This window comes from Eschrichtius robustus, chromosome 15 (genome assembly GCF_028021215.1).
Source record: "Eschrichtius robustus isolate mEscRob2 chromosome 15, mEscRob2.pri, whole genome shotgun sequence".
Taxonomy (NCBI): Eukaryota; Metazoa; Chordata; class Mammalia; order Artiodactyla; family Eschrichtiidae; genus Eschrichtius; species Eschrichtius robustus.
Genome location: NC_090838.1, coordinates 59,107,819 through 59,179,907, shown reverse-complemented (window position 1 = coordinate 59,179,907; position 72,089 = coordinate 59,107,819). Strand labels below are relative to the sequence as shown.

Here is a 72,089-nt window from a genome sequence, read left to right as displayed (position 1 = left end):
GCCACTCTGGTCTGGCGACATGGAAGGTAACAAAATTAGAAGAGCAAGAGAAGGGCCAGCAGGAAGGAGAAAATAGAAATAGGAGAAAAATTCACATTCTCCTGGCCACACTTTTACAAACTAAGGATTCTTGAAGTCCTTAATAGTGGATAGTGCTTTGGCCAGAGGTGTGGAAAGGAAGAGGTCAGTTCTCCCTAGACTACCAAGCTTTGCGGAACCTATAGATGGCCATGCAATCATCCCTCAGCCAGGCCTGCCTCCTTTCTGCTCCCCAAGGGTCAATGTGGCATAGTGGCAAAAAGCCTTGGTGCTGGAGCCAGCCTGCCTGTTACTCAACCTCTCTGTGCCTGCGTTCTTTCATTTGCTAAGTGAGAAGAATGAAAGCACCTCACCTTATAGACATAGTGTGAGGATCAAATGTGCCAATGCATACAAAGTATTTGGAACAGTGCGTGCCAATGGGTAAGGAAGCAATAAATGTCAACTAATTGTGTTACTCAGTAAAGGCAGGAAGCCCCCGGTCCCCTCCACTGGAAACCTTGGGCCACCTTTGAAGTTTGTTCATCTTTTCCTGTTCCATTTTTCCATTCTCTTCCCATAAGGCTGAGCATAAAGCTGATTTTATCATACTTTCAAGTGTGCACATGGGTGGTAGGTTGTCATAGGGAGAAGCACCACCTTATAACCCTGTATGGCTTCAGCACATAGCTCTCAGTGAGCCCACCGGAGGTCCACTCTGAGCGAAGGCAAAGCCCAGTGGAGCTGGCACACTAGAATTTGGGGGTGGGGAGTTGAAATACACATTTTTAAGTGAGGCTCATCTGAAACTGTCTCTGTTGGCAATGAAAGTCCCACAGCAACAAGCCAAAATGGAATTTCCAAGATTTTCAGCTTTGCAATGACCACTGAGAAGAAAATTCCAGATTGAAAAAAAAGAGACCACCCTTGCCAGGACTTTTCCACAGTAAGCATTTGAAAAGGTTAGGAGGACTTTTCCACAGTAAGCATTTGAAAAGGTTAGGAGGTGACTTTTGGAGGAGTGCTGCCTCTTCTAAATTCTGCTGTTCACACAAAGGCTATATCTTCTTCCTTATCTTCCTCCAGAATAAGAAAAAGGGAGTGATTTGCATTTGTGCGTTCTGCTCTTCGCAGAACCTTCCCCTAGGTTGCAGAGAATTTTCACTTTCATGTCCCCAGAGAAATGAGGGTGGAGGGGAGATAGGAAAGCAAAGGCACCTACGTCTTGGGTTTATTGTGGACCTTTCTGTGACTTGGCTTCTGGCTGACTCAGGGAGCTCTGGGGGAAGAATTCGGACAGATGTGTATATTCCCCCAGCATTGCAGATATAAGGGGAAGGTGACCTCGTGGCAAAGCTTCTGTATGCTTGTGTGTCTCTGGATAAACACTCTAGTGGAGCTTCTTGCTCTGTGTTTCTCATTTCTGTTCTTAAGTGCCCCAGACACTTGGCCACTCTTTCCTCAAGATTCTACTAATGACCAATTGAAGTACCTGACAGGCAAGATAAGTTTAGGGGCTCTTCCAACTCCATAGTATATAAATTTATATATTTGCAGACCTGGAAATGGTTTCAGATTTCATCTAGTTGAACTCTTTTTTTTGACATGGAAGTGGAAGCCAGAGAGGCTCAATGAACTTCTGGGATCAAAAGTCGCTTTCATAGCAGGACTGAGTCAAAAACTCCCAAACAACAGTCCTCTCTACTACTCTCCAGGGTTCTCAAAATTGAGGTCCATGTGCTCCCCTGGAGATGTATGTGTGACTATGTGTACAAGGTACACAAAAGGGAGGGGATACAACTTAAGGTATTTTCCTAGAGCTTCAGTTTTATACTAAGGCCAACACTCAAAAACAAATGTCATATCACATGGACCTCTGTTCATATCACATGTATCACTTGTTCCCCAGCTCCCAGAACAGTGCCTGATATAGTGCGTAATCAATCTATTTGTTGAGCGAATGAATAAATGAATGTTGAAAATAAGACATGATATTTCGTCACAAATTTTAGCTTACAGTGGCTTAGAGATATGTCAGTGTAATATTTGAGAAAACTGTAGTGGTGTTAAAACTAGATGTCCTAAAGAAGCAGCTATATTGTGGCCGTGTGCCTCATGTGAGAACCTTTCTATACCTTGTCAAAGTCCAATGTATTTTGAATTTGGATGAATAAGGCAATTGCCTCCTTTGTCCATTTCTCTGGGACACAATTTCTCCCTTTTCTACCTAACTGCATAATCTCTTCTTATCTTTTCCAATCACTTTCCCAAGGAAGGCTTCCCTAAACCCCTAGACTGGGTTAAATTCTTCAGTTTTATGCTCCACTGGACCCTACCCTTCTCCTTTGTAACATTCAACGCACTTGATTAATGACTGTCTTCCCACCTAGGCTGTAAGTTTCCTTCATGAGAAAAGGCTCACGTTGATCTCACTCATTGCCGGATAGCCCTAATGCCTTGACCAGGACCTGGAACGTGGTAGGCCTAGTGTTTAATCAAAACAGAATTGAATTTCCTGAGCTAATCATAGTAGTGATTGCCTGGCTTATCCTGCTCTAATCAGAAACCGTGGTGCTTGGCCTGCCAGAATATCAGCAGCTCACCTCATACCCGATACTAGAGAGTGTCTCCTGCTGCCCTAGTTCCAGGGGCTGAAGCAGTTGCAGGTCACTGACTATTCAGACTCAATGGCCACTTACTGTGACTTAGGCTATTTGTCCATCCCTTTCCACCAGGGTCACTTGTTCCCAGGGTAGCCCTATTTCCTAGTTGAGAGATATTGGATGTAGGGGGTCCAGCAGGGAAGTTGATAAAAAGACCTGGTCTGAGGCAATATAAATGCTTGAGGTGGGGAGAGGATGGATTCAAGAGATATTTTCAAAAATAGAATTACTGAGCTTGGATGTGATGGGAAGAGAGAGCAGGGCATGGAGAACCCAGATGATTCAGTGTTTTGTAGTTTGGATGACAGGTTGAATGTGATACTCTTTTTTAAAATTTTATATATTTGTATATTTTTAAAATGAAGTATAGTTGATTCACAGTGTTGTGTTAGTTTCTGGTGTACAGCAAAGTGATCCAGTTTTTTATATATATATATAACTGAATATATACATATATTTATATTCTTTTCCATTATGGTTTATTACAGGATATTGAATATAGTTCCCTGTGCTATACCTTATTATTTATCTATTTTATATATAGTAGTTTGTATCTGTTAATCCCAAACTCCTAATTTATCCCTCCCCCCCTTTTCCCTTCGGTAACCATAAGTTTGTTTTCTATGTCTGTGAGTCTGTTTCTGTTTTGTAATTAAGTTCATTTGTATCATATTTTAGATCCCACATTCATTTCTTCATCTGTGTTGCATAGCGCACAGGTACACACAGTTAAAAGTGAGCATGAACTGACTACTCACAAGACACTGGGATGCTACAGCCAGGGGGTGATGAGACAGGACCAAAAATGACTGGGATCAAAATAAAAAATAATAGCTAACATTTTCTAAGCTCTTACTAAGTGCCAGGCAGCATTCCAAGAGTGACACTTTATTTAATCCTCATTGCAGCATCATGAAGTAGCAGGTAAAAACTGACCCGTTATGGACCTAGAGTCTGTCATACAGAGTGAAGTAAGTCAGAAACAGAAAAACAAATACCGTATGCTAACACATATATATGGAATCTAAAAAAAAAAAAAAAGGTTCTGAAGAACCTAGGGTCAGGACAGGAATAAAGACGCAGACATAGAAAATGGACTTGAGGACATGGGGAGGGGGAAGGGTAAGCTGGGATGAAGTGAGAGAGTGGCATATATACACTACCAAATATAAAATAGATAGCTAGTGGAAAACAGCCACATAGCACAAGGAGATCAGCTCAGTGCTTTGTGACCACCTGGGGGTGGGATAGGGAGGATGGGAGGGAGACGCAAGAGGGAGGAGATATGGGGATATATGTATATGTATAGCTGATTCACTTTGTTGTAAAGCAGAAACTAACACACCATTGTAAAGCAATTACACTCCAATAAAGATGTTAAAAAAAAAAACAACTGATCCCTTGCTTATTCCTGCCTCTTTGCTAAGAGAACCCCAATTTAGCTCACACCATGGCATGTCTTATCACTGATCTGAATAAACCAAGGTGTCCTGCCCCATTTGGCCAGATGTGCGCCTGCCCAGCTGCCTTTATAGCTATGAGTGGCCACGAGACTCCATTCTGAGCAATGGGAAGTTAAGGCAAGTCTTCTGGGGAGGCTTCTTTTTCCAGATCAAAGGACAATGCCTCAGAGGGAGAGGGGCATTTGTCTTCTGCTCCTTGACTTCAGTTGTGATCAAGCAGCCCAGAGCTGAAGTGGCCATTTTGGAAACAGGAGGTGACCAGCATGAGACAAGCCAAAAGGCTGAGGATGACAAGGGAGGGGGAAGCGTGGGAGAGCCTGAGCTCCTGAGACATTGTGGAGGTGCCCTCCCATACCTGTACCACCTGCCTCCAGAGTTCTCACGAGGAGAGACTATTACATGTCTCCATTGCCTGGATCACTCTTAGTTGGGTGTCCTTTTATTTACAGCCAAACACTATTAACTGAATCAGCTTATAACCAGTATTAGAAGAAGAAACTGAGACTTGGAAATGGTCAGTGACTTTTGCTGAGGCTGGCAAGTGGGGAGGGAGGCTGGCATTGCACACACCACACAGCTGGACTCCAGCGCCTGCTCTCTGGGCTGTGTCTGTGTCTGCCAGGTTATGAGACTTCTGTGATGCAGAGTTGGATGAAGGGCAAAGAAAGAGAGAGCCAGATAAAGAAAAGGCATCAGGCGAGGACAAAGCGAGAGGAGCTAGACTGATAGACTGACTAAGGAGATGGCAAGGAGAGAAGTTGGGGGGCAGTTAAGGTTAAACACACAGATCAATAACACATCTCCAGTAGAGAAAGAGATTTTGCGACTCTGATGAGGGTGGAGCATAAAAGATTGGATAAGAGAAGTTACTGCTGGGGGTGGCGTGGGGAGTTCGAAAGATAGAAGTAAAAAAACCAAGAATTTCTTTTTAATAAGACATGCTCTGCCTTCACTCAGTGTGAGAATCTCTAGGTCCACGCACATCACTGCAAATGGCATTATCTCATTCTTTTTAATGGCTGAGTAATATTCCACTGTGTATATGTACTGAGTGAAGTAAGTCAGAGAAAGACAAATATCATATGATATCGCTTACATGTGGAATCTAAAAAAATGGTACAAATGAACCTATTTACAGAACAGAAATAGTCACAGATGTAAAAAACAAACTTATGGTTACCAAGGGGGAAAGCGGGGGAGGGATAAATTGGGATATTGCGATTGACCTATACACACTACTATATATACAGTAGATAACTCATAAGAACCTGCTGTACAGCACAGGGAACTCGTACTTAATACTCTGTAATGACCTATATGGGAATAGAATCTAAAAAAGAGTGGATATATGTATGTGTATAACTGATTCACTTTGCTGTACAGCAGAAACTAACACAACATTGTAAATCAACTACACTCCAATAAAAATTAATTTAAAAAATGCTCTGAGCTCTTTGCACTGTCTTCAAGACTATCAATATACAGAGACAAAAGAAGTAATACAGAGAGTGGCCCCCATGGGCTTGGGGCCACAGGTTACTATAAAATAATAAAAACCCAACGGCTCTGTGCAACTGATGGACTGAACATTTTAAAGGCAATAATTCATTCCCAAAATTCTTATTCTGACTGTATAACTACTCCAGCTGCCATGTGATAAACATAATGAATAGAGATGACAATGGAATCAAAGAAAGAAAGAGATGAGAAACAGCTGGCACCAGGAAAATTAGCAGAAGAGAAAAATCAAGTTCTTAAATTTCAGATTTTGCACCAGTGTGCTCAGCAGAAAATTTTAAAAGTCTGAGCTGGAACTAAGGACAAACAACTGATGATGACTCTCTTCAGAGATGTGAACTTTGAACAATTAATATAAAATCCTGCCACCTTTGATTTCAATCCACTCTTTTCTAGCCGCTTCTGGGACCTAAAAGCACCCAGCCAAGTCTGGTTTCTGAATCAAGTGATGGCTCTGCTTTGCATGTGCTGTCTTCTTTGCCTGGAACCCTTCCCTCCCCTCCTCTGAATGTCCCTCGACCTGCTCGCTCTAAGTCTACTGCTCAAGTGGCATCTTCTCCACGGAGCTCCCCAAAATCTGGTGTAGGGTGTTCTCTTTTTGTGTGTCCCAACAGCAACATGTACATGCTCCTATTACGACACGTCTCCTGTTGACTGGAAAAGTTTACTCACAAGGACTGTGTTCTTAATAATTTAAGCACATATCTGCCAGGAACAGTGTCTCTGCCATTTCCTTTGCCGGAATGTCCTTCTTAGGGCTATCTCTGAAAATCTGTTTCTTCTCGAGCAGAGCACCCTATTTATTTCTTTAATAGCATTAATCACAATCTGCAGTTCTTTTGTTTGCTTTCTTGCATCTCTCTCCCTCCTGCTCTAGAAGGACCCTTGTGTGATGGCAAGGATCCTGTTTTCTTGTCTCTTTCATGGAGGCTGGCATTCACTGGGTGCTCCAAAAATATTAGTTAGAATAAATAATGTCTGGCACATGATAGTTAAAAATACCTAAAATTCAATCCAGGGCTGCTTTACTGCATATCTTTCCAAAAACTAATTACCTGTATTTTTTGTTGTGGAAACTTTTATTTCATGCCAACCAGTATCATTAATATGATACACACAAAACCCAAAATGTTTAGGTGGAAACCACACAAAAGACTTTTATGATGGGACAGTGTCTCCGGTGACAAGGACTAAATACTTCTGTACAAGTAGTGGTTCTTCAGAGCTTTGAGCCGAAGTGTATTCTCTTCTAAAACACCTCCGTTTGGAGTTATTGGAAGCACCCTTGGGTATTCCATTCTAGGTCTTAAAAGAGCAGAGGCTGTGGACCAGGAAATCTGCTGATCACTGAGGCTCATGCATGAACCAGATGGACACAGTCTGTGCCCCATGAGCCTACAGGTTAGTAGATGAGATCAACATTCATCAAATAATCTTACCCGAAATGTATTACTACAAACAGTGATAAGTACAGCGAAGTAAAACCAGTGTGTTGCCAGCAGGACCTTGTTCTAAGGCCTGGGGGAAGAATCTATCCACATTTGGTTCTCAGCAGGTGTTTCCTTTGGCAGCCACAAAACTACTATTGTGCTCAGCACCATCTTTCCTAAAACAATGACTTGGAAGGAGGAGAAACCTGGTATGTCCCAAATTGCAGAATTAAAAACAATAATGTTAGTCTTTTTTTTTTTTTTAATTTATGGCTGTGTTGGGTCTTTGTTTCTGTGCGAGGACTTTCTCTAGTTGCGGCGAGCGGGGGCCACTCTTCATCGCGATGCGTGGGCCTCTCACTATCACGGCCTCTCTTCTTGCGGAGCACAGGCTCCAGACGCGCAGGCTCAGCAACTGTGGCTCACGGGCCCAGCTGCTTCGCGGCATGTGGGATCTTCCCAGACCAGGGCTCGAACCCGTGTCCCCTGCATTGGCAGGCAGACTCTCAACCACTGCGCCACCAGGGAAGCCCCCAATAATGTTAGTCTTAATGAGATGCATCCAGGCGGGGATGAGGATGCCCACGCCCACCTCAGCATCTTCTTGTTGCCCCTGGTTCTCAGGCACCATGTTCAGAGGGGACCACTTTATTTCAATAAAGCAAGACCACTTTATTTCAGTAAAGCTTTTGCTATAAATCTTAGAGATTGCTCCAGGGTGAATGTCTGGGGTTTTTAAGATGAATGCCTTTTGTCCAATTCCCAGCCAAACTGAAGCTTACAACCTGGACGCAGGCTCTCTGGCCTCCTGGGTGTTTGTTTCCTGAGCCCTCACCCTCGTCTCTAGATCTCACAATGTGTAAGGAACTGAAGAGGTGGCCTCTCTTGCCAAACTAACTGTGTGGAATAATGAGACTCTCAAAAGATAGCACTGCAGGGGAGAGTTTTGACCTCAGCCTCTCATCCCCTAGTCCAAGGCCCCACCAAAATATCCTCACCCCATATTCTAGCCTATCCTCGGGTTGATGGCGGCATGAACCTAGAGCTCCCACTAGTGGCAGGAGTGGGCCACCAACGCTTCTCAACTTTTCATTGAGTGCTTCTCAACTTTCCATTGGTTTCTTCCCTCATTCACAGTGGGTTTAACAGCTAGGCCTATGGTCTCCGAGAGGCATTCAAAAACGCCATCTCCACCTTTATGGGGACATTTCTCCAAATTCCAGCAGTTTTCTACAGACCTACCTTAGCTAGTAGGAGGCAAGTGTAAGGTCATCTCATTCCTGCCACCACCTCCGCCGACCCCCACTACTTTTTTTTCCTGAGGACTGTTCAGAATCAAGAGATGTGAATTTTACACACACACACAAACACACACATACACACATACACACACAAACAATTAGGTTATCCCTGCCTTCTGCCATCTGGGAGATGGGTAGGGCTCCTGGGGAGTCTGGAATGAGCGTTTAGAAAAGCTCTCCACAGGGATTAAGAAAAATACTCTCCTCCCCTCCTTTTCTTGATGAAGCTTCTCTCTGGGTCTGCCTTTTTCCAGTGTCAGAATGGGGAGATTCGGGGGCCCAGCATCTGGGGGTAGAGGAAGCCGCGAAGTCCTCCTGGAGAACAGGCTGCAAACCCACCTCTAGCCCAGGTGCCAAGGGCCCCTGTGCCGCCACGAGGTCCAGCCCACATCACTGAGGGATTAAACTGTAGTTTGGGGCAAAACCTTTATAGTGAGAAAGAGCACGCAATTGTCTGGCATGTCCCTACAAACCCACCACAGTAATGGCTGGGTGAGTGCAGGTTGGGGCATTCGGGGTTCCTGGGTCAAGTTAAATAGTGCCTCATCATGCCTTCCTAATATTATTATTAATTTAATAAATAATCTAATAGAAATGCTTATATTACAAGTAAAGGCCAGGTTTCCTGACCCCCCCCCCCCCACCCAACGCCGTTCTCATGGCATCCATGGGTCAGCCAAATTTTAGAGTTCTGATCTTATTCATCTCCCGTGATAGAAAATCTAAAACTACATGAAACAATAGCCCCTGGTTTCTAGTTGTGAAGATATTAAAATTTTTCCTGATGTGCAGAGGAGATTCTGAAAAGTGGGGAATTCATTGGAGATGTAAGGGACGATGCTAAAAATGTGACCAAGTGTTAGGGCTGAATTGTGTCCCCCTCCAAAATTTATATACTGAAGTCCTAGCCCCCAGTACCTCAGAATGCAACTATATTTGGAGAGATTTTGTAATTTTGTAATTAAGGAGGTAATTAAGGTAAAATGAGGTCATTAGGGTAGGCTCTAGACCAATATGACCGATGTCCTTACAATAAGAGGACATTAGGACAGATGCACACAGAGGAAAGACCACGTGAAGACACAGGCAGAAAGCTGTCATCAAAAGCCAAGGGGAGAGGCCTCAGAAGAAACCGACCCTGCCCACACATTGATCTTGGACTTCTAGCCTCGAGAACTATTAGGAAATAAATTCCTGTTGTTTATGGCAGCCCTGGAAAACTAATACAGCAAGGGTGGGAGTTTTTCTGATGATTTTTAATGGTGATGCAGAATTCAAAATAATATGATTAAATTGACTAAACTGGGATTCAAATTCAGGAGTCTTTACACAAATGGTAATGTTATTCATTGTTCACGACCTTGAGCTGTTTTGAAACAATGCCTTTTAAAAGGCTATTAAAGAACATTTGCGGGAGAACACAACATTGTAAATCAACTATACCCCAATAAAAAAACTTTAAAAAAGAACATAAAATAGATAGCTAGTGGGAAGCAGCCGCATAGCACAGGGAGATCAGCTCCGTGCTTTGTGACCACCTCGAGGGGTGGGAGAAGGAGGGTGGGCGGGAGGGAGATGCAAGAGGGAAGAGATATGGGAACATATGTTTATGTATAACTGATTCACTTTGTTATAAAGCAGAAACTAACACACCATTGTAAAGCAATTATACTCCAATAAAGATGTTTAAAAAAAAAGAAACAATGTGATAAATACTAAAAAAAAAAAAAAAATCTGAGGGAGAAATGGGTTTTTTTTTTAATAGAAAGACTGCTTTCTTAGTGGTGTGCAGGAGTGAACAGGAAGCTTCCACGTGCATCAGAATCTCTTCATCCCTCTGTCCTAACGCAGGAGGCTTCGGCTGAAAGCACAAGCTTTTCTTCTGTATCTCTTTCAGACGTTTCCTCCGCACCAAGCGCTCTGATGCGAACACGGTTCCTGGAAGGCAAAAGGGAGGAGCCAGATCCCTGGGGTCTCCAGGAGCTGTGTAAGCACATTCCTGCCCTGGAGGCTCGCCGTGGGTCAGGGACGTGAAACTCCCCATAGTGACTTTATGTGCGCGAACAGCCCATTTTCTCGGGGTGCATCGGGAGGCCTAGGTGCCCTCGGTCTGGGCAAGGACCCTCATCCTCAACCCAGGCAGTCAGAGGGGCTGGGAAGAATCTGTGCCCTGCTCCTGCTCGGGAGCCAGAGTGCTGACAGGGAAACGGGGTGCAAAGCCTGCTTTCAAGAGAATTCCTGTTCCGGGGATCTTGAAGTGCAGAACCCTAATCCTCAGACCAATGGCTCACATTTGTATCGTCCTTTCACAGGCACCGGTCCTATTCGGTCATCATGTGTGGTGGGTAAGACAGATCTCCCCACTGGCCCAGTTTATGGGTGAGGGAAGTGATGTCTCACAGGTCACTCTGAGGGACACTTGCACCGCTAGTCAAATGAATGGCATGACGATAGGGACGGAGGAGACACCTTAAAGCGGCGGACTGCACGTTCCTGTGGCAGCCTTGTCGTGGCACTGGTCCTGGGCCCCAGAGGAAGACAGCCAAGCTGGGCCGAGGAGCATGTTCAGCTGACACGGTGGGTCCCAGGGTAGCACGGGGACCACGGGTGTGTGCACGCATGAAGCAGGGGATGGGGTGCAGGTCCTACATGGTGGCGCTGGCCTGGCCATGCTCTAAGTGCCCCCTACACCGAGGGCAGGCAGTTGAGCTTGTCCTGCTGGCAGGCAAAGCTTTAAAAGAGGCAGAGTGGACACCTAGAAGTAGACTAAATAATTACAAACTAGATACAATTCTCCCAAGGTAATAACCCTGTTTACACTTAACCAGTACCACCCATCCCCCTAGAGAAAGGAAGTTATTTTAGAATGGAAGTCTGGGCCTCTGCTGCTAAATTCTCAGCCTACTGGTTCTCTCCATTCCTAAAACTTTTTGTTTTCTAATTTTATTAAAGTGTAGTTGATTTACACTACACTATACACTATACACTAGTTGTGTATATATATATATTCTTTTTCATATTCTTTTCCATTATGGTTTATCACAGGATATAGAATATAGTTCCCTGTGCTATGCAGTAGGACCTTGTTGTTTAGCCATCCTATGTATAATAGTTTGCATCAGCTAATCCCAAACTCCCAATCCTTCCCTCCTCTACACCCCCGCCTTGGTAACCACATGTTTGTTCTCTGTCTGTGAGTCTGTTTCTGTTTCGTACATAGGTTCATTTGTGTCATACTTTAGATTCCACATATAAGTGATATCACATGGCATTTGTCTTTCTCTTTCTGACTTACTTTACTTAGTATGATAATCTCTAGGTCCAGCCATGTTTCTGTCAATGGCGTTATTTCACTCTTTTTTATGGCTGAGTAGTATTCCATTGTATATATGTACCACATCTTCTTTATCCATTCATCTGTCAATGGACATTTAGGTTGTTCCCATGTCTTGGCTATCGTAAATTGCGCTGGTCTGAATATTAGGGTGCATGTATCTTTTCAAATTATAGTTTTGTCTGGATATATGCCCAGGAGTGGGTTTGCTGGATCATATGGCAACTCTATTTCATTCCTAAATCTTTTTGATACTGATTTTTTTTTATCCACAAGAGAGTTTTTCATCTGCTATGAGTAATAGTAGTATCTTCAATTACTAATAAAGAGCTATCTTAAGATGGACCCCTTGCAGATCTCTTGAGATGTAAGGAACTTCTTTTCCCCTCTGTCTCTGAGTTTTTACCAAGTTACTTATAACAAGCCTGGCAGGCCTGAACTTCCTCATTCTCAACAGCTGGGCTTCCATCTCCGCTCCACCAAGACCTCTATTGGAGAGTTATCAGCAGCCTGTGTGGCACCTTGGTGTCGGACGAAGACTGTGTGCATCGTGGGCTGGTGCAGCCCTGCAGGTGCTAGGCTTAGCAAGCTGCACGTGCTTCTGCGTGGAGCAAAGGGCCCCCTTTCTTGGGCTGAGCAGTCAGGATGGAGGCTTGGAGGGCAGAGTGCAGGCTGCCGACAGAGCAAAGGAGCTGCATTTGCCCCCCTCAGCTGTACAACTGCACAGGCAACCTGGAGACAGGAGGCACTCAGCCCCCGGAGTTCCAAATGGCAAGCTTTCTCTGCCCCTGCTGATCTTCTCTGCAGGGTCTCTAACCACTGCCTCATCCCACCTTGTCCCAGCCCTGATCTTCAGTTCAGTGGTCCAGGAAGCGGCCTCTGCCTTTCCTTGTACCCTCTGTCTAACTCTTTTCCTACCAGGTGCGAACTTCACTTATGCTTTACTGGGGTTTCCAGTAAATCTCTGTTTCCAGTTGGCCAAGCTTGGCTATTAGCGTGTGAAGCAGACTAATTTGCCAAAAGTCAGTTTGTCAGATGAACAATTCACCCAATTACTGGAGATTGTTTGAAGTGTTAGCATTGCCCTCATGTGTCCCCAGATCCATCTCCGACCCCAGAAGCTGTCAGAAAAATGTTTTCCTCTGGATGCGAGACAGTTTGCAGAGTCACAGTAAAAGGCAGGAGCAAAAGCAGAAGCAAGTTCCTTTGCTATAAAAAGGGGATAGCGCTATCTAGTTCTGGGGGTTTTGTCAGGATTAACTCAGTTAATACAAAAAAAGCACTTAGAACAGTCTGGCCGGCAGCATTCAGCACCCGATAAAAGTTGGTGATTATTACCATTATAATAATTATTACTTTTAATTGACACAAGCATTTAAATTATATGAATTGAACTACACATTTGATGAAAAATTAAAATAACAATTTAAATAGGAATGCCAGGTAAAGAAGATAGGTAACAATCACTAGGGCCAATTCAGTGGTCCGTACCCTTGGTCTCGTCATTTAGCCGGGGAGGGGAGAGGGGCTGAAGATGAGTTCAATCACCAATGGCCAATGATTTAACCAATTGTGATTATGGAATGAGGCCTTCATAAAACAGAAAAAGTTGAGGTTCGGAGAGCTTCCGGGTTGATGAACACATGGAGATGCAGGGAGATCAAGGAAGCTCTGTGTCCCTTCCCATGTACCTTGCCCTGTGCATCTCTTCCATCTGGCTGTTCCTAAGTTCTATTCTTTTATAATAAACCTATGATCAGTGAGTAAAATGCTTCTCTGAATTTTGTGAGCCACTCTAGCAAATTAATCACAACTGAGGAGGGGATGGTGGCAACCTCTGATCTGTAGCAGGTCAGTTAGAGGCACAGGTGACAATTGGTACCTGAAGGGGTTGAGTGGGGGAGCAGTCTTGCAGGACTGAGCCCTTAACCTGTGGGTTCTGATGCCATCTCCCCGCAGAGAGTGTCAGAATTAACTGCTTGTGGTGTTGGAAAAGCACACATTGGACATATTAATTTCAGGGGTGCAAATGAGAAAAAAAACATTTGCACACTTGAAATTAGTTAGCAGGATACTATGAGCCTAAGCAAATTACTTAACCTCTTGAAGCCTGTTTCCTCATCTGTAAAATGGAGATGATACCAGCACCTCCCTCATAGTTTACTGTGAGATGTAACAGAAATATTGCAGGTAAATCAGAGTCTACCATGCTTAGGAAATAGAAGCACTCAATAAGTATGTTATGTTTTTAAAAATGTCCATACAAATATAGCTCTTCTAAAACACTAAACTGTAGGAGGAAGAATCAGTATTGTAATATTTTGCTGTATCTTAGGTGCAATTTACTTGTACTGAGTAAAGATGTCATTGGCAACACAGCTACCCAGACTATCATTGTGTAGAGATCAACCATCAGGAGTGGAAGATGCTAGATGCCACATGATTTTCATGTATTTTATTTTTTCAGTAATTCTCAAATTCTTTGGGGCACGGATTCCACTACTCTCAGAAGAGCAAGGAAGACACACAATAATGTCTGTCAAAGACTAAGTAAGTATTACGAAGAGCAAGCCAAACAACCTATGTGCACACAATTGGGTCCAATACCATGAAATCCTGCATGAGAATCTTGAAGGCGATAGCTGGATTCTGAGGGTATTAGTTTTGTTTAAGGACCAGCGTTTCCACAGGTGACTAAGCTCAGTTGCAGAACACGGTATTGGCTTTTTCTGACTGGGGTTGTTTTTTCGTTGAAGGTAATATCCAGTCCTAAAATAAACCCTATATCTGATCCAGACCACCTGCTTCCTGGTGATCAAGTTCAAGTTCCCGAGGAACGTGTTTGATGGCAGCCCCAGGACAGCTTCTAAGGGAAATAAGGGCTTTGCATCCTAGCCAAAAGGCAGTAATCATAAAAAACAAGAAGCAGAGGGCAAGTATGGGTAAACGCATCATTAGATGGGCCTTATTTTTAGAGCAGTTCATAGGGCGACATTTCCTCTGTCGCTGATCTACCAGGAGTATTTAGGAAACACACTATGTGAAACAGACTGAAGACTGTCTGGTGCCCTGTGCTCAGAAACTGCAAGCTTCCAGCCAGAATGGTCTGTTTTAGGCTAAGGTTCCACAGGGCAGAGCATATATTTAACTTATGACACATCTTAAGATGAGGAAAGGATGGGGAACGCGTGACCCTGTGTCCCCACCCCTGCCACCACATCCGCCTCCACGTGGAACAGGGGGAGGTTTTTCTCTCTCCCAATGATCTCATTGGCAGTACATCCTTCAAAAACATCCAACATGCCCACTGAGGGCCCTTCTAGGCTCGTGGGAAGAGAAAAGTGTTTTCTAAATGGAAAAGAGGGTTGAGAATAAGTGAGAAAGTTCAGAGTAGAGAGACTGACTCCTTAGCACAGTAGAACCAGAGGCTCTCAGGAGACCCCAGTCCCAGAGTTATTCCCAAGAGATCTTTTAAGTGTGGAGTCGATGACATGGGACCCTGAACTGACTCCAGGCAAAGACCAGGTGATGTGTGGCCTCCATCCATCCTCAGGGCAAGCAGGTGGGGTGAGATCTGGGGTTGTGGGGAGGCATCTGCCTACAGATATTTCTCCACATTGATGCTGAGTCAGAAAAGGCAAAATTCGTGATTTTTCTCCCTGGACCCACACCTGTCTTCTCTCCTTAAAAAACTTGGAACGTTCTTGGAAATTTTATTTTAATCTATCAGTACTTAAGAGATCATTTTCTATGTTGTACTCCTCTACATAAAGGCCATAGCATTGGGCAAATTGGACAGACTTGTGTCAGTTCCCAGCTCTGCTACATTGAAACCTCAATTTTGTCATCTGTAAAATTGGTAGAGTAGCATTTAATCCAAGAGTCGATTTAAGATTTAAAGGAGGGCTTCCCTGGTGGTGCAGTGGTTGAGAATCTGCCTGCCAATGCAGGGTACACGGGTTCGAGCCCTGGTCTGGGAAGATCCCACATGCCCCGGAGCAACTAGGCCCGTGAGCCACAACTACTGAGCCTGCGCATCTGGAGCCTGTGCTCCGCAACAAGAGAGGCCACGACAGTGAGAGGCCCGCACACCACGATGAAGAGTGGCCCCCGCTTGCCGCAACTAGAGAAAGCCCTCGCACAGAAACGAAGACCCAACACAGCCAAAAATAAATAAATAAATAAATAAATAAATAAACAAACAAACAAACTCCAATCTCTTTAAAAAAAAAAAAAACAGATTTAAAGGAGATGACGTGTACAAAATCCTTAGCACAGAGAATAATTGGTATTTGTTCCTTATTAATGGTAGTTCCTGTTATGATGTTGATGATGAGACCGATCAAGGATCCAGGCTGGTATCTGAACATGATGGGCTTTGCAGGCTGGGAGGACACCAATCAGTAAAGGGGAGAAGGGAGCAGAAAAGGTGGTCAAAGTGCCAACTTTGACCAGTTGTCAGCTTTGCTTGAGGGCAAATGAGCTCTCCATCCTGCTACCTGAGTCCCCCTGTCCCCTTTTAAGTCCCTACCTCTTCACCCATCTCAGATTGTATGCCCTGTGCTCTCAGGTGACCAGCGTCCCCCACTGCACTATTCCGTGGTGACATCTCACACTTCATCCACCTCTCCACCCACAACACAACCTACCCCACCAGGCTCCCATTCTAATTACACAGCTCTCTGCTAGGAATCAGATAACTACGTGGTATAAAGATGGTACTAATGATTAATGCAAGTTTCATGGATGTCTCCCAGGAATGTCACATTTGTGGTTAATATCCCAAAGGCTCCTGGTAGAGATTTCTCGATCTACTATGAGTCTGAAAGGGAGATGGTTTTAATCAGAGTTGTTCTCAGGACTCATTAAATCAAGCCCTGAAGTGCTTATCTCCTTTGCCTATGTCAACCCTTAAAGTATAAGTTGAGTGTATCCCCAGGTATTAAGGAAGTCTCAAACTCCTGGGGCTTCTTCAATGACTAAACTACTGTTATACTGAAATTCTTTGGTAACATCTTCAGGCTCAGTCTTCCCCATCTAAAAAATGGGTTCATATCCTAAATCCATTTTCTATCTTGTAGGCATCTCTTATCCTAAATGAGTGAACACATGATAAACTAACAAGAAGGGAGGACAGAGAGTATCCTCCAATCAACAGTTGTGTTGATTGGAGATGGGAAGGGGGAGCAGGTAGATTTAATATTATCATTAGTCATGACTTGAGCCAAACTTAGCAGTTTTAGAACCATGTTTAACAATCCTGTCTGCATATTAGAATTAACTGGAAAGTTTTTTTTAAGAAAAGAAAATTCCCAGGCCCCACCCCTAAGATTCTGATTCAGTTGATATGGGGTGGGATCTGAGCATCAGATCCTTCAGGAGTTTCTATTGTGAGGCCAAGTCTGAGAACCACTGTCTCAGGACAGCACTGGTAATGCAGAGGAAGTGGAAACTGGCATCATATGAAGTGGGTCTTGGTTGTGACCAAGAGCTGAGCCCAGCTCTATATTCTGGAAGCACTTAGCGACTGATGTTCAATGAGTTTCACAGCATGGTTGTGAAACTGGGGGAGAGAACTCTTGGACAGAAGCCAAGAATCATAAGAATCCCTGAACAGTGGATCAGAGGAGCCCCTTCTTTAATCCTCTTCCTCATCGCTGCATAAACACTGGCAATTCACTTGTCTCTGAGTCTCGGTTTCATTATCCATTAAATGAACAGGTTAGACTAGACAAGTTCAAGGGTGCCTTCCTGGGCTGTTCTTCTATGATCCTAAGATAGTTTCCAGGCATCAGAGGAAAGAGAAGCTGGCATTGCACATCCTTGTTGGTATTCTCTGCCCACTCCTTGTCTGAAGTCACTTGGCAGCTCTCTGTTGCTGACCGAAGGCCAGCCTTGAGTAACAGCTGAATCTCCAGAGCAACAGCTGAATCTCCATCCTTGGGGCCTCCATTCACCCAGGCTTCTCCTGCAGGATGAAAGATTTCATGCCATTCTTGTGAAGACAGCCCACATGAATGGCAGGAGTAGCCTCTAAGTGATCTCTCTGCTCCCGGGCCAGCACACAGCCTGATGGTATCTGCAGAGGAAGGGGTGGAATGTGGAAGTTTACATGACGTCAGTGCACACACATCTTCCTGTCTTAAGCTGGGAGCCCAGCCGTCAGCTACTGTGCCCTGCTGCATCTTTTCCGCCCCTTCTCGAGAGCCTTGGTCTGCTTTGGAGTCCACTCCTCCATGCTTCCTGACAGTATGGGCCTCTGAGCAGGACTTAAAGAATTGGTCAAAACAACAACAACAAAACCTTTATCGTTTGCATCCTCGGCAGCAGACTCTGTACTAGTGACGTCATATTCCATCTCTCCAGGCCTCAGACTGACCAAGATCCACTGGAAAAGAATTGCTCTGGTCTGTTTGTCACCCTACCCCCCAGAAAAATTCACATGTAGAAATCCTAATCCCCAAAGGTGATGGTATTAGGAGATGTGGCCTTTGGGAGGTAAGTCATAAGGGTAGAGCCCTCACGAATGGGATTAATATCTTACAAAATAGCCCCACAGAGCCCCTTACCCCCTTCTGCCATGTGTGGATACAGCCAGAAGCCTGCCACCCAGAAAAGGATCCTCACCTACCTTGATCTCAGACTTCAGCCTCCAGAGCTGTGACAAATAGATACCACCGAGTCCGTGGGACTTCGTTAGAGTGGTCCAAGCGGACGTAGACAGGACTCATCCCAGCCAATCCCCTAATACAAAGTGTCCTATCCAGTGCACACACGTATAGAAAACCATCAGATGTGCCTCACGCTTAGGAGAAAATGCCCTAACGTGCCATGCTCGAGGCTGTGAGGACATGCAAAATGTTGGTGGGAAGAGGGTAAGGGGTTTTAACGTGCATATTGCAGACCTTTTGGAGTTCTCAGCACCTGTGCTGGTAGAAGAGAGGGGAAGGCGAAGGAGTGGGTGGTTGGAAAAAGGCAGATTCAGTAGATCCTGCCCATGGCAGGGCTTTGAAAGTAACAGTGGGAGCTCCTGGGTCCAAGACAGCACCGGTGACATAGGTCAGTCTGGTTTTGCCTTCCAGGAACTGGCTCCCAGGTCCAGGTGAGGCCTGGAGCTACGTTGCCATGCATAGCATAGGTGGTCTTTTGGGGCACTGAGGACAGTGTGGCCTCAGACCCCAGATCTTCTTCCCTGGCCCTTCCTTGGACTCACGAGGGCCTGGGGTCCTGGAGAAACTCTTTCTTGTGTTCTCCTCCTATGGAGGGTGGCACAGGAGCAGCTTAGGCAAGCCAGATCCCCTCTCGATTGTGAAGAAGACTTGACGTTCTGGCTTCTGATGCTGGACCTGCCGCTCTGTGATCTTGCAGTTCTGGCAGAAAGTGTGGAATGAGAGGTATCACCTGACCAGGAGGGGCTTGGGATTCAAACATGGGCCTTCCACCCAGCCTGAGACCCAGCAAGGTCCTATAACGCGGACCCCCAAGCAAACAGGCTTCAGGGCTTCCTCTTTGCTCCTTCAAACAAATGTTCCCTTTGGAACTGTGAAGCCGGCTACTTCCATACTCAAGTCTATATTAGCATTCAAAGGGTCCGTGCCAGGAACCCATGGGAGAACATGGCACACGTCTGGCAGAACTATAGACACTCATCAGTGGACATTAGGTGTTCAGGAAGTGTTTCTATGTTTGCTACTCTGTAACTGAAAAACAAATCAACTCCAGGAAATCAAATATTTTATTGCTTTACTTCATAATGTTCCAAATCAGTCTCCCCGCCCCCAATCTGCTGTAAGCAAGTCTCTACGAGGAGCTCTAGGTGCCATCCTTGTCCTCTGTCAGTCTGGTCCTTGGGGGGCTGGAGGTGGGCAGAGCAGGGCCTGGGTAGCAGGACTGAGAAACACCGACCCCCTGTCCATCCCTTTCACTCTGTGAGTAATATGTCATGGCCACAGGCAGTGGGGAATAACCAGAGTGAAGAAAACACAGAGAGGAGGAGAAAAAGGGAGAAAGTGAAGGGAGAGAAAGGAATAAAGGAGGAGACACAGATGCTGTGGAAGGCTAAACTCTCACTGTGGTAACCGGAGATTCCAAACCACTAATTCAGCCACGTGGCTTCAAGATTTCAAGAAAATTATGGGAGTAATGGGATGAACTATGTAACATTAGTACAGGTTAATACCTGCTGGGAAATTGGGCCAGGAGTTTCCAGAGCTAAAAGCACATTTGAGAATATCTACTTATATTTGTTTTTATCTCATCATTATTCAATTTTTGTCCTGTGTATGCTTTATGATATAACAATACAGTAGTACGTGTGTATAATTTATAAATAAATAAATATACCTATATTGAGGAATGTATGTTCAAATATTTTCTATTGATGGGGTACATGGTCAAAAGAGCTTGGAGACCACCTAACTAGAACGATGACAAAAATCACTAAAGACTCCACCATTCTACCTATCAAGGCCTGGGGCCTCACCAGGGGCCTTGGCCAGGGTGGCTTAACGTAGAGGGAAAAGTCAGCTGTCAGCTGGGAAAGCACCTCTCCCAGCTCTTCTCTAGTGCCACAGGTCCCTTTAAAGAGTAAAATCACTTGCATTTGGGGGAAACAGGAGAAATATTGTTATCACGACTGTTACTATCTAAACACCCAACTAGCATCTAAGGACCTGCATCATAGTGGGCCTGCCCTATGCAATCGTGGCCTCTGAAAGGCAAGTGGGATTGGAATGCGGCCCATGATCTGCTCATCAAGCCATGTGCCCAGAGAGGGGTGCATCTGTCCCCAGGCAGGGGAGACTTTTACTCTCATCATGGTGTTGTATGGATTACCAATAGCCCTGCTTTTTTTTTTTTTTTTATTTGAATCTAATTTTCTAATCGCTTTTGCTTTCATAAATCCAGTTTACTGCTTGTTTCGTCTTTGCCTAATACTAATGTCAAGTTGGCAGCCCTGGAGAGTCTGCGTCACAGGGGGGGCGGTGGCAGAATGGGGTCCTGGCTTCAGTAGGTGCAGCCCCTCAAAACACAGCCCACCGTGGCTGAGAAATCAAAAGCTGAATATCATTTTTGGCCCCTGTGTCTCAGAGACACCCGGAGGCCGTCTGACTAGGTGAAATGTTCCACACAGGAAACAAAGAACCAACTTCTCAGTCCAGCCTCTGTTGGTGTCAGCCTGTTGCCTGGGTCCTGGGATGTGGCCTGCATCAGAGTCTCCATTCAGCCACGGGAGGTGCCGCTTCACTCGGCCTGAGACCACGGTGGAGTAATGCAATCCCTTTGAATACAGGCCCGGGGCTCAGACATGTCCACACAAGTCCCAGCTCACCCTTATCCTCCAGCAAACTCCACTGATTTATTTACTGGGAAGTGTGATGTTTTCCCCCCCGAAAATGTCCTCTCCTTCTTAGGGAGGAATGTTGCTTCCTGGTCATCAGCTAGCAGCGAGAAAGGGAGCATTGCTGGGTCTCTGCAGGCTGTCTCTGTGGTGCTCCTGGGACCCTCAAGCATCGGTCTTGGGCTCCTTCATCGATTTGACAAATTCCTTGACATCCTCTTCCAAGGCCTTGTTCCTCCTCTCCACATCCTCCCGGGAGCGCTCCACGTTGCGGAGGCTGATTTCCAAGGCTGCAGACTTCTTCTTCTCCTTCTCCAGTTCTTCACTGAGCCTCACCACCTTAGCCCACACATCATAATTTTCCGTCTCAAGGCTACGAGGAAGGAAAGAAAAGAATGAAAGGACGGGATGTGACCTCTAGACCTTCCCTTCAGCCTTCCCCTCAACCCCCTCTGTCCACTTTACCTTCCACATCCCAAGACCCATCTCCAACCTGTACCTCCTAGTTATGTCCCATCCCCGACAGGAGGACTTCCCAGTAAACCTGAATTCCCAGAGCCTGTCCCCTTTTTTGTCATTTGTCATCCATCTCATGACATCTCTTGTGTTGTTTTTCACGTCGTTTTGTGTTTTGTATCTCCCACCACACAATAAAGTCTTTGAATGAAGAGACCACCTCTAATATTTACAGCCCCACAGCGCCTTGCATCTGTCCTGCTCAGTGGAAAGGTTGACTGACTGCTGAACCCCATCCGGATTCCAGATTCCCGGCGCCGGTGTACACATGCATGCTTTCTCATCCTGCTTCATTGCAGAGCACGGACCAGAGCCTTCTCTTATGAAGGCTCCTGGGGACCAAGATTTGGAGAATTTGGGGGAGCTGCCCCTTGGGAGCAACTGTCTTGTCAGGCCCACCCTTGTTTCTGAATCCCACTCCAAGTGAAGGATCTGTTGGATTCCCGAATTCGCAGGATTTTCATCGTTACTGGCCAAAATCCTAGTCTAGTCTCAGGTGCCCATCTCTCTCCCTCCAGGCTGTGCTGAATTAACCCTTGGGAATGAGAGTACATATGACATTTTTGAGCCAAAGGAGGGAATTTCAGGCCTATGAGGAGACTATGATTGGAAATTGGCTTCAGGATTTCATTCTGTGAAATGCTGCTTCCCTGCTACCCAATGCCCTGCTCATTTTTATATGGAGACTTGAGCTCCTGTTTGAGCCCATCTCTGGCTTCTATCTTCAAGGGCCTTGGTCCATTTTGCAGGCAACGGCCTCTCTTCAGAGCCTTGCTTACCCCTGCCTGTTTCTTCTTAAAGCCAAATTAGTCTCATTCCTCTGGAATTCCACCCATTACAAATTTAGTTTTCTTCTCTGAGTCCTCCATATCCTTCTTGTTTTGGGGGGAAACCTCAAAAGAGACACCATGCTAGATCTTGACCACTGCCTCCAGTGGAGAGGTAGAATCCGAGTGGGTTTGGGAGGTTGGCTGACCCGAGTTCAAATCTCAGCCCCACCAATGACTAGCTGTGCAACCTTTTTATACTTCCTAAACTCCCATTTCTTCTGTAAAATGGGGGTATTACCTGTTTCACGGGATAACTGAGGGGATTATATGAGAAGGCGTGTCTGAAGCATGAAGCTTAGAGCAGGCACTGTAGACTGTTAATTCTCCTTCCTCTCTCGGGCATGGAATGGGACAGCGGATTCAGAAGACTTTGTTCCCTTCAGGAGGAGTGGCCACCTCAATGGCAGCCAGTTTTTCCCCACCCTGTCAATGACCCCTGTGCTAGAAACTGGGGCTCAGTGTCTGCTCTGGGGTTGCCTTGGTCACTGCCAAGATGTCACCCAAGTCTCAGAGTCTACAAACAGCTGATTTCAGTTTCTTAGACAAGAAGTTATGTGTTGTTCTAGATGGGCAGCCCTCTCCAGGGAACACAGGTTCACCAAAGTCTTCCTTTCATGTACCTGAGTCTCTATGGACTGAAAAGTACCCGTCGTTCGAAAACCCCACTAGGTTCACATTTCACTAACTTTTGATTAGTGTGACTTTAGGCAAATCTGGACTGAGGTTTCTTCTCAGGAAAAATCAGTGGTGTGAAAAAGATTTCAAGAAAGTAGTTTATCTACTCAAGTGAGCAAATCATGTCCGAGCATCTTAGAGATTTGTGTGAAATGGTGGCAAAGGCCATGTCACCGGCCTCGCTTCTGTTCACCCCCTGCAGTCTGAGATCGTGGGGAGTTAGTGATCCTGACCCATTGAAGCCTCAGTCAGGTCAGGGGTGCCCAGAAGCTCTGCCTCACTTAGGCTTTCAGGTGGCTGACCAGGCCCTCTGCATTCTCTGCCCTCTCCCATCAGTCACTCCCCTGCTGCCACCAACCACCGCTCTTCCTCTGCATGAACACGCCAGACCCCTCCCTTCCCATAGCCTCTGCACTTTGGTTCTCTCTGCCTGGCCTGCTCTCTCCCACACCCACCCCAACCCCTCCCACATGGACGTCACTCGTTCCCTCCCCTCCTTCAGGCCTTTGCTCGAGTGTCACCTTCTCAGTGAGGCCTTCCCCAACCACCCTATGTAACACTGGAACCCCCTTCCTGAGCTCCCCAACCTCCTGCCCTGCTTTATTTCTCTCCCTAGCATTTTCCACCATCTGACATAGCATTTGTTTTAATTACCTTTTTGTATTCTCTGTCTGTCTCCACTAGAAGGAAAGCTCTATAAGCAAAAGGGCTTTTGTGTGTTTTGCTCAGTGCTATTCTCTAACAGCTGAGATGGTGCCTGGCACATAGTAGATGCTCAATAAATGTTTGCAGAGTTGATGAATAACATTAATATAAAAAGTTTAAAAATTTCTCTTAATTCGTTAAGACATGTTGATGCTTAAACAACCACTGTTTGGAAACAGTTGATTAAACTACTTAAGCTACATATTTAACTTTTCATGAATGTAAGGTAAAGCTTAGAGTGTTCACTAATTTAGTCATCTCCTCAATGCCTTTGCCCTGTTCCTTATTAGGCCCAACTGCTGTAGATAGCATCTTCTGTAACTGAAGTTTTATAATGTCACTTCTTTGGCAGAGGAGAACAATCCCTATTGCTTTTAAGATGGAAGGTGAGTGGCTGCCCAGGGCCCTCTGGACGTGACTTACTTTTCAATCTGTTCCTCATACATTTGCTTCTGTATTTCTATTTCCTTTTGCAGCTCCTGGACCATCCTCTGCAAAGATTCAAGTTCCTCTTCTCCGGAGTTCTTTTTCCCAGGCCCGGTTTCAGAGTTTAGGCTGGCAAGAGCATCTCTCTTGGAGTCACAGGCCTGGGATGATAGTGTACCGGCTTCATCCCCAGGGGACCCCGGCTGGGTGGGGACATTATCATAGGTGGAAGTCCGCTGGGAGTCGAAAAACTGTGGCACACATTGAGACATCGTTCTCCTGTGCCCATCCCCTGCCTTCCCCTCCAAAGGAGATGACCAGAACTCATTTTTAAAGATCTCTACTTTGCAGCTGTTGGCACCTTGCAAAGCTGATGTCAAGAAGCATTTCCGGTTAGGGAGCGTCTGAGTCCTTTTTCGTGACTGCAGCTTCCAATCTCCTGGCTTTTCCCTGGGTGCTTTGTCTTCTAGACACCCATCACTTGGCCGTTGTCCAGTGGGGCTGGTTGCATCTGAGTTGCTGGCCTAGAAAAAAGTGGTCACGGATGTTACATGGGTTTTTCCCACACGTGTCACGTTCCCAAGATAAGGATTAGAGACTTGAAAGAAAGTATCTCCTGGCCACACGCCTATGAAACTCAATTAGAAGACCATCTCTTAATTTGTCACATTCGTTGATTATCTGTGTGGCATTTTTCCAAAAGGATATTATACTTGAAGGAACTCATGCTCTAGAGGTAAACTGCTGACTAAAATCAATTGTTTGTTTGTAGTAAGGGACCCTAAACTAGGATTCTGTTATAACCTTAGAATGGGGGGGGGGGGCTTTTCTAACTATGACCCAAATCCAGAAGCCATATAAGAATAATTTGATAAACTCAATCCACATGTGTTTCCATGACCCCCCAAATTAAAAATAAAACAAAGAAACCACCACATGCTAAATCAAAGAAGGACAAACTGACAAAAATATTTGCAATGTGTATCACAGACAACAGGCTACTCTCCATAATGCATAAAGTTCACAAAAATTGAGAAGAAAAAGACTAATATAAATATGGGCAAAGAGCAAGATCAGAGAGTTCATGGAGGAAAAATGCAACTGGCCCTTACACGTAAAAAAAAAATGTTTGAACACTCTTATAACAGGAAAAACTCAAATTGAAATTAAAATTACTGAAATATTAGTTCTCATCTAACAGATGGGCAATCCTCCAAAATCTGACAACACACTCTGCTGGCGAAACTATAGGGAAATAGGTTATTTCATGCATTGCTGGTGGAAGTGAAAAATGGCACAACCACAGTTTAACAATTTTAATCAAAATTACATACTACAAATCTATTTACCCTCTGACTCAGCAATCATACTTCTAGGAATTTATCCCGGAAATATATTTGCCTGAGCACAAAATGAAGCATGGCCAAGGTTATTCATTGCATCCTTGTTTGTAGTACAAAGGAGTAAAAGAAACCTGTTCATCTATGGAGGTTGGCTGAGTAGATCACGGTACATGCACAGAATGTAACACCACACATCTGCCAGAAACCTGAGGTTGTATGAGGTACTGCCTATGTATTGACATGAAAAGGTCTCCAGGGTATCTGTTAAACAGAAAAATTCAAGATACACAGTAGCGTGTGTGTGTGTGGAGAGGGAGAGAGTGAGCATGTTACGCTTTGTGTAAAAAGGGAGGTAAATAACAATTTACACTCATATCTGCTTATATTTGCAAAAAGGAACACTGGAAGGATAAAAAAGAAACTGATAAAGGCATGGAAGAATAAGGTGGGTGCAGACAGCAGAGGGAGCAGGAGTTCTAAACATATCTCTTTCTTTTGTTTTGACTTTCTTGAGTCATGCATATGTATTTTTAGATTAAATTAAAAAGGAAAAGATTGAGCCCTAAAATGAGAAATCAGGGCTCAACCTGTCTGTCTGACGCTTCTAGCTCATCACCTGCCTTGGCAACCCCACCTGGAGTCAGAAGGACCTGGGCCCTGAGGTGCAAACTAGATCTAAGTCCCACTCTCGACCATTCTACTGCTGTCATCTTGGGACAGCTGGTCAACCTCCCTGAGACTCAGTGCCTCAGCTATAAAATGTGGATGATAAATTCTGCCCTACAGAGTAATGGTGAGGACTCCAGATGTGATCTGTTTAAGGTTCCCAGCACACTGCCTGTCCATTGCTGCCCATACTGTTACAATAAATACAGAAACCTGTCAAATGAGCACAACAATGGCTACTCTCAAAGATGTCTAGGATGATTTCATTATATGAAATAAACATTTCTAAATATTAATTTGATTTTAGAGTATTAGTAAATGCACTGTGTCCAGACAGGCATCACCCAAGAAAAATCACAACTACCACCATCTTTTTTCCAATACATTCTTAATCATCCTCGGGATTAACAGTAGTCAACTGACATTACCTGGCGAACTGGAAATTTTACATTCATTCCTTGACCACACATAAAGAATTAAGCTGCTATATAAAGTTCACACATTCTTTTAAAAAATATTTGCCTCTATAAATACGTTAAAATATTTGAGCTTTGCAAATTATTGGCCTAAATAGTCTAAATTTCAGAGTCTGCAGAGTTTTTTGACATTGTGAACGTGAGCCCCAACCCTTCAGTACAAATGAGGGGGTTGACATTGCTGAGACAGCTTATCAGGGAATGAGAAATATTACACAAACACATACATACTCTGAGAAAGGAATCACGTTTCATGGCTTAGCAGGAAACTGTTCTCTCTGGACTTTCACCCGGAATTTTCAACAACTCTCACTAGAACATTAACACTGCGGTATGTAATTTCCCCATCGAACTTCCCTGGACTGAGTTTGAAAGGGTTTAGAGTGGGCTTTAGTGAGGACTCCCATTGCTTAGTCATTGGGGGATGGGCACACATGTCACTAATCCCACCTCCAGGATACCAACAGAAACTAGATTTTGAAAGAGGCCAGGCTTTCAAGATTCATTCAAATGGGTCTATATCAGCTGTGCCCACTGCCACAGCATCACCCAGGGCTCCCTAAATCGCCGTTCCAGAGCAGCTCTTACATGGAATGACCTGGACTGAAGGAAGAGTCGGATGGAAGGAGGAAGGCCCTCTGCACCTTACCATGTTACTGACGCTGTCTGTTCTAGAAATTGGAGGGTCCTCAGTGGCATCCCAGCCCACAGAGCTTCGCGCCACTGGAGGTTTCTTGGGGTCATTTTTTGGGGCGGGGGGTGACAAGGGTGCATCCTTGAGCTTGGGAAAGAGGACTTCATGGTCTCTGATCATCATGGTCATCACTCTTTGGATTTGAGGAGTCCCTGAAAGAAAGAAGAAAGACATTTGTAGTGCTGGACCATGGGGCAGAGGGCAGGTGGTCCTCAAGTTTCTCCACCCATGAGATGTCTCTAAACTTGACTCTAAAACCACATGGCCCCAAAGGACCCCATTTTCTCCTCACAGGACCCTTCTTAATTGCTTGGGGTAGGAGATTGTGGTGAATGGGATGGGATAGAAGAAGGATATGGCAGTGGGGCGAAAGAGGGTTATTTTCGGCCTACAGTCCTCTGGATCAGTCTTTGATCAGTTTATAGGCAATACGACAGGAAAGAAAATGAAGACATCTTTCTCTCTTGATGTGATCCTCAGTATGACATCTGATTTCTTATTGCACGCATAGAGAATGCGTACCAGGCATACTGCCTCCCCCAAACCACGGCAGACATCAGTACTCTGTGTCAGGACTCTTGTTCACTGAACCAAGACACTACCTCAGAAGTCTTTTCAGCGCAGCTTTACAAGTAGCCTCTTTGGGAGTTGCCTTATAAAATCACACTTGTTTGCTCTCTCTGGCTAAGGATGTTTAAAAGTACTAAGAGACTAAGAAACACTAGCTAACTGTTTTCGTGCTAGCCTATCATACTGTGTGATGACTGGTAAATCTTTAACCTCTCTGCTCTGCTGTAACCTGGAAAATGAACATAATTCCTGCCTGCTTATTTCACAGGGCTATTTTACAACTCAGACAAGATGATCAACGGAAAATGCTTGGCAAATTGCAGAGCAATTTGGTAGCGATGTCACTGTCTTTACTTCTTCTGCCCCTACCTTCACCACAGGACCAGCGTACCTCTCATGATCACAGCAGGGTCTTCGACCTTCGACCTGATGAGATTCACACCAATCACAGTAGCCAGATTGTCCACACTCATCTTGTTAACTCCACAGTTCAGCTGGATTTCATGGAGAAACCTGTGGGCAACCAGGAAATCCCAGAGTAGGAAATAGGAAGTTGCCACAAGGAAGCACTTCCAGGTACCCGCAGGATCCCAGAGGTGGGTCTCAACTCTTTCCTTCTGGTCTCAGGAATGGGACCAGTCTGCTCTGACTACAAGAATTTAGCTTCCCCCTGAAAGATTCAAGATCAAGGAAGAAGACACACAAGCAACCCAGCTGCTGATGGTGGCACTGGGGCCAGGGGTGGGTGAGGAGTCACATCGGCAGGAGACAGGGTCCAGTTCAGGGAGCTAAGAGGAGACAAGAAGGACTAAAATGGGTGTTTGACTATCCCTGGTCCTGACTTTACAGGCTTCTCTCCCAGGCTCTCAGCACCTATCCCAGCTGAGTCCCCGGAGAAGAGAACTTCATCGTGGGAAGATCTCAGAAATGGGAATTCATGGTACCTCCTTGGTCTCATCCTCAGGTTACACCACCAAGCATCTCAAATTCTCAGCAAGTGCTCAAAAACTAACACTGAATTTTTGCTGTAATCCCACCTATTTGAGGAATGAAGCTCTCAGATTCACTATTTTAAAAACCTGAAAAGATCAGAAAAAAACACTTCTAAATACTGTCTCTAAAAACCATTTATAAGTAAATCGGCTGAAGCAACATAAAATTCCAAATATGGAGAAATTATCAAATAAGTGGCGGGAGGGTGTCCAAATGAGGAAACATTTTGGAATATTATAGAGTCATGTATAATCCTACTTTGTGACATAGGAAAACGCTCACTCTACAACATTTAGCTAAAAGAAGCAGGATACAAGTATATATATATTCTTTATTTAAAAATATATTTCTAATTTGGTATAAAAATTGTTTCCCTATATTTATATTGATGCATGTGATGATCTATCACAGAGACAAAAACATTCAGAAGGAAACACACTCAAATATTAATAGTGACTTTTTCTGGGTGAGGGGATTTGGGGAAATGTTCATCTATTTACAGTATTTTATATTCTCCTAGTTTCCAAATCAAGCATGTGTAACTCTTTTATCATCTGGAAACTACAAAAAATTATTAAAAAAAAAAAATAAAACTAGGGCTTCCCTGGTGACACAGTGGTTAAGAATCCGCCTACCAATGCAGGGCACACGGGTTCGAGCCCTGGTCCGGGAAGATACCACATGCCGCGGAGCAACTAAGCCCATGCACCACAACTACTGAAGCCTGTGCGCCTAGAGCCTGTGCTCCACAACAAGAGAAGCCACAGGAATGAGAAGCCCGCGTGCCGCAACTAGAGAAACCCGCGTGCAGCAACAAAGACCTAACGCAGCCAAATATAAATAAATAAAATAAATAAATTTAAAAAAATAAAGATAAATTTCAGCTATGTCTGACATGGAGATCCAGGCTCCCAACTCAGCCAGATCTGGGTCAATCCACATGCTATGTGTTGCCACAGAGACAGCACATAGCAGGTCTGTCCTCAGAAAGGGAATTAAGAAAGGTGGCCTGGAATGAATGTCTCTGGGGTGCTAAGTTATGGTCCAGAGACAGGAAGATGGGAGATGATTCTAGAAACATTATAAGAATTCTGAGTTCTAATGCCTGTCCCAGGACTGTGGGCAGCACTGGGGCAGGCTTGAAGGAGGAAGCATGTTTCCTTTTTATGCTGATTAGATTTTCCGGGATCCTTTCAATTGTCTTGGGGACACAGGAAACTACCTCAGTGCTATGTGAATAGAGTTGACCTTCCAGAGGTCTGGACCAGAATCTCTTGAGTTCACAGAGATACTCTTTCCTCCTCTAACTGGGGAATTCTTTCTGGTGTGGCTGAAAATTATGGAACTGATACCAGGTGCCTCTTACCTGCAGATGTAGCTTAAGAGACTATAGTTGTCTCGAGGAAGGATGGAGAGCTGCTTCATCAACTCCTGCTGAGCCTGGGAAGAGATTTTTAATGCCAGTAAAAGAGCCTGCTCACTTGCCAGCAATGGGACCCTGGAGCATAATTGGTGCATCTCTGCAGAAGCAACACTTTGGCAGTCACTCCTGTTCCCGTAGTTTTGTGTGTGTGTGTGTGTGTGTGTGTGTGTGTGTGTGTTTTAACATCTTTATTGGAGTATAATTGCTTTACAATGGTGTGCTAGCCTCTGCCCTACAACAAAGTGAATCAGCTATACATATACATATATCCCCATATCTCCTCCCTCTTGTGTCTCCCTCCCATCCTCCCTATGCCAAGCACCGAGCTGATCTCCCTGTGCTATGTGGCTGCTTCCCACTAGCTATCTATCTTACATTTGGTAGTGTATATATGTCCATGCCACTCTCTCACTTCGTCCCAGCTTACCCTTCCCCCTCCCTGTGCCCTCAAGTCCATTCTCTATGTCTGCGTCTTTATTCGTGTCCTGCCCCTAGGTTCTTCAGAACCTTTTTTTTTTTTTTTTTAGATTCCATATATATGTGTTAGCACACGGTATTTGTTTTTCTCTTTCTGACTTACTTCACTCTGTATGACAGACTCTAGGTCCATCGACCTCACTACAAATAACTCAATTTCATTTCTTTTTATGGCTGAGTAATATTCCATTGTATATATGTGCCACATCTTCTTTATCCGTTCATCTGTCAATGGACACTTAGGTTGCTTCCATGTCCTGGCTATTGTAAATAGAGCTGCAATGAACATTGTGGTACATGACCCTTTTTGAATTACAGTTTTCTCAGGGTATATGCCTAGTAGTGGGATTGCTGGGTCGTTTGGTAGCTTTATTTTTAGTTTTTGGAGTAACCTCCATAGTGTTCTCCATAGTGGCTGTATCAATTTACATTCCCACCAACAGTGCAAGAGGGTTCCCTTTTCTCCACACCCTCTCCAGCATTTATTGTTTGTAGATTTTTTGATGATGGCCAGTCTGAACGGTGTGAGGTGATACCTCATTGTAGTTTTGATTTACATTTCTCTAATGATTAGTGACGTTGAACATCTTTTCATGTGTTTGTTGGCCATCTGTATATCTTCTTTGGAGAAATGCCTATTTAGATCTTCTGCCCATTTTTAGATTGGGCTGTTTGTTCTTTTGATATTGAGCTGCACGAGCTGCTTGTATATTTTGGAGATTAATCCTCTGTCAGTTGCTTCATTTGCAAATATTTTCTCCCATTCTGAGGGTTGTCTTTTCGTCTTGTTTATGGTTTCCTTTGCTGTGCAAAAGCTTTGAAGTTTCATTAGGTCCCATTTGTTTATTTTTATAAAACTTCTAATTTTGAAATAACTATAAATCCACAGGAAGTTGCAAGAATAGCCTGGAGAGCTTCACTGGTTTTGGTACCTTGTATTTTTTTATTCATCTGCGATTATGCCCTCCTCCCTGACTCAGAGCTGCTCTAAGGCAAGAACTATTTGATAACCATACTCACAATAACTGTTTGCTTCATAAATGCTTGAGCTGTAACTCTCCAATAAAGAATTCGACCAGAACCAAATGCCCCCCAAGTCACTTTAAAAGTGTTGTGAGAAGGAGGATGTTTCTGAGAACTGAGGTTTCACGCGATATGGTTTCGCTGGGAGCTGCTAGAACCCAGGGGCAGACTGACCAAGCTGGAAGGCAGGTGAGAGGCCCGAAGGTTATAGCTTCATGATGACACTGAATGTTAGAGACAGTCATACAAGGAATGCAAGTGCCAGGAAGAGGAAGGACAGAGAATTTTCTTTGTTCTTTTCTCTCACAGTGCCTATAGAGTCTGCAGTCACCGTCTACAACATCATGATTGTAAAAGGGCACCAGTGCACATGAGACACACAGGCTCTCCTCAAACCTGAGCAGCTCCTCCAGGAGAAAATGCACCCTATGGCCTGTCAGCCTGCATGCAGTGACCTGGTGCAGCCCCGCTGGATCTAGAATGCCTGCTTCATACTGATTCCCTCCTCTTCAGTTTAGTCAAGTAAATTCTTTGCAAAGGTTGCTTTAGACTCACGCCTCCCAGCGACTGCCTCTGCCACGTGTTCACCCATGAGAGAGGCTGTGATCCCTTACCCTGTCCAGATCTGTGTTACCAGGATTAGAAACTCTCCAATATGTTGAGATCGAGAAAAGTTGGGAGAAGCAGGTCTAAATCACGGAAGTTCAGGGGTGGGAGTCTGATTGTCAGAACTGCATCCATGGACCTCCTTTCCTTTCCCAGAAGCTGTGGGGCAAGATGTCACCTGAAACATTCATCTTTTTAGCCAACTTTTAAACCTTATTCCATAAAATTGTATTACTTTTGCAAAGGTGAGCTGATATGCCTGTATAAATTAAGACTTTCCATATCCTCTTTTAACCCCCCCAAAAATTCATAAACCATACACAAAATATCCTAAAATCAGATCATGCAACCTAATTTTTGTGTTGGAAAATAGCTACAAAGGCTATAGTGCGTTAGTTGCATCCTTATCGTGCTCTTTCTTTCCTAATGTTAAAATATAAAACCACCTTTTTTCTTGTACCAGGATCTACTTAAATTGTGAGGCTCTTCCCTCTCAATCAGGATGGAAGTTCTCACAGCTGTACCTTCTTCCAGGGCTAGGGCACTAGCTCTTCAATGATTTTATATATATATATATATATATATATATATACATACACACACACACACACACACACACACACATACATACACACACACATATGTGTGTGTGGGAGCATACTATATAACAAATTCTGAAGTAGAGCAGAGACTAAACATCCCCTTGAATCAATAATTTTAAAATGTCACTCACTTGTGACACATATCCCATGGTCCTCAAAACGATCCTGTTATTATGAAATGTGTCTAAGTTTGTGCTGTCTAATACAACAGCAACTTGACACATGTGACTATTAATAAAATAAAATAAAATAAAATAAAATTAGAAATCTGGTTCCTCAGTTGTGCTAGCCACATTTCAAGTGCCTAGTGGCCACATATAGCTAGTGGTTACTACATTGGACCGTGTAGTTATGTAACAGTTCCATCATGGTAGAAAGTTCTCTTGGGCTAAGTAAATAAACTGAGTCTCACAGAAGATGCATCATTTGCTAAATGGCAAAATCAAAGTTAAATTCATTGCAAGTTTTTCTGTGCACCACTTTGCCAGAGAGAACTTTATTTTTTTTAATTTTTAAAATTTATTTATTTATGGCTGTGTTGGGTCTTCGTTTCTGTGCGAGGGCTTTCCCTAGTTGCGGCGAGCGGGGGCCACTCTTCATCGAGGTGCGTGGGCCTCTCACTATCGCGGCCTCTCTTGTTGCGGAGCACAGGCTCCAGACGCGCAGGCTCAGCAATTGTGGCTCACGGGCCTAGTTGCTCCGCGGCATGTGGGATCTTCCCAGACCAGGGCTCGAACCCGTGTCCCCTGCATTGGCAGGCAGATTCTCAACCACTGCGCCACCAGGGAGAACTTTTAACATAGTAGTGCTAAACACCAACCTCCCCAAAGTGGGCAGTTAGACCCCTTTATTAGCTGTGTAACAAATGCATTCATGGGCCATTTAGTTTTGCAAATCTCGGTTAAAAACCATAATAGTTTTATTGTTGTCAGTCAGGTTTTCTGTTGCTGGTTGGCTAGTTTGTTGTCAGTCAGGTTTTCCTTTGCTGGTTGGTTAATTTGTTCAACATGTTGACTATAAGGGCTTTAAGGAAACAATTTACACAAGGATCAAAATTCCTGCTGGTGAGGAGCTGCATGATGCTGCAGATGGGGACTGCAGACCCTACAGGCAGCTGCAGCTGAAAGGAACCAAGAAAAGCTCCGTCTTTCCTCTCCCTGGCACACGTGTTTCTTGTATACCCATGCGTGACACGCATGGTCATCACAGATCTAGAACATTTGGACCTCTCACCTGCCCTCCAGGTGGGTCAGTCTGTCTTTTTGTCCCAGCGGGTCTTAGCAAGGCCGTATTGCTTGAAACCCTTCTCAGAAGCATCCTCCTTCTCTTACTAATTTTAGAGTGACTTGGGGGTATTTAATGATAGTCCAGTACTTTGTTGGAGTGCAACATCCCATAAAGGCTGTCACCATGATTGGCTTCATTGGACTTTTGTTGCTGAGAGTTCCAGTTTGACAAAGTATCTCACCAAAAGTTATGGGGTTCACCCATGACCCGCTGTTGCTTGCCTACCAGAATAGTGTTCAGTAACCCTCACCTTCTTCTGAAGCAGGACAACTAATTCTATTGAGATACAAACCTTTGCCTCATCTGCATTCATGAGCTGCCCGCAGAGCAGAAACCCCTCATACTGGCTCCAGGGAACCACTGGCTCTGGGAGGTCTCGGAGGTAGAGCTTCAGCAGGGAGGCTACCGTGTGCACATCTGTATCTCTGGAAAAAAACAAACAATGTTTTTTGAAAACAAACCTCCAGAACTCTCCTCGCCTCCCCCTTGGTGATCCACTGAATAAGATCCCAGCTTCCACAAAGAAATTTTGCAGAGGAGTAGAGTCTGATAAAGATGTATCTGACCAAAATATTTTTGCAACTCCCCCTTCTGGAATAATAACCCCCAACACCTTTTCCTTTATCTCTTCTACCTAACTGCCTCAAAGATAAGTTTAAGGTCTACTCTTCCAATAAGCCTGTTAAACTATTCTAGTCTTCATTGCTTTCTTCTTTCTCCAAGTCACTTAGTACAATTGAGCATTCTCTACTTAGTCTCTAGTTTTTCATGGGGTAACTCCTTATAGCTATGACCCATTGATCTCTTTAGTCTATCAGAGAGCTTAAAATAGGTCTGGGATTCATTCATATATTCACACAATCATTTATTCAACCAATGTGTTGAGAGAACCTACTAGGTGCAAGACACTATGTCAGGCACTGGGGTTTCAGCAGTGAACCTGAGGGACCCACAGGATCCCTGTCCTCATGGAGTGACAGAGCTATGAAGACTCAAATGTTACCAAGTCATTACAATACTGTGTGGTTAGTGAGATGACAAGGAAGTCCAGGACTTGAGACTGCATGGAAATGTAGAAAAGGGACACCCAACGCAGAATTGGGGAACCCTAGGAAACTCTTCAGACAAGATCGGAAGACTGATGAGGAATTAGAGCATGGGGTAGGCAGCATATCTTTCAGCCTGGAGGATGGAGACAAGACTGGATGAACCATGGCCCAGGAACCAAACCTGGCCCATCACCTTTATTTGTACAGCCTGTGAGCTAAGAATGGATCTAACATTTTCAAATGGTTGGGGAAAAAACTCAAAAGGAGAATATTTCATGGCATGGGAAAATCATGTGAAATTTGAATTTCAGCATCCGTAAATAAAGTGTTATAGGAACATAGCCATGCTCATTCGTTTTGTATTGTCTTTGGCTGAATTCTGGTATAAGAACAGAGGTGAGTAGCTGCAGCAGAGACTGTCTGGCCTGCAGAGCCTAAATATTTCATATGTGGCCCTTTAAGAAAAGTCTGCCGATCCCTGGTTTATGGAGCTATTGTGTTTATTCCGCAGCTCTATAAGAGAAAATGAGTCTGAGTATACCATACACTTGAAACTCATTAGTGAAAAATATTTGTTTCAAATCAAGAAAAACTGGTCATGCACCCCAATGTTCATAGCAGCACTGTTTACAATAGCGAAGACATGGAAGCAACCTAAATGTCCATTGACAGATGAATGGATAAAGAAGATGTGGTATGTATACACAGTGGAATATTACTCAGCCATAAAAAAGAGTGAAATAATGCCATTTGCAGCAACATGGATAGACCTAGAGATTATCATACTAAGTGAAGTAAGTCAGACAGAGAAAGACGAATATCATACGATATCACTTATATGTGGAATCTTTAAAAAAATTGATACAAATGAACTTATTAACAAAACAGAAATAGACTCACAGACATAGAAAACAAACATGGTTACCAAAGGGGAAATGGGGGGTGGAGGGATAAATTGGAATTTGGGATTAACAGATACACAATACTATATATAAAATAGCTAAACAACAAAGACCTACTGTATAGCACAGGGAATGATAGTCAATATCTTGTAATAGCCTACAATGGAAAAGAATCTGAAAAGGAATACATATATACATATGTGTATATATATATATATATATATATATATACACACACAAACACATATTTATATAAATGAATCACTTTGCTATACACCTGAAACTTTGTAAATCAACTATACTTCAATAAAAAAAAGAAAGAAAGAAAAAGAAAAACTTGTATCTGTAAGAGACACTCCCAGTATTTTGAAAAGCTGTGACGGGGCAAGAGATCCAGCCGATCTGAGTGGCTCTTGGGCTTCAGCAATGGGGACATAGAAGCGGCTGGGCTGGGTGGGATCACATCCTGGAGGAGGGCCGGGAGGGGTGGATTTGGGCAGGAGAAGAAGGCAGGCATTTGAGGCCTCAGAAACCAGAACATCGAGGCTTGACTGTGGAGCTCTCTATCTTGACGTTTCATGTAAATGTTTTCTTTTGGGTTTTTGACAGCCAGTGGTTGGAACTGTCTTCTGGAAAGGTTCCCCACTTTGCAGCCTGTGAACTCCACCTCCAAAGAAGAACTTGAGCTGGCACAGAGCCCTGCCTCTGCTCCACTGCTGCCCTCAGGAAATCGGGGGTGGGGACCATTCACTTAAGGTGGGGATTCTGGAGAAGCCTTCCCTGCTGAGTCACTGCCTAAAAATACCTTGGCAGAGCCCTCTCGTCAAAATGCAGGAGAAGTTCCCCAGAAAATGGCAGGACAACAGCCAGCTGACACTTTGCCCGAGCAGCATTCTCCTAAGTCCTAAAATCTCCTTTGTCCCAAATCCTCTGCATCGCAATCCACCCAGTGGGCTTAATCAGGGTCCAGGGTCCAGGGTCTCAGGTTTGATTGAAGTCTCTTCCTCACCCCACATCCTCTAATCCTACTCTGCAAATGTCCCAGGAATCCCTCTAGGCCTCACTCCCTGTCCTGTTCCAGAAGGCCATGGTCTTTTGCCAGGATTCTGCCAGCCCCTATCTGGCCTCCTGGCTCCACGACTCCATTCTCCAATGCACTGTCCGTCACTGGCACAGCCCCCAACACTCAAAACATACCCACAGAACAAATATGGAAAACAAAGAATTTGAAATGACAAAAACAGTATAGATGATACATCAAGAACCAGAAACTTTTGAAGAGAAAGAGCAATAAAAAAAGACAAACTCGGGGCTTCCCTGGTGGCGCAGTGGTTGAGAATCTGCCTGCCAATGCAGGGGACACGGGTTCGAGCCCTGGTCTGGGAAGATCCCACATGCCGCGGAGCAACTAGGCCCGTGAGCCACAACTGCTGAGCCTGCGCGTCTGGAGCCTGTGCTCCGCAACAAGAGAGGCCGCGATAGTGAGAGGCCCGCGCACCGCAATGAAGAGTGGCCCCTGCTTGCCACAGCTAGAGAAAGCCCTCGCACAGAAACGAAGACCCAACACAGCCATAAATAAAATAAATAAATAAATTAAAAAGAAAAAGACAAACTCTATAGATGGTTCAATCAGGAGAAACTAATAGCCAACATTAGAAAAAGAGAAAGGGGTTGTAACCACACATATAGGATTGATACTTCAAAATTATCATCAAAAAACACATTTAGCCATCTAAATCATCGTAGAATATTGCAACCCACAGAAAGCTTCCCAATTCATTTTGCCGGGGGAAGATAATGCTGCTTGGTCTGGCTAAGTCCTCAGGCTTGTGTATTGTCTCAGCTTAAGTGTCATTTTTGGCGGGGGGGCATTCTAAATCCAGCAGACCATGTCAAAAGTCGCCTGTTGAAATGAAAAATGATGAAAAAATGAAATGAAATGAAAAATAGATGGTATTAATACCATCTATTTTTCATTTTTTGGTATTTAACACAATGGAAAGTCTACAGTTATGTCTTTAAATTTTTGGTTTAATGTTTGTGCCCCCATTGTAACAGAGCTAGATCAGATGTCATGCTTATAATCTAAGTTTCCAGCATGATTTTTCCTGAGTCTGCTTTTCCTCCAACCTAATGGAACATCCTTATATGATGTTATATGAACTTCTGAGTTCAACGCCTGACCCATCAGAGATTAGCCAGGGCCTCTCAGGTGGTCTGCCTACCCTTCCCTTGTAGCACTGACCTTCTAATGTGGCATGTCTGTCCTTTTCTCACAGAAATATAGGTATGGGGAGTGTATTGTGTATTGGCAGTATCCATCCCAGTAGATGGATATCCATCCCATACTGTTTATATGTTTAATGAGCACCAGATACATCCAGTAGAATCTATCAAGTAAGAGTGCCTTTGTTTTTCTTCATTCCAGTGAGGCAGTTTGGGGGATCTCTGGTGGAACTGCATACATGACCTATGTAGAGGATCTAGGTGAGTACCCACACGGGTCACGTGGACCCAAGAGTCATCCCTGGGAGGATTCCGAAGAGCCACAGGTCACCCTTCCTATTTCTGGATGTGTAAACTCTTTTCCTCAGTTCTAGGGGGTGGAGCTATCATGGCAAGGTGTGGTAGCTCTCCTCCCTCCAGCCCCAAATATTTCACAGAATCAAAGACTCCAAGTCTACCACCCAGGCTGACTTTACAGATGCAGAAGCTGAAGCCTTGGGCAGGTGTTTGGCAATCCCCACAATCACCTCTAGTCCTCCTGGCTGACTGTTCTCATTGCCTTAGCAGCAACCCATCTGTATTTTTTGATCAACATAAAGCTAGTTAAAAACATAAAAAGAAAAGTGAATATAAAGGTAGTGAACTTGATTGAATCGGCGCCTGACAATGAAATGTGATTTATGGTCCTGCTGAACGCTCTCTAAATTTGATGGCCATAACCTGCTCTAGATCCAGTAACATCTTCACCTGTTGCTTTCCTGATAAAATACAGCACCTTGATAAGTTAACCTATTGCATGCCAAGGGCGGCAAAGACAGACATATGGTGATCCAAACTAAGACAGTGGCTGTGAGAATGGAGAGAAACAGACGGGTCTCGGCGATGTTTCCGAGGGAGGGTGGGCATCGTTGGTGATTGGAGTGGGAGGTGAGGGAGAGGGAGGGTGAGACGGTCCACACAGCACCACACTTAGCTGTTCACGATTTTCCCAGGATCAGCCCGAGTCCTCTATCGTAAATAAGCTCTTGGGGGGATTTCAGCCTTTGGAAACTGGAAGAGTTCAGGCCCGTCTCACTGAATCTTGGTTTATGGGCTGCCGATTTGGAAAGAACAGTGGCTCTTTCTTGCCAGCAGGACAAGCGCGTGCAGGCAACTGGGGCAAATATTGCACAACAGACAGAAAGTATACAATGTCGGGTGGTGGTTGTACCTTCTGAGCAGGGCAGAGAAGGAAACCTTGGCAGGGTGGCTGCAGCAGCAGGGGCGGGAGGGGGATGGTGGAAGAAATGTCGTTGCACCTGAAATGCCCCGAACAGGACTGGGCAACCTCCACAGAGGAGATTGGGAGAACGCCAAGATGTTGGTATGCACTCCCTCCCAAAGGGTTCAGAACCAAGTTCAGAGTTGCACAGAAATGTGGTCTCCCAAGTTAACAAGAAGTCCTGGCTCTGGCCATTTCTGGAAAGCTGAGGAAGACCATGGAGCCCTTGGATATAGACGTGGTGCCTTAACCACCACCCAGAGTCGGTACAGCCAGCTCAGCAATTCTCCACCCCTCATCCGCTCCGAAGTGCGTGCCTTGAGTTAAGTCCCATCTTTCTCCCTTGGTCCACCCTTCCCCTCCCACCATATCCTTAACACCTCTTGCCTGCCCTGCAAGGCTCTAGTTCTAGTTCACATCGTCTCTCGCCTAAATGATCAGAACGCTCCTCTAACTGTGTTCCAGGCTCCCAAATTCTGAGTTATCAGCAAAACAAAAGGTTCTTTCTGTTGCAAACCAGGGCTTTTGGAAGCATCTATTCGAGTCCCATAGCCCAACTGGTAGAGAGACGTCCTCTCAGCCAAGCAGAGCACGGGGGAGGCGAGGCAAGGACGGCATACCTGTCAAAGGAGGGCCGCTCCCCCGCGTCAAAAGCATCTCTCAGCTGCTTCACCAGGTTGTCCTGCCCAGGCAGTCGGAAGATGCCCTCTTCGTTCAGACCGTGCTCCAGGATGAACTCGGCACACTTCTCCACCAGGATGGGCACCAGGTGGGGGCCGAATTTCTGCTCATAGGCCACGGTCTCATCCAAGCGCTGGCCGAACACCGCTGGGAAGAGAAAAAAGCAGAGCTTGCCCATCACTCTGACTTCCCTTGGAGGAACTGATAGGTCAAAGTGCTTTGTCTATTTCTTGATTTTCTGCAATGATACTAAACAAAACACAGAAGACAAATCACACAGATATATTTCCTGGGGCTATAAATTGGGGGCTGTCCATTTGAAGCAGTCTGTCAGTCTTTTTCTGTTTGTCCACATTTATCATATTTAAAATGACAACTCACTTTTAATGAGTGCTTGTTTTGTGCTAGGAATCGTGCTAAATTTGTACACCTTTTCTCATTTAATCTTGACAGGAATCCCATGAGATGTTGGTATCATTGTGCCCGCCTTCCTATGAAAGATACTGAGCCTTAGAGGTGCTAATGAACTTGCCAAGGTCAGGTGCCAGGACACAGTACCGTCAGAATTCAAGCCCAGGCAGTAAACTCAAGAGAAGCAAGCAGGCCATTTTGAATTCTGCTTGTGTCATGTAGCATTAAAGCATAATAGTCTATCATACGGATGTCTCATACTGTATTAAACCACTGCGGCATTTTAAATAATTTACGTTGTTTACCGGGCTCTACTATTATGAGCATTGCCACAGCGAACATGGCCACCCCCCCTAGCAGAGTTCCTGGAATGTATATAGTGCAATGTGTAATTCCTAATTAATTGCTAATTGATTAATTAACATTTGGATGGATGAACATAGGCTTTTCCTTCTTTTGGACTATTTCCTTAGGGCCAATCCCCACATGTAGAATTACTAGTTCAAGTGGTTGGAACATTTTAGTGACTACAGTATGCAAATTGCTTTCCAAAAATATTTTTCCAAATTACGCTGCCTTCAGTGTAATTCCCTCCCTCCCTCCCTCCTTCCTTCCCATCCCTCCCTTCCCTCCCTCCCTCCCTCCCTTCCCTACCCTCCCTCCAGCATGTGTGGACCAGCTCCACCGAGCCCTGCCAGCACTTGGCTCTATAATTTCCCCACCCCAGCAGTGTAACAAGGTTAGTTTATAAATCAGGACACTGGTTGGCTGGGCCCCATGGGACCCCAGGGCCCCATGCCCTTTGTGTCCTGGAGATTCAGAAGACAGTCATGGTTTCAGCTCTGTCCTGCCTGGCTTTCTCTCTGGCATAATTAGGGCTCTGTTACACTGACCACTCCAGTCGCTAGGACACTGTTCCCAAAGCCCTTTGGTTTTCCCCATGATTCTCTCTGGTTGGTCCCCTTTATCCAGTCTCTAATTAACGCAGATGCCACATGTAAAGAGCTGCAGCTATCTCTCTGGAATCCACCGTGTCCTCCCCACTTCCCACTGCCCTAGGCCAGGCTGGACTCCTCTCTCACCTCCCCCTGCTGTGGTCTCCTCTCCTGTAATTGTTCAAAACCCTCCTGCTACTTAAACAACTGGTCTACCTGAGCACGTTTGTCCTTGTTTTTAATAGTCACCCACTTCTTCCCCATTTGCCACAGCAGTGATTTTCAAATTACCCCTCAAAACTCCAGGGGTTCCTCAGAGGCCCCTCAGATGCTGAGAGGTGAGAGCATTTCAGAGGAGCTGAGCAGGTGGGCCTCTCTCCTCCCTACTCCAACCCGACCTGCTGGGCTGTTGTCTGTTTTACTTACAGCATTCCAGTGAGACTGTTTGCTTAAATATTTCTGTGGCTAAAATTTGAAAACCAGGTTGGCATTTGTATTGGCTCCTACCTTCCTTTCTGCCTGATCTGGCACCTCAACCTGATGCTCTCAAAGCCCACAGTGCTCTCCAGTCTTCATGCCCTTGCTGAGGCAGTCTGTTCATCTCTCCCTTCCCTGTCTACTAAGATTCTATGTGTTCCTTGTCCCGACTCAGTATCATCACCTCTGCCAAGTCTTCCCTGACCCAGCCCGAGGGGCTCCATTGCCACTCTGTGCACCTGTATCCCTTCTGTAATATCCCAATCCCTTTTCCACTGTGCTATTATCATTTGTAAGTACTGTGCCCTCTGCAAGACTGTAGGCTTCCTGAGGCCGGGAATATGGGGAGGGTTCTCTTGTCATTATCGTGTTTAGCATGGGGCCTGGCCCAAGGTAGATAGTCAACCAGTTTTGCTGAATTACTTAATCAATTATGTAATCTTTAAGCAAGTGCTTTCCATGATTCATGACAATTTGGGCATTTCTATAGTTTAAACAATAGTAGGGACGCCATCAGTAAATGAATTCAGCTTCACACTAACATCTGTTGAGTGCCCAGCATGTGTTAACAGCAGGTCACGTGGAATGGGTTATACAGAAAAGGAGGGACTGTAAGATGTGGTTCTCGCTTTCAATTAGCTTACTACCAAGTTATGAAAATGAAAGGACTCCATGCAAAATAATGAGAAACAATTAGAGGATGTGAGGAACTATACAGCATTAGGTTTCTGTTTGTCTGTGAAAGGAGCTAGATAGATATTTTCACCAAACTGGAAGGAAATGATTAAAATGATCTGACTCAAAACATAGACGAGGAGGCATTTGTAAAATTCCCTTTGAGGGGTCCAGGGAGGGCACCTCAAAGGGAGAAGCAGATGTGTTTCAGAGCAGTTGAAACTTGGGCTCAAGGAGCCCACTGGATCCCCATGGAGAAAGATACCACAAACACAATGGAACGGTGTTCATGGAGACGTCAGAGCTGTCAAACGTGAGCTCCATCTCTGAGGTCCCAAGGCAGACGATCTGGAATCAAGTTCCTTCTTCCAGCCCTCTGCACAGTCAGTCCACCAGCTTTTCTCCTCAAGCGAGTCTCTCAGCCGTGTCCTGTGTTCATCTTCTCTTCCTCCCATGCCCACAGTCAGGCCTTTCAATGTCATTCTCCCCGGGACACTCATTTTCCAACATTCCTTTTCCGTCCAGCATCTCTACCACCCCCTCCATGCCATTCTCAGGCCACAGAGGTACAGAGCATACCGATCTCCATAAGACCTTCAGTCCAAATCTTCACCACGCAATCCCCTCCCCTCTGCCTCAGCAGGTGATCTTGTCTCCTCCTTCCCTTATCTCCCCAAATGAAGAGCATCATGAGAGAACCCCCTGATCTCCAGTCTCTGCCTCTCCTATCCTTCCTCCTCTGTCCATCTGCCTGTCCTCTCTCAGGGGAAGAAAATTACCCTATGCTTTCCTCTAAGATGATGTTTCTTGAACTGTGGGTTCCATCCTTTTCCACGTCTTCTAGGTTTTCACTCCTCTTTTATATCTTAGATTGAAAGAGCATGTGAGTCTAAATCTTTACCAATTTATTAAAGAATCATCTCCCACCCCTGCTCTCATGCAATCAACTAATACCTGCCTTTTTCTCTTCACCAATATGCACATAGAAAAACATGTCTGTTTCTGGAAAGAGTCATCCACCCTCATAGCCTCTACTGTTTCCCTTGTTATTCATGTAAACTCTCAATCCATCTCAACCTGGTTTCACAAGCTGCATCTTCCCATCCAATCTGCTCACTAAGATTTCTCGTGCCCTCCTAGTGGCCAGATCTGACCTATGTTCATTCCACACTCTACTGGTCTTCTCTGAAGACTCTGATGGTATTGATTCTCCTTCCTCCCTCAAGACTTTCTCCTTATGTGGCTGCGAAACTGTCCACCCTCATTCTAGTCTCATCTCTCTGCAGCCTCCTCTGCAGGCTCCTGTACTTGCCCTTCCTCCACCTGCCCCTTCAGTGTGTCATTTCCTAGCATTCCAACTCAGACTTCTCCTCACTCTAGATGTTATCCTTGGGAAAGTTCATACAGCTCCATGCATTTGGATATCACCTATAAACTGACACATAAATCTGCATACCTGGTCCAATCTCTCTATATATATCATCTCTATCTCCCTCATTTCTTTCTGTCCCTCTTCTGTGCCTATAAGCCCAACATCTGATGGCAGTTCTCCCACTGTCTCCCACTGTCTTCTCCAATCTCACTCTCATCCCAACTCTCCCATATCACTGCTTCTCCTACACACTTCCCCACAGACAATAGCTTTCAGTCAATCAAGCAGTCAAGCAGCAGGCACTTTCCTAGGCCTTGACAGTACAAAGCCATTAACGCCAGGTACCCGCCCTCAACTAATCCAGTTAGAAAAAGTGTGAGCATTAGAAGTATCTGCAACAACCCTCCTTCCTTCTTAACAGATCAGGACCTTTTAAGTCCCCTTTAAACTGTTTCTCTTCTCTATCCTCGCTCGTACTGTCCACATTATTGTAATGGTTTCTTTTGCAATTCTTTTTCTTGCAAATTCTTTCCACTGGAACTCATGAAATCATTTGGCAAATATAGACTGAGCGTCTGCTGTGGACCAGCTTCTTTGGTAGCTGGAGATTATGATAGAAAGAAGGAAAAATAGTCTTTCTCTTAAAAACTCTGGATTGAAATCCCTCCCTCCTCCCCACCTGGAAACCTGATTTTCCTGCAGCCTGAACTCAAACACCTTCTTCTAAGAGGGAATTGGTTGCTCCCTCTGCTGTGCTCATGGCGCACCGTGTGCATACTTCATCACTTCTCGTGTCCCTTTATGAGGATTTAGTTAAGCATCTCTCTTCCACTGGACTGTGGGCTCCTCGGAGGCAGACAGCCCGCCTGGCTCACCATCTATTTTTACCTCCTGGCACAGAGCCTGCCACATGACAGACTAGTTCTCAAAGTGCTGTTACCTGCTGTCTTCCATTCCTCCTGTTGCCCGTCCCTTCTCTCCTAAATGTACTCTGCTCAGCATTTCCTCAAACTTGGGCTTGTCAAAGAAATCAATGGCCTCTACATTTTTAAAATCCAGGGTCAAATTCTTAGTCTTTATCTGAACTGCTCCATCAGCAACATGTGACCCAGCAAATCACCCCTCCTTCTTGAGACAATTCCTCACATGACTTTTGGTTCTCCATTTATTTCTTTGGCCTCTCATTCCCTGCCTCCTTGGATGACTCCTCCTTCCTCCCTGTCCTCTAAAGGTTGCAGTGTCTCAGGCCTTTCCTTCTGCATCTGCATCTACTGCATAATCTCACGGCTTTAAATATCACCCGTATGATAAAGACTCCAAACTTTCCATCTCCAGCCTAGAAATCAGTCCAAGTTATTCTTACCAAGAAATGGCCACAACCTGCTCTAGAGACATCAGGACCCACAGGTCCCTTCTAACATGAGAGAAAGGGCATCCTTGTTTGTTCAGTTTGTCTAGGTCAGGGTTGGTCACTTTTCATCTCACATTGCATATGATGAATTCGGAATCCAAAACATCCCTGGAACTCCAAAGACCCAATCGTGAGTTCTACCTACCGCTGACTTCTGGATCCTGATTGCTACCCTTTGATCCTGGGTGGACATGAAAGAGCCTAAATATAAGGGAATAGATGAACCAAAAAATCCAGGGAAACTAGGGAAGGGACCAGTGAAGGAGGAAGACAGTAGACAGGTACTCAACGACCATTTCCCACCCCAAGGATTCCAAGAGGTGAAACCCAGCTCCCCTTTCTGTGCCATGCCCTCCTAGCTTGCACTCAGTCCTTTAGGGAACTAGTGCCCTACTGCTCTTTTTAACCTCTGCCGGCCACTCATCCACCCGGAACTCCTCATCACTTTGGACCCGTCACCATTAACAGACGCATTTCCATCTAAACAGGTACAACTCTTAGTTAATTATAATATGTAATCTAATTATTAATACATTTAATTAATTAAGCTAATGTATGACAGACTACCCTAAAAGCTTTCATGTGTGCTCTCATTTAGTCCTCATAAGAACCCTACAATTGTTCCATTTTACAGATGAGAAAACTGAGACTCAGATTAGGAATCTGTCCAAGGTCATATTTGCCCTGTGATCCTAAAATCGGTACTTTAATCTTTCTTGTTTAAACTCAGTGGAATAAAATTGTCTAGGTGAAATTTCAGACGGCAGCAAGGCTCAAGGGAAGAGAGAGAGGGGTAAGCTGCGCAGTTTCTGCTCACAAGCCATCCTCCATTCTTTACTTCTTAAGCCCTCTCCCCAGATTTGCTGGAAAACCCCAGAACACTGTGTTGGTTCCGTTAAGCAAAAATTCGCTGTCACCTCCTTTCTAACCTAGCTCCTACTTCATCATCGCTCCAACACTCTTGGATTCAGGACAAGAGCCCCTCCCACCCCACCTCCAGTCCAGCCCAGGTCACCGAGAGCCCGCCCTGCCCCTCTCCTCCCTCTCCGCACTGGCCCCGTCCCCAGAGGTTCAGTCCCAGGAGCATGCCCCTCTCAGACAGGAGAGGGAAGGGGAGCTGGGCGAAGTGTCTTTTCATGGAAGAATTGAATCCCAAAATAGGAAAGAAATACCTTTCTTTTGGAGCTTGGGGGTTTTCTTCCTGAAATTCCAGCAAAAGAGCAGTGCCAGGGCAGGAAAGCCACAGCCCGGTTCCCACCGCGGCATCCTGGGAATATGAGGCATGGCGGGGGCCGAGGAATCGTACTTTCTGCTGGGCCAGGCTCAGACCTTCCCTCCTCCCCAAGCTGCAAGAACCGTCCCCTCTTGCTTCCAGATCAACACATGCTTGTCAATACTGCTTCAGGTTCAGATTCCGGCACTGAAACCATGGGATGTGTCGGCACCTGCCCCGGCCCTCCCTTCCTCCTTCCCACACTACTTCTCCTCCCCACTCACCTTTACACACATGACTCTTGGCTTTTAAAGAGTGAACATAAAGCTGTCAAGGCCCCCGCAATAAAAATAAGTGCCTCCTTTTACTTAGCGGCGAATTGTCAACTGCCATTCAAGGAATACCAGGGAGGTGGGTTAAAAAAAAAAAAATCCCACACACAGCCCTTACCAACGTCGCTCCATATATCAAAGCCTCTGGCAGGAACACAGGATTTCACTTAGCGCTGATGAAGCCAGCCTACCCTTCCCTGGAAATGACTGAGTTGCATGTGGCTCAGTGGAGCATTCAGAGAGAAGGATCTTGGAGGTGGGTTGCCGGGTAAAATGAGATGATTTCCCCCCTCCCATTGAGAAGATTCAGCAAAGAGTGCAGCAGGCCAACTAGACATGCCCAGGAGACTTGAAGTGGACTCTCAGCCTCATGGGCAGGATAGGCAGGGGCAGGGAAGGACTGCCAGGAAGGGTCCTGGGCAGTGTGATGCTGCCAACCAAGTTCACCCTTCCATGTGCTCCTAGGAAAGGAGGACTCATCTGTGACACCGCAGTCTCCTTCCATGTCAAATTCACTCCTATGTCCTGGCAATGCTACCACAGAAACAAGCAAGCCTGTTTACTTCTCTCCATCTCCACCACCCCCACCCTTATCCAAGCCACTTTAGGATGAAGACCCACATCTTTAACATAGCTATCTCCACTGTTCTCGCCTTCCTCTCACTCCAGAGCCCATTCTCCTTTCTGCCACAGGACCTTTGCACATGCTAGTCCTCTGACTGGGACACTGTTCCTCTTCCCCCTTCTCTGCCTAGCTGGCCTCTACTGGCTTTTCAGATAGAAGCTTAATCATCACTAGTTCAGGGACGCCTTCCCTGAACTTCTTAACAAAGACATTTTTTTTTCCCTTACATAGCACCATGAGTTTTTTTCTTCATGGTACTTTTCGCAGTTGTAATTTTATGGTTTTCCTTGGGGTTTTTGTTTCCTTTCTGTGTCTCCTGCTAGACTGTGAGCTCCTTGAAAGCAGAGACTTTGTCTTTTCTTTTTTTCTCTCTTCTTCTCTCTCTCACTGTTGTACTCCCAGTGCTGGGGCCGCGCCTGGCACGTGACACATGCTCAAGAAATATTTGTTGAGTAAATGAATAAATAAGTATCCGTCTGGTGTTAGGATCTCAGGGGAAGGGAGGTGAGGGAATTAATGAAAATAAATAAAAATCATGCCTCGTAATGTCCCATTTAGCCAGAGAGAAAGAAGCAAGACACATGAGGTAACAGTGAATCACAGAGACCACACTCCCACAGGCTACGCTGGGCTGTGGGTTGTGAAATCTTGCTCTGAAGGCTGCAGAGACCTAAAGAAATGAGAGGGAGAAAAGGAACCTGAGGCATAGAACAATTCCATATTTACATGAACCATGCCTAGTGCTGGCAAACACACAAAGACGCTTAAACCATGAGACCTGCCCCAGGGTCTTTCAACCTGGTTGGGTGGAGCAGAGCTATGCATAATTGAGTGCAGTGCTTCTGCACCCGGTGATGGCCCAAGGAAAACTTCAAAGGCCATCCTCCGCAGGAAGGAGGCAAAGCAGGTCCCGACTGAGTAACAATTTGCAATATGGCTGCCAGCCTCCTGGGGATGGGACGGAGATCAGGTTTCAATGCTGAGATCCAGGGAAGGCAGAGCCCTCTTACTAAAAGGGGGAGGTGGCTTGGAGAAAGTGGGCAGCTGGGAGCCTGGGAACAAGTCACCTGAAGTTGAGGTGTGATCACCTCCCTTCCCTTTCTCCTTCGTAATTCGGGACAACTTAGAATTGCATCCAGAACTTCTGGGAAAAAATTAATCTAACCTTTCCAGCTGGGCCCTTAAGAAAAGGTAGGAAAAAAAAAAAAAAAGAAAGAAAGAAAAAAAAAAAAAGGGAGTGAGAGAGAGAGAGATAAATTGGCTGCCTAGGAAGGAAAAGGCTGGAACACCAAGGAGCACCAAAGAGCTGCTCTCCAATGTGCAATATTGTGATGCATAATAAGAAATATTTTTTCGTCTTCCACCCATTTCCTGGCACAGAGTTCCTAAAACTCTTCAAATTTCCTGCGATGAGAGCGATAAAGTGTCTTTCGTTCTGTTAAAGAGGTAATTTTTGGATCCCAGCTAAGGATGGGGGCTGGTTGCCAGGGGAACCAACCAACCAACCAATGTGATTATTAGTTTGGAACTTTCAGCCCCACCCACCAGGGAGGGGCGAGGGGCTGGCGATTGAGTTCAACCACCAATGGCCAATGATTTAATCAATCATGCCTATGTACTAAAGCCTCCAGAAAAGCCCAAAAGGATGTGTTCAGAGAGCTTCCGGGTTGGTGAACACAAGGAGGTGCAGGTAGAATGGCGCTGGGGGAGGGCATGCAAGTTCCGTGCCCGTTCCACATACCTTCTCTATGCATCTCTTCTATCTGGCTGTTCCAGAGCTTTGTTCTACTATAATAAGCCAGTAATCTAGTAAGTAAACTGGTTTCCTGTGTTCTGTGAGCCACTCTAGCAAATTATTTGAACCCAAGGAGGGGGTTGTGGAACTTCCAATCTGTAGCTGGTTGGTCAGACGCACAGGGTACAATCTGGACTTGCCATAGGCATATGAGGGCAGTCTTGTAGGACTGAGCCATTAACCTGTGAAATCTGAAGCTATCTCCAGGTAGATAGTATCAAAATTGAGTTAAATTGTAGAACACCTAGCTGGTGTCCAAGAATTGCTTAGACGCGTGGGGAACCTTCCCCCTCTCCCCAACACACACCCACTGGAATTGGTCCCAGAATCAAATCGGACAAGGTAAGAGGCGTGTTCAGAGTCAGCTCAGAGGCAGAAGGAGCCGAGGGGAAGAAGTTAGGTATGCCACGGGGACCATGTGGACCCTCTCTCCCATCAGGGGAGCCAGAAAAGGAGTCGGGGCAGGAGGAAGCCTCAGCTCTGCAGAATTGTCATTAGAATGACTTGGTGGGGAAGGGGTTCAATGTCAAACGGGACAATCAGGGGAAGGCTCACTGAAGTGAAGTTTGAGCAAAGACCTGAGGAAAGCAAGGGACCAAGCCGTGCAGCACCCTGGGGAAGGAGGGTTCCTGACAGAGGAAGCAGCAAGTGCAAGGGCCGTGAGGCAGGAATGTACCTAGGGTGTCTGGGGAAGAGCAAGGAGGCTGGTGAAGCTGGAGTGAAATGAGCACTGGAGAAGGTTCTAGAAAACAAGGTCAGAGAGGTCATGGGGGTGGGGGCAGATTGTGTGTGGAGTCATTATAAGGCTTCTGACTTTTCCTCTGAGAGAGAAAGGAAGCTATTGGACAGTAATGAGCAGAGACGGTCTTGAGATGACAGGTTTAATAAGCTCACTCTTCTCTCTGTTGAAAACAGACTACAAGAAGGCGAGCCTGGAAGCGTGGAGAGAGTTTGGAGACCACTGCTGCTATTCGAACAAGGCAGTCTGGCGCCTCAACCAGAATGGCAAGTAACAGAGGTGGTGAGAAGTGGGTAGGTTCTGGGTGGGAAAAGTCATAGAAAGTTTCATGAAGAGCTGAAAAAAAGACAGCAACAACATACCTCAGTGACTTTCCAGCGTGCGAGGGGGCATGCCCTGCCGATCTAGCAGACCCAGATCAGAGGCACTTTACAAGACGAAAGAGGGCCTCCCCGGAGGCAGGAGCCCCAGCCCTGCCCCTCGATGGCTGGGCCCCTTGGACATATCATTTACTTCCTCAGGACTGAAGTTTCCAGACTTACAAACAGGAAGAGCAAATGTCTGACTTGTCCCAAGACCTCAGACTGGACTCTGCTGTCTTAAAATGCCTTCTCATCCTGAGATGTCTGATTTTGGTTCAATCTGAGATGCCACATCAAATCCAGACCTTGTTCTTTGAATGCATAAATAGTGCTGGACTCTTATCTCTCCTCCCTTGGACTTTCCTCTGCCTACAGGACTTACGCTTGACTTGCTTCTGATGGTGGTGGCCTCCGAGTGGGGTGAGGGAGAAATCCCCATGTGGGTTATGACCATTGCAGCGGTTCGCCCTGACATGGCTGAGCAGAGCGCCACAAGGGGCATAGATGCTGGTACGCACAGTGCCTCCACAGCATTTTGACTCAGAACAGGTGCATAATTTAGACGACATGTGCTACCCTTGTCACTGCAGACAGCCTAAAGCACTGGACCAGGGAAAACAGAAAATGTCAGCCATCTCACAATCCAGGGCAATAAGGAAGGTCACAGGTCAGACCATCCAGGCTGAGCAGCACATAACAGAGCTTTAATAAATAAACCCCTCATCTCAACCTGATTAGCACCATAAAAAATACTGCGTTTAGGAATTGGGAAATGGTTAATGAAACTACTCTCCTCTTTTTTTGTAATAGGTTGCAGCTATTTGTATGAGGCAGGCACTCAAATTAGGCTGTCCCATCCAAGTCACTTCTTTTCTCGCACCCCCTCCTGGGCAGGTCACTGGCCACAGGACTTCCTCCCTGCCCCAGATCCTGACCGCAGCTGAGCCAGGAGTTTGGAATGGGGCGGCAGTAGAGGCTGAGCTCAGCCTCTGCTGGTACTCCAGGGATAAATATGGGAAAGCTGGGGCTGGCACAGCAGTGTCTGGGACAGGCGTGAGCGCTAGAGGGCTGTTAACTAGAGAAAAACAGGCAGGCAGAGAAAAGCGGAATGGGAAGCTGTGTGGCCCCAGGGAAACTGGCAGGATAAGCTCATGTTGATCAGTTCTCAGCCCCAGTCCCTTCAGTCTTCCTGGAAGTTCCTGCCCTTGGTTTCTTGGAGTAGCTTGCACCTGCCCAGTAAATACCTCTTTCTTGCTTAACGTCATTTGGATAAAATTTATCCATTAAGATTGTACAGCCCTTTGGGAAAATTAAGCTAGAAAATAAAAGGTGTTGAACTGCATAAATCCTGTGTTTGTCATCCTGAGAAACAAGTATGTATATATGAACACCAGCTGGAAGGAAAATATAAAAACACCTCTGGTCGTTTTAGGAGTGATTATTTTCCTATATTTTTTCCAATGTCCACAAAATTGTTAAGATGTTCATAATTTTTGAGAGAAACTATTGGGCAATCAAATAAATATTTAATATTTGAGCTATAACAGCCCCCCCTGAATAATTTCCAAAATAACAGGCAGCATAACTGATAAATAATCATAAATTATACTGTTATCCTGGAGTTGACACAAATGAGTGTGTTCCTAAAAAAGTTGAAGGAAAGTGGTCACTTGAGATTGTGTCATCAGTTCTTTCATATTTTTATGAAAGGAAAAAACACATACTGGATTCACCTGTTGGTTAATTTCAGATTTTTTTCACATTAGTTATTCACAGGCAGGGCCCTCCTGTAGTGTGGACACAACACCGGGTGTTCTCTGAGAGCTCAAACACTTGAGCTTGTAACCTTGAACTTGAGCTTATAAACTCAAACACTAGTAACCCAGAAAAGTGTTCAACCCTGAATTCACTGTGTACCTGTAAGACTGCAGACACAATTCCGGAACCTCTCCCCCTTGTGACCACCCCAATTCTGGACAGCAGCTTTAGTTTCCTGTGCTGATCAGCCTAACTTATGCTTTCAGCATAGATCTTGCCATCAACCTTCTTGGGTTCCCAAACCCCCATAACTGGGCAGGCTCTTGGTACCACTGAAGGTTAGTGCTGCCAGGAACTGGGGTCAGCTGGTGCAACCCGTTCGTTTTACAGATGAGAACACTGTGTCCAGAGAGGAGAAAGGACTGCTTCAGGGCATCACACACATTTGCCAATGAGTGCAAAGGGCTTGCAGTCCTTCCAGCTAATCTGGAGTTGGTTTTGACATCAGCCAGGGAGGGAAGTTAGAGCCTTGGCAATAAGCACGGCCTCGGAGTTGTCTTCTGGTGGTCTTCTTTGAACACTGTTCAAGGAAAGCTCTTGTCTGGATCTACCTCCTTCCCATCCTTGAGATGTCACAGACACCTGTCCAGGAAAGCCTGCAGGAGTCCTTACCTCCAGAGGGTGTGCCAGCGACTCTCCTAAGGAATTTAACCCACTCCTCCATTTCCGCCTGGGAGCTGGCCATGAGGACATAGGAGTCCTGTCCCGTGCGACTCTGGTCACATGAGGCTGGAGGAAGAAGTAACACTAATGAAGGTCATACATTGGTCAGGCGCCAGGGCAAGGGGCAGCGAGGGGAAGCGGAGCCTGAATTGCTTCTTTGGTCCAATTAAACAAGCAGTCAAACAGCACAAAAGCATCTACTTTTCCTCAGCAGAACTGAGTATCTACGCACCTTTATTGTTTTTGCTGGAGCTCTAATCCTATAGACAAATCATTGAACTCAGTGGTTTGCAGCTGAGATGATTTGGGCTGAGATCTGTCCCCATGGAGGACAGAAGCCATTTCCTATCAAAAATTAAGAGGAAGTTCAAGGGGCGGTGTCAGTACAAGAGGAGACAGGCTCAGCCCATACGATTCTGAAACCTAAGTCCATCACGCCCAACATGGATACCTTCCTAGGCTACCCTGAGCTAAGCTGTGGGGTTGGAGGAGGGAACAGCAACTCAGGAGGGAGGGGCAATGAGCACCGTATGCCTTTCTTATGAATCAGTGCCTCCTGTTCAGGATTACTGCCCTCCTGCCTGCGTGAAGACATTGCAAATAGTAGGCTCTCGGTACATAGCTGATGGACAAATGAAGTTTGTTAGGACTTTCTTTATCATTTTCACTTTAAACCCAAGATTACAGACAGACATCTGTAGTCTGTCCTGGGTTGGTGTTATCAAATGGACAAAAGTGTGGAAGAAATGACAAGGGGGCAGAGTGGGGAGAGGAGACCAAGAGAAAGAATAAGAGAAAGTGACAAAGAGAGAAAAATAGGGAGAGAGAAGGAGAGGAGAGGGAGAAGGGGCACATCAAACATAGGTCTTACAAAGTACAAGAAAATAGCAGCAATCCCTTTCAATTACAGGATACTATTAAATCTCACATTGCTTTAGGGGACATCAACCCATTCTTCTCAAAATATCAGGGCATTTCCTTCAAAAGGAGCCTGCTTTGCTACCATATGACCCAGCAATTCCACTCCTGGGTATTTATCTGAAAAAAACAAAAACACTAATTTGAAAAGATGCATGAACACCGATGTTCATAGCATTATTTGCAGTTCCCAAGATATGGAAGCAACCTAAGTGTCCATTAACAGATGAATGGATAAAGAAGACGTGATATATATATACAATGGAATATTACTTAGCCACAAAAAAGAACAAAATTTTGCCATTTGCAGCAACATGGGTGAACTTGGAGGGCATCATGCTAAGTGAAATAAGTCAGAGAAAGACAAATACTGTATGATATTGCTTATATGTGATATCTAAAAAATACAACAAACTAGTGAATATAACAAAAAAAGAAGCAAACTCACAGATATAGAGAAAAAACTAGTGGTTACCAGTGGGGAGAGGGATGGGGGAGGGGTAATACAGGGGTAGGGGATTAGGAGGGACAAACTATTGGGTATAAAATAAGCTACAGGGATATATTGTACAACATGGGAATATACCCAGTATTTTATAATAACTATAAATGGGGTATAACCTTCAAAAACTGTGAATCAGTATATTGTACACCTGTGATTTATATAATATTGTACATCAACTATACTTCAACTTTTAAAAAGCTTAAAAAAAAGAGCCTGTTCTAGCTGCCCAGTTGGGCCCAAACCTGTATTTTCTTACACAGCAACAAAATACTTTCAAAGTCCCTTTGTTTTCAGTCTCTTCAACCTATCTTAATATTACCCAGCCTCACTTTCTTTTACACTTTGGGACAACCTGATTCTGAATCCACCTTATCACTGGGTCATCAGCTCTTCTGGCCAGAAGTGTCAGCCCATGGAAGTGCCGGCCACTGAGGAACATTATGAAACTGGGTGTTGCCAGAAGTAAGATGGGCAGTAAAAAGCCCTCAGGGCAGAACTAAAGAATCCCATAGGAAACACAACATCCTTTAGTAATAGAGTAGGGCTCTAGTATCATTTCCGCTCTACAAATAATGGAACTGAAGCCCAGAGATGCAAAGGGTCTTGCCCATTGGTACCCAGTAAGTTATCACCAAACTCAAGGCAAGGCCATGGGTCTTTCTCCCAATAGTTTCCACCAACCCATAGTACTTCAAATTTGACCTTGGCCAAAATTTATCTGGTATCCTTCTCCACCATGCCTACACTCCAGTCTATTACGTTATCAAGAACATGCCTTCTCAGTTTTCTCTCATTCCTGAGAGATTCCTTTAGTTCCATCATGGCAACACCACTGAGAAATATCCAGCTCTCAGGACGTTCCTCAATGACCAGGGCTTCTTTGGACCGATCTTTCTGATTAGAAGAGCTGATGACAGATGGATTGAGAAGTAAGTCATCCCAAAGGATAAGGAAGGTGAGGCTGGGTAATATTAAGATAGATTCAAGAGACAAGAACCAAAGGGAATTTGAAAATTCTTTGTTACCCTTCAAAAAAATGAATGTTTGGGCACATTGGGGTGCGAGGGAGAGCTGTCTTTGAGGGAAACTGCCTGACATTAATACAGAGCCCATGGACAGCATCTCTGCCCTCAGGCACATATTTTCTCTGACTTAAACAGTGTGTTCAGCCTGTGTCACCTATTGGGCTGCTACCCCTGTCAGAAAGGAACCTCCCTTCTTTTCTTCCCCTGCCTAAGGAACTCCTATCCATCCTTTAAAACCTAGTGCAAATGTTATCTTCTCTAAGGACCCTTCCTTCAAACCTCCTCCTCCCACTCCAGATGGAGTGGGGACTCCCTTTTCTAAATCCCTTAACATCCTATCATCACCTCTATCACAGCAGTAGCTAAATTATCCTGAACATTGGTTTCCTTATCATTAAAATTGAATTAATTACTTAATACGGCCAAAGCTAAAGCCCTGATCTTCCACCCAAAACTGGTCACATGCACAAATCTCAGGAAAGCCATCCTTCCTGTTGTTTGCGTGAAAACCTTAGAGTCAACCTTGACTTCTCTTTCCTACATCCAATCCATCAGCAGATGAAGTCCTCTCTACCTTCAAAATGTGTCCAGAAATTGATCGTTCCTCACCCCCTTCATTGTTACTATCTCTGACTTGGATAATTACAATAATCTCCTCACTGGTGTTCCTGCTCCGTCTTTGCCCCTTTTTAGTCTCAACTCAAAAGAGTTTTAAAACAAAAGTCAGATCACGTTACTTCTCTGCTCAAAATCTCCCAATGGCTTTCCATCCTTCTAGCACAAAAACGAAACTTTTTACAGTTGCCTACCAGTGCCTGTAAAACCTATGCCCACCCCTGACCAAATCACCTACTCTTCTCCCTTCTCAGCGCTTCACTGTAACCACCTTGGCCTCCTTGATGTTTCCTGGACACAAGAAATAGGCTCAGAGACTTTGCACTGGCTGTCCCCCTTCCTGGAATGCTCTTCCTCCAGATGTGCACTTGGCTCACGCCTTCACTTCCTTCGATCTTGGCTCAAAGGTCACCTTCTCAATGATGTCTATTCTTCCCGCTCTATTTCAAATGACAAATCAACAGTTGCCATCCCCACCTCATCCAGTACTTTCTCTTTCTTTGCTTTCTTCCCATAGTACTTCTCCCATAATAAAACTATACAATGTTCTCATTTATTTGGTTTGTCTTCAGTCTCCCCCCATTGACTGTAAGCTGCATACAGGCTGTTTTGTTCATTGCTGGATCCCCAGTTCCTACAATAGTGCCCAGCTCGTAGCAGGTGCTCAATAATTTTGGTGTAACATTTCAGAAGGCAGTATGAGAATTAAATGCTACATATCCTACAGAAGGAATAAACCCCCCATCCCTGATGACTCCCTTTGGGTGAGAGAACAGATAATTATGCTGCTTGAGGTAGTTAGGGAGGGAGAAGCTTGCCTCAAATTTTTGCCTGCTCCAAATAAAGAAAAACAGCATAACAACACCCGAATTCTTCTCTATGGCCTTTGTGCAGCTAAAACTGGTGATCACAGAGAGGGGGCCCCGATTAGGAAGGCCATTTCTCATGCCAGCGCTGGCCCCTGAGAATTGTCTTGCACAAGAGGATGACAAAAAGAGGAATTGAAAATTCTCTACATCATAACATAAAGGGTTGTCTCATTTTAGGTTAGGTGGAACCTTGAGAATGATGGTGTCTTTAGGAAAATGGTTCCCTGCCTTACTATTGCTTTAGAATTATTTGTCCTTATGAGTTGAGTGTGTGCATGTGCACATACACACATGTGTGAATCTGTCCAAGAATTCCCCCAGCAGCCCAGGAGACAGCTGTAAGTGTGAGTGACAATGAGAGAACAAATCTTCATCCTACAGTAACAGCAGTCTTCAAGTTACTGCAAAGTCCACAGTAAATTTGCAGTTGGAGCTCTCAGCAGGGTCACCCCAGATTGAAAAATCAGGTTTTGGGACACGTGTCATCATGAATGGTCACATCCCTTGAATTGTGCTGGGAAAGGGATCCTAGGGATAGAAGAAACCTCGTGGGAAACAGGTGGGGTTATCCCAGAAAGGAGAGACTGGAAAAGTAGGCTCTTCCTCTGAGGAGGAAGAAAAATGGATAGACCCTCAGATAAAAAGCAAGGGAGTGTCCATGAGGGGGCCACTTGGGAAGAGCTGAACTTTAAAAATAAAACACCTGTTTTTCTTTCTTTTCTATAAACAGAGACAGTTTTGGGATTGGTTTCTACATTACAATTTCCTCTAGTTATTGCCCAAACTTCAAACACTTGGCACTGCACCAAGCGTGGCATATATATTTCTTTACTTAATCTTCACTATCATCATCATTGTCCCCATTTCCCAGGTAAAGAAACAGAGGCAAAGAGAAATTAAATAATCAAATTAAATTATTAAATTAAATAATTGATCACAATTACACACATAGTAAGTGGCAGGGCCAGGATGTGGCCCCGGGCAGGCTGGCTCCAGATAGGGCACGTCTATCCTCTCTGCTACACTGACTTTGCCATCAAGTTTCTTATGCACACAGCTGCCTTGCGTGAGAGGTAAGAAGAAATTTAAGGCAAGGGGCACTCAGGGGACGTTGGTCTCCCCTGCTGTGTCAGCATGGCAGCAGCAATCTGGCTGCATAGCTGGACCAGCGGCTCTGTAGTTCCTGCTGGTTGTGGGGGTGGGGGCTGGTGAAGGAGCAAGAGACAGGGAGGAGAGCCTCAGTGTGACAGACTTCCACAGACACAAGCAAACTCCCCTTGAGACAAACTGAGACAGACTTCCCCTTTCCCCAGATGCATTCGAGGAAGGTAACTCTTGATTAGAAAGAGACACCCTCCAGTGTGCGGCTAACTTCTGCAATAGGTAAATTACAGCGCCCGACATGTAGTAAGTGCTCAGTAAGTCGGAGTTGTCGTTTCTTAATAGGTCACAATGCACCACATGAGACTGTTGACTGTCGACCGTTTTTGACCTACCAACATGGTGACTTCACATGGTTCAATTTATAATATAACTGTTCATTTTATTGTCCCACTCGCCTTCAAAGTTGAGCTCCTTTTGGCGAGCAGGGATGATGTACTTTCCAATCAGTATCCCAGTGCCTAGTGGATACCTGGCTCCAAGCAGGTGCTCGTGAGATGCTTACAGAGCTCAACCGGATGCACACTCACTAAGTTCACATGTCGTTAATGAACTAGTATGGGATCATTAACTATATACAGAACTCTTATGCATTCTTACTAGGTTGGTTGGCTAGCTGGTTGACAGACTCACTGAATGTAGCCTTGACTTCTGGGGTCAGAAGTAACATGGGAACGTGATGCACGTCTATCCCACATTTCGTCACCTACCTGGAATGACTTCAAAGACAAACTTCCCCGCTTCTTCTGGGTTTGTGGCGATCTCCTTGATTGTACTCCCTGGTAGATACATGCAACCCTGAAAGATTGAAAGCGAGGCCTTTAAGGTAAGCAAAAACTTTACCAGCTATGAACTAAAATAAAGTTGGAGGACAGATAGGATAATGATGGGATAGCAGAGAGGAGCATGGAAAGCTGGCATCTCAGCTTCGAATGGGGCACTTCTGCTACTCAGACCTTGGTCAGATTAAGTGGCAGCTATGTGAGAGCAAGCAAGGTGTCTAAAGAAGCTAGGCGGACACGGTTCTGACTGGAGAATGAGCTGAGAGGGTGCCGTCACCAACACTTGCCTCTTCCTACTTTCCAAGAGCCAAAATTCCTTGCCAAACCAGACACCTGATCTTTGTGGAGGCCATGCTGAGACTGGGGGGACCATACCACCCGCCGGGCTGCCAAACGGGGCACTGAGGACTGAACCACAGGTTCACTGAGGCGATGCAGCACTTAGTAGCAGCAAGAGCTCCTGAGCTGCACGCTCTAGGTGTCTGTCCCTCTGCTGAGCACCTTGATTGTGTGTTATTCGCTTAGTCCTTTAAGCAATTCTCCAGGCAAGGTATTGCTACACAGATTTACAAGTGAGGAAACTCGGGATCAGAATGGTTCTGTGATTTGTCCAATGTCACAGAGCTAGTAAGTGACAGAATGGTAATTCATCTCAGAAGTGTGTTCAGACCCTGTGCTCTTCACCGTCACAGTGGAAGTGCTGGACCCATCAGCTTAATGTCCCTTGAACGGGCAAGGGGAGGAGGATCATGGATCCACTGGGGGGGAGGGGGGGAGTGAGGGTGGAATTTGTGACCTTACACATGAATATGTCATCAGAAAACCAAGTCACTTCCACCACGTGTACACTCATTGCTTTACCATTGACAGTGCACTGTCACATGCAACGTCTCCTTAGACCTCAGAACAGCCCCCCAAATCAGAAACATGGCAGGATGGCCACTCCCACTTTACAGATGAGGAAACCAACACTTTCAAAGTTTAAGTAACGGCACGAGGAGGCACAGTTAATTGTCCTAGAGTTCCTTACTCATAATTTACATTTCACTAGCTGTCATAGGTAGTGTGTCTGATTTTGAGCTGAGTAAACAGTGATGTCTTGTTTCTAGAACAAATCGTGGATGAAAAGGATTGGCAGCAGAAAAGCTATAAAGGAAGAGTCTTAAGGAACTCCCAGGTCAGCTCAGAATCCTGAAAGAATAAATGTTTCTTGGGGGTCTATAAATGCAAATGTCTAAGACTGAGTGAGAAAAAGAGTAGAAGCGAAAGCAGAAGGTGGGGGAGAGAAAGGGGAAGAGGAGAAGGAGGGGAAGGAGGGGAGCCGGGGGAAGGAGGACAAGAGAAAAGAAAAAAAATTCTGCCTACACTTCTCTAATTTTATTACTTAAAAATAACCACCACCTACATGCTCCTTGCCATCTTTAAATAATATCAGTGGCCTCAGAAAAAAAATGACCCTGAGATTGTGCTGCTGGATAGTATATTCAGGACACTTAACACAGAGCCTGGCACCTAGTAACTGTTAAATAAATGGTATTTACATACTTTGTATTTTATTTTCACTATTTTTGGATGAAACTATCAAATAACCGTTTAAAGACGAACTTAGGAGAGGCAGGTACCCCTGAAATGACACTTTCTTTATCTTCCTACCAGGCAGTACTCCCTCCTGTCTGAAAAAACTACATAGTGTTTTATTCTGGTGCCATAACTCACAGCCATTATTAAAAGTTAAATTATATAAACTTACAATGAAATATTTTATACTAAAAATAAAGGTAGTACTACTCAGAATTCATCACTTTCTAATTCTTTTTTTCTTTTTTTTCTTGCAATCCCCCTGAGACACAATTGACATACCGTACTGTCCAAGTTCAAGGTGCAGAGCATGACGATTTGACCCACAAGTGTCGTGAAATGATCACCACAATAAGTTTGGTGATCATCCATCATCTCATATAAATATAAAAGAAAAGAAAAAATTTTTTCTATTTACCTAAGTATTTGCTCTATTTTACTACTATTTCTGTTCATACGGTCACTTACATCAAATCTATCTGTGTGGTAGAAACACTATCTAACGCTACGCTACTGTACATCCCTTCTCAACTCTGTGTTCAGGGATGCTGGTAGCTTGAATCAGACACAGTGGGAGTATCTACACAACAGAAATTGGCAAATGCTGTGTCCAAAACAACTCCCCTACCACAGGGCTGTTGGTTAAACATTTCCCAGCTCGCCCCTGATAGACAACTCTCTGCTCTAACTTCAGAGAAAGCAGATGAGGCAATGGAACAGCTCAGCCAGGATTGTCTAAAACCATCATTGTAGCAGAGGCTTGAGGGCAATTCACTGAGATTCTGTTTTAAACAACTTCCTTGACAAAGAAACTTTTGGAATGAGTTATAGGAAGCTAGGTCATGGACTTACAGGGCATTATACTGTTAGAGCTAGACAGACTTTTCTGAGAACTCAGAGGAAAAACTGCACAGACTGCCTTCTCCTGAACCCCAGGGTCCCCTGGAAGAGCATATACAAGGGTGCATCATAGAGGGCCCCATAATTTACTTAATCATTCTCCTTTGTTGGACATTTGGTCTAATGTTTCTCATTACAAATAGCACTGCATATATCTTATTATTTCTTTTGGATAGCTTCTTAAAACCAGAATGACTGGGTCATTCTGGATATGATATTTTTTTGCTTTTAGAAATCTGGCCAAATTGCTTTCTAGAAAGGCTGCACCAAACGTACACATCAACAGTATACATGAGGGCATTTTTCATCTGATTGCTCTAAGATTACTGGAGTGATTTTTGGTTTTTGAGCTTTTTAGGAATCATAGTGTATGTGTGTTCTTTTTAAATTCACAACTAATTTATAATTTAGTCATAGAGAAAGAAGAAAAGTAAAAGTTATGTGTAACTCCGGTACTCAGAGATAACTCAGTTAACATATAATAATAACTCTGTGTATTTCTTTCCAAGCCTTTTCCCATAAATTACAGATTCATTGTTTTTTTCCCTCAAGAATAGGATTAGCATATAAATCATCCTCTGCTGTTAACTGCTTTTTTCAAAGCAATTATATTATGGACATCTTTCAATTTCAAAAAGTATTAATTTAGGGCATCAACAGCTGAATTATATTCTATCGGATAGATATATAAAAGTTGCCTCACATAACTTAGCCCCTACCACCGGGCATTGTTTCCACATCACTATTATGAACCCCTACATTAGAAATGCAGGGTCAAAGAATTTGCATTTCTAAGAGGCATATTACCCTCCAGAAAGGTTGTACAGATTTTCATTTCCACCAGTTGTGCATGAGAATTCCTGTTCCCTAGTCTTTACTAACATTGGAATTTCTAGAAAATCTTTGCCATTTTGATAAGGGGACAATGGTATCTCATTAACTTCCATTGCATGTCTTTAATTATGACTGAGTGGACTTTTTTACCTATGCTTTTTGGCTATTACATTTCTTTGGGAAATTGCCCATTTATGTCATTTGCTCATTTTCCTATTGCTGTTTCTTATAAGATTTGAGGCTATTTTAAATAGGAAGAATAGTTGTTTACAAATTTTTTCCTGTTTATTTTTGCCTTTTCACCTTATTATTTTGGTTTTTAAGGTACAGACATTTCTATTTATGCAATTAAATCAGTCTTTTCCTTGTGCTGTCTTTGTTGCTATGCTTAAGAAACACCTGCTTCCCAAAGATCATGCAGATAATTACACTTTCTTCTAGGATTTTTTCGAACTCGTTTTCACACGTAAGTCTTTAACCCATCCAGAATCATGAATGGTGTGAAACATAGTGTGGAAATAGACCTTTAATTTTTCCCAAGAATTTAGTTCATATCTTTCATTTCACGTCTAGATATTTGCAATGTCTATGAATCCCAAAACAATGTTAAATGATAGCATAATAAAAGTATTTTATTTTGAATAGACTTTTCTTTATCTTAGTAAAATAATGATGGATATATGAAAAGTCTACAAGGATGTCCACTTAATTCTTGTTTGTTATAATAACATAGAAAAATCAGCCCAAATTCTCAACTAATTTCCAGGAGGAAATTGGTTAAACAACTTATAGAATGTCCATAAAATAAGTTATTTTGCCACCACTAAGAATTACATTGTAGAATAATATTTAATAATACGGGACAATATTCACGACATATTGTTAATTTTTAATTAAAGAATACTATTATACTAACTTTGCATTTAGATGAGTTTCTAAATGTATATGCATAGACAAAACTGGAAGAATTGAGGATTTAGGTGGTTATTTCTTACTGATGGGATAATTCTTATTTTCTACTTTGTGATTTTCTGTATCCTCCAAATTTCCAACTATATACCCATATAGCTTTTGTAATCAAAATATTCACATCAATATAAAATAAAATATTCTGAGAAATTATCATTTTACTCCTTTTAAAAAAAAAACGTTTTATATCTGAAATGAGTTTTGGATTTTATCAAATGCTCTTTTCAGCCATCTATTTAGGGGTTGTGTGGTTTTTCTCATTTGACTTCTTGATCTTGACTTATTGGTCTGATACATTAATAGGTTTTCTAAAAAATAAACCATACTTGTCATTCTAGAAGAAGCTTTACCTAATTATCCCAGACTAATTTAATCCTGAGAGGACTCAGAGTTTCCTCCTCCAAAAGTAAGGGAGAAAAGCCAGGACCTCCAATAATTTATTTTACTCTTTGACATCCGTTTATGTTTTTACAAAACAATTTTTTACATGTGCTTCATATCATTTAATCCTGTGACAGATGCAGGCCAGATATGATTGTCTCATCTTACAAAAGAAAAAAAGAGGGGTCCAGAAAAATTAAATAATTACATGGCCAGATGGTAGTAGAGCCAGGAAAAGAACACAAGCTCCCCGGCTACACCTCACGGAAGTAAGCCTCACTGAACTTCCCTTTCTGCTGCTTTGGGAAGGCTAACACATTATTGCCATCTCCCTCACTCTCCGCAGACGGGAAGACTTCCTGCCTCGGCTATTAATGTACCAGGAACCCCATCTTAGCTTGTGATTGCTTGCCTCTGATAGGGTCTGTTTGTAAAGTGAAGAAAGTCTGGTTACCACGCACAGGACACTGGGCAAGAACCCAGGCAGTGGTGGGGTCTCTGGCCCCTCCCCCAGCCTCTGCAGGGACAGACACTCACAGCCCTCTGACTGGAGGTTAACCGGGCACTGCCGATGCGTCACAGAGCCTCAAGCCTGCCCTTAGAGAGAACTGTCCTCTTCCAAAATGACCTTCTCACTTCTTTGCTTACCCGGCCATCCACCTTCAATATCCTCACCCTTCTTGGGGCTTTTTTTCTGGCTGCAGAAAGTTTTAGAGTCTGTCCTCCCTAACAAGTTCCTTGCCCACTCTTCCACCTCCACAGGCGTGAGCTCTAGAAAGGGTGTCCAGTCCTCCTGGTTGCCTTGAGACATACAATTTACACCTGGGGTCTCTCAGCTGTTAATAGCATCCCCTTTTTTCTCTCATTCACCACGATAGCCACGAGGAATCAATGAGGCAGGAAGAAAAGACCCAGGCCCAAGATTTACGATCAAAGCCCTCTCTAGCCCCATCCACTCCATCTGGAAGTCCTGTTTGCTGTATTTTCAAGTATATCAGGGATCTGATCATTTTCTTCCAGCCCACTGAGATTCTAAACATTATAACCTCTCACCTAAATTACCCTTATACCTCCTCCCCTTCAGCCTTGGATCTGTTTTTGAGCATGGTAACCAGAACCATCTTTTTACAACATAACCCAAGAATGACCCCTTTCTGCCGGGAAGCTTGCCAGGCCTGCCATCACCCTCAGTGTAAAGACTCAAGTCCTTACAGGGGACTACAATGTCCTTTACAATTTGCGTCCCAACCCCCAAAGCTCCGCTCTCTGACCTCATCTCCTCTGATCCTTTCATTCCCTAACTCTGCTGCTCCCACGCTGACCTCCTTGCGATTTCCCACACACATCAGACATGCTCTACCTCAGGGCCTTTGCACTGGCTGTCCCCTCTGCCTGGAGTGCTCTTTACCCAGAGATCTGCCTGGCGGATTGCCTCTCCTCCTTAATCTTTGCTCAAATGTCCCCTTCCTCATGAAGTCATTCTGGCCACCCTTCTTGAAATTGTACCACCTCCCCCAAACGCTTGATCCTCCTAGCCCCATTCTACTTTTTTCCTCATAGAACTAGTCATTTTCTAACAAACCGCATAATTTTCTTATTGATTACGTTTATCTTTCTGCTTCCCCCCTCCCCATCTTCTAAGTTCCACACGTCAGGGGTGCTTATCTGTTTTAGTCACTGAGTTATTTCAGCTCCCTGGAACAGTGTCTGGCGCACAGTAGATGCTCAATAAATACTGATTGAACAGACAAATAAATGAAAGCCCCACATCAATTTTCCTGAACCCAAATCCACTCTCCCGGAGCCCTTGCGCTCCACATCCCCGTCGAGACCACGGTGCCAACCTTGACTCAGCGCTGCGTTTAGGAAGAGCCCCAGCGCTCATCCTGGGGCTCCGTGGAGAAGGATCACCCTGTCATCTCTGCAACTCAGTTTATGTATCTCACACAGGGTGAGAAGGAGAGCGAGAAGTCCTTTCAAATGGACAGGGGTCTCATCCTAGTAAGAAGCCCCCCTGCGAGTCTGTAGTGATCTGCGGGGCTCCATCCACCGCCCCCGCACCCAGGAGGGGACAGCCCTGGGAAGGGAGCAAACAGCCAGACTGGTACCTGTGGCTTCACGTCCTCCTCGTCCTTGTAGTAATAGAGCTGCTGTGCCCTCAGCACGAAGTACCTCTGCTGCCAGTTTTTCACGATGGACCTCTGCTTCTTCAGCCAGCCCATCTTGATGGGTCTTTCCAGTGGGTTGGGGGCGGATGCGGGGTGAAAGGTCGCCATCTTCTCTCCGGTCATCACGCTCCTTGACCGAGCTGTGGAGAGGGACACACAGGCGGGCTGACAGGGGCTGTGAGCAGTATGCAGGGAGGGGCCGGGAAGCGCCGGGCCCCAGCGAGGCCGGGCTCAGGGGTCCAGATCTGCACTAGAGAGGATGCCCTGGAACCCAGCGAGCCAGCCGAGGGGCCAGCTCCCATCAGCGCCGGCCCTGGGGCCCTACACCCTCAAGGTCCGGCAGCTGGAGTCGGCGCCCTCGTTCTGCAAAGCCAGAGATTGGCTGGAGCCTTCTGAAGAGGAAGTGGCCACAGCATCTGACAAAAGGTGCTTCCTTTTTCCTGCGTGGGAGTCAATATCTGACAAGAGAGGGGAGAAAATAATGCCTCTTGCTCTCAGGGTTCAGGGTGAGTCCCACACAGCTGCAGAGGCAGCCAGAAGCTGCCCGGCTTCTTCCTCAGAAGGAGCCACTGTGTTCCCCAACCTCACTGCCCAGTACTGCCCTGCCCCAGCGGCCCCCCAAATCCCCCCGACCCCTGACCACACAGCCAGTGGCCAGGATGCTGGCACCTCCTGAATCTTCCTGCCCAGTGTCGTCAAGAGCTCTCTGTCCCCCGCCCACAGAGAGTGTTCACAGCCTTTTCTGCTGGACCAAGGGCCTCCCTGTAGCTGCCTTCCTACTACTATGTTTTCAGTTGGGTTGTCCCTCCCATGTGGCTGGCAGCACACAAGCATTTGAAAAGGACATGAATCTGCCACCAGGACACAGACGCAGAATTTGAATCCAGACCCCCCCCCCCAACCCAGTGCATCGTGTAGTTTGCTTTTGTTTTCACACAAGAGCTCTGCCTGTCATCAGATTAGATCCAGGTGTCTGCAGCTTGTCTCCATGGTAACTCCCACCCAGGATAACTCTCTCCTTCCCTCCTCTCCACAGCGATCCATCAGCCGGCCTGTGGTCCCCTGGGGGTCAACATGTTCTTCCTCAGATTCTCCCCTCCCTTCTTTCGCAGCTGGTCCAACAGTTCCCTTAAAACCGCATTGGAGCTCCGTGTCTCCTCGACCTTGTGCGGTGCGCTCCACACTTGCCAGTCTCCAGTGTTTGCATTCTCCTCTTTGCTGGAGGAAGTCTCCATTTTATAATCCCTTAATCCAGCTTTTGTCAGTCTCCAGAGCATTCACGAAGAAGCTGAAGGAAGCCAACTCCACTCTCATCCAATCTCATCTCACCTGGTAAAGACCAGTTTCTCCTTTCTTGGCTCTTTGACCCTGAGTACATTATGCAGCTTCTCTGAGCCTCAGTTTCCTTGCTTGTTAAACTAGGATCATCATAGCCCCTATTCTATGGAATTGTTGTGGAGATTAAACAGGTTAATGTATATAAACCACTTTGCACAGTCCCTGGTCCAAGGTGAGCAAATGTCACTCATTATTTTCATCAACAGATGACTTTACTTCCTACTGCGAGGATGCAGATCGATCATCTTCGAGAACCTCCTAAACCTCCCTCTTCGTTTCAAAATATTGCTGCATTGTCAAGCTTTCCCTCTTCCTTTATTCCCATTTTCAATGCATTGAATTAACAGCTTCTCTCATTGCTTTTGATTCCTTTCTTTCTATCTCCCTCTAGGCCTGTAGTTTTTGTCTTTTATTTATATTCATGACTTGCTTTCAAATACCAGAATTTTTTACAGCATTACAGAGTCTTTCTTCCACTGACTCTAACTGGACCCAGAATTATCACCCTATTTACATAGCTCATCCTGGATTGCTGTCTGAAGTGGACTCTGCCCTTTCTGGGCTCCCTCGACCCCACAGGTGGTCTGCGTTCCTGTCACATACCCTCATTCCCAAGGTGCCAACTTGCAGTCACCCTTCGCCTCCCACCAGGGACTGGAGAGATCATCCTATGCTGTACACCAGGGCACGAGACACACTTGATTCAACCTCCTATTAGACAGATGTCATAAGAGTGCAGATACCCCGATACCCCGTTGCAGTAAAAAGTAACTTGACATTGTGGCTTCCCTGGTGGCGCAGTGGTTGAGAGTCTGCCTGCCAGTGCAGGGGACACGGGTTCGAGCCCTGGTCTGGGAAGATCCCACATGTCGCAGAGCAACTAGGCCCGTGCGCCACAATTACTGAGCCTGCGCGTCTGGAACCTGTGCTCCACAACAAGAGAGGCCACGATAGTGAGAGGCTCGCGCGCCGCGATGAAGAGTGGCCCCCGCTTGCCGCAACTAGAGAAAGCCCTCGCACAGAAACGAAGACCCAACACAGCCATAAATAAATAAATAAAATTAAAAAAAAAAAAAAAGTAACTTGACATTTTGATGAACATTTAGCAATGTGCTAGCAAAGGGTTTGCTTTATATCCGTGTGTCCCGGCACGCCAGTTAAGACTTTTACCTTTGATCTTAATCTTCAGTTCATTGCAATCTTCAAGGCCTTCCATCTGTAACTCAAAGAACAGCCACTCTGGGGCTGATCACTTGGTCTAAGGCTGTTTAAATGATCTGAAGGAAGCAGGGGAGGGTTTGGGCAGGAATACAGTGGGGAGGAGGGAAGTGGGAGAACTGTGCACAACGCTGTGTCTCTCTAGGTCAGAAACTGTAATGTGGAAAGACTCACATGCGTACTAGAAAGAGGGCAGAGATGGAAAGAATGGTTGGCACACAGAGTTTCTGAAGAGTGAGGGATTCTGGCAGACGCACGGGGATTTTTCCTCACCTTGGTAGCCTCTGCCCAGCCCAGTGTGACTTCTGTGCTCATCCAGCTGAAGCAGTATCAGACTTGGGAGGGAGGGCTTCTAGGCTTCTAGGGTGATACCACCAAAGGCAGCCAGCGCAGGAGAGGAGGAAAGCAGGTGGGTGCCACGTGGTGGCTGTGGAGACTCAGGTCCCCGCAGACTCAGGCCACCCCCCAGAGACCCGTAGAAACTGTTCGGACTGCTCTAGAAAATGGGAGAAACTGAAGAGCTCCAACAAGAATTGAAGAAGCAGGATAGGGGGAGCAGGGGCCAAAAAGATACCGTAGACTGAAGAGAATGAACTCAGCACAGAAGAATTCAGCTGCTGGGATAGCTCTGGGAAACTTTTTATGCTCTGTAGTGGCAAAAACAATAATAGCAAAAACAAACATGCAACACTCAAAACCTCCGCCTAGAAGCATCTGTGCATTGCAGAATGGCCTGGCAAAGGAAGAGTAGATATGAGAATGTTATGTCCTCATACTTGGCCAAGAGGGGTCTTGATGTCCTTGTGACAAGTAGGTGACCACTTTGTCCGTATGCATGGGATCAAGGCCTTGGCTAACCATCTGTTGTATTTCAGAAATGATCCCATTCACCCATACATCCACCATACGTGATATGACTGTGGGCTCTGGGCCATGAGTACAGATGGCTCAGAACAAACTGCCACTGCTCGAATCAGGCCTGAACACTGGGCAGATGACAGCAGGGGTTCTGATGAGACAGTAACGAAGCAGGGGCTCCTTCTGTCCCAAATCAGAGCCATCTCCCACCTCGGCCCTCAGCATGGCTCATCGTCCAGCCCTATCATGAGGTGATTCAAATATCAGAGAAGAAAGCCTGGTGGGCCCTGAGTTGGACTTGTTTTTGACGACTTTCCTGGTTCGTTCCTTTGAACAGTCTCTCTTGTCTGTGGGTGTGACTTGTTCCCGGATAAAGTAAACAAAGAGATCTCTGTTACTATTTCTAGAGCTGTTTCTCATAATGAAAATAATAACCGTGATAAGCTTTGCTTGTGAGCCAGTAATCACATACAGAGCGCACGATCCCAGCCCTTGGGGAAGGAGGTCTGAGCCAGGCTGTGGGCTGGAGCGGGGGCCCGAGGGCAGACCAGCGAAAGGCAGGTAGTTGGAAGGCAGTTGCTAAGAGTTTGCAGAACGCTCTAGGGAGGTGGGAAATCCACCCGTACTCTAGTACATAAAGAAAGAACAAGCCCCCAGCACTGCACTGCCCAGTACAGTAGCCACTTGCCGTGACTGGCTACGTACATTGAAATGAATTAAAATAAATTAAATTCAGTGCCTCGGTCACACCAGCCGCATTTCAAGTGCTCAGTAGCCCATGTGGCTCATGGCTACAGTAATGGACAACACAGGAAGAGAATATTTCCATCATCACAGAAAGGTCTATTGGTTGGCACTTCCGGGAATCTGAATAGTATCATGACCAAGCATGAGACAAAATGGGCCATAAAGGTGTGGGTAGCATTTCATCAAAGAGAGAAATCAAACTGGAGGGTCCAGAAAAGTAGCTTCTGGTGGCAGAGTGAGAAGTTCAACCTTGATCTGAGAGCTAACAGGGAGCCATCTCATGTACCTAAGCAAGGGAGGTTCGTGATAAAATAGAGACACGTTAAGTAATTGAACCGCATAGGTTGCATTTTAGTCTACAGGTGAGGGAGGGCAAGAAGAGGCATAGATAGAAGAGACATAAAAGAAGTTCCACAGTCTCAGGGGTGCTGTTTCTGCAGTAGAAGGTAGCTGCTTTTTGCCCCAAGTTGGAGCGAGAAAAAATTAAACGAGGAAGTATAAACAGAGAAGTCAGCTTGGGAGGCATTATCACTTCCTCTCTTTATCTTCTCATCTTCTGACCCCACCCTCCCCCCACAGATAATCAATCACAAAATCTTCTAGGGTCTACTTCTGAGATATTTCTTCCATCTGCTCTCAACTCTGCATGAGTTTAGATTCTATTTTAGAGGCTCCGAACATGTGAGATGGGAATAGTTCAATCAAAGCTGGAAAACTACTGAAGGTATTTTCTCAGTATGTTGATCTGAGCAGTGCATTGGTCTGGGAACCTTGTTTAAATAAAGTTGAAAAGCGAGTAGAATATACATAGCTTACCCCCAGACACCCTCTCCTGAGCTGTAGACTCATCTACCCGACTGCCCGCAGGTACCTCCGTAAGGATCTCCAGGTCACGTGATGCTAGTTGAACTTACCGTCTTTCTCCCCCTACCTCCTACCTTTCCCCGGGTTTGTGTAACAAACACACCCAAGCCTGCTTTTCTATGGTTTGCTGTGACTGACTTCTTCCCGGTCAACCAGCCAAACCAGAAGGCTGACCCATTCCTACAGTCCTCACAATCAATAGCTCTCTTTCTCTCTGATCCCTCCTCTCTACAGCTACCTGTTTTTTTTTTTTTGGTCCATTTATCCTCTCCCTGGATTTTCACAATAGTTCCCTGTCCTGTCTCCCTCCTACCAATCTCATCTCTCATCCACTGATGACATTGTTTGTGACATGGTCCTTCTGAAACACAAATCTGATCATGTTACTCTTTGACCTAGAAGCCTTCAATGACCCTCCAACATCTTCATCCTAAAAGATGAAGACTAAACTCCCTACCATGGGGTTCAGAGTCCTTTGTGATTCTCCTGTTGCATCTCCTGCTCTTCCTCCATACCCATTCTGCACTCCATCCATGACGGTATTCCATTCCCTCTGCTGGGCTCTTCTCCCCACCCATTCTCACCCACCCCCAGTTCTTGAAATGTTCTTGTTCGTTCTTCAAGACTTACTTCCTGCCACACCTCCCATGAGAAGCCTTCTCAGCCCAGCCAGACTGAGTCACACCCTGGGCTCTATTCCCTCTTAACTGGGGACACATGTCCTTCAAATCACTTATCATCCCTCCTGGTCCTTTTTCTTACTCTGTCTTCCCTCTCCACTTGAACTCTAAGAGGACAGGGGCTCCGCTCTCATGCCTAGCCTTGTTCACCCTGTATCCCCCACATCTAACACAGCGCTGACAGAGAGAGGGCAGGGTGAGGTAGCAGAGAGCACAGGCTTCTACGTATGCAGCCTCGGGTGAATCATGTTCTGTCTCTGAGGGCCAGTTACCTTCTCTGTGAAACTGTGATAATAATACGTAGCTCGTGGAGTGGCCAGTCTATAAGGATTAACAAAGATAAGTGGACGGGC

The 72,089-nt window shown here is 45.1% G+C and overlaps 1 protein-coding gene across 2 annotated transcripts; it reads right to left on the bottom strand.

The window, feature by feature from the left end:
- Nucleotides 1-20,890: 20,890 nt before the first annotated feature.
- ARHGAP25 (Rho GTPase activating protein 25) lies at nt 20,891-66,187 on the bottom strand. Of its 2 annotated transcripts, XM_068564410.1 has the most exons (10): nt 65,972-66,187; nt 59,130-59,217; nt 53,276-53,392; nt 40,438-40,645; nt 34,672-34,804; nt 30,328-30,401; nt 28,360-28,481; nt 27,354-27,550; nt 24,217-24,743; nt 20,891-21,440 (listed from the first exon to the last, which is right to left on the bottom strand). In XM_068564410.1, exons 1-10 carry the CDS (start codon nt 66,152-66,154, stop codon nt 21,233-21,235), a joined length of 1,857 nt encoding a protein of 618 aa, XP_068420511.1. In that variant the 5' UTR covers nt 66,155-66,187; the 3' UTR covers nt 20,891-21,232. The 2 variants fall into 2 exon arrangements, with proteins under 2 accessions (XP_068420511.1, XP_068420512.1); XM_068564411.1 differs by lacking the exon at nt 53,276-53,392 and having other exon boundaries at nt 65,972-66,163.
- Between the last annotated feature and the right edge of the window lie 5,902 nt (nt 66,188-72,089).

Coding starts and splice junctions, on each gene's coding strand:
- ARHGAP25 (XM_068564410.1), bottom strand. CDS start 66,154: ATGACCGGAGAGAAGATGGCGACCTTTCACCCCGCATCCGCCCCCAAC. Junction 34,805..40,437: donor GAGCGGCCCTCCTTTGACAG/GTATGCCGTCCT, acceptor GTTTTTTTCCAG/AGATACAGATGTGCACACGG. Junction 30,402..34,671: donor TGAATGCAGATGAGGCAAAG/GTTTGTATCTCA, acceptor ATCTCTTCCCAG/GCTCAGCAGGAGTTGATGAA.